Source organism: Petromyzon marinus, unplaced genomic scaffold (assembly GCF_048934315.1).
Source record: "Petromyzon marinus isolate PM22_M1 ecotype Great Lakes invasive population unplaced genomic scaffold, UKy_Petmar_22M1.pri1.0 PM_Scaffold_449, whole genome shotgun sequence".
Classification (NCBI taxonomy): Eukaryota; Metazoa; Chordata; class Hyperoartia; order Petromyzontiformes; family Petromyzontidae; genus Petromyzon; species Petromyzon marinus.
Window position 1 is genome coordinate 1 of NW_027423445.1, and position 72,089 is coordinate 72,089.

The 72,089-nt window shown below is 53.6% G+C and overlaps 2 protein-coding genes across 2 annotated transcripts in view; one reads left to right on the forward strand and one right to left on the reverse strand.

The window, feature by feature from the left end:
* Window positions 1-88: 88 nt before the first annotated feature.
* LOC116938021 (U4/U6 small nuclear ribonucleoprotein Prp31-like) lies at window positions 89-47,842 on the reverse strand (the record flags this gene model as incomplete). Its single annotated transcript, XM_076064436.1, has 13 exons — window positions 47,705-47,842; window positions 46,449-46,673; window positions 39,347-39,404; window positions 38,713-38,796; window positions 37,309-37,406; window positions 31,277-31,383; window positions 29,207-29,376; window positions 24,658-24,815; window positions 22,245-22,334; window positions 11,579-11,706; window positions 11,075-11,147; window positions 5,053-5,181; window positions 89-193 (listed from the first exon to the last, which is right to left on the reverse strand). Coding segments are annotated over exons 2-13 (1,425 nt in total), but the record flags the coding sequence as incomplete, so codon positions are not given.
* Window positions 47,843-55,352: 7,510 nt separating this feature from the next.
* The window catches only part of DUS1L (dihydrouridine synthase 1 like), a gene marked incomplete at its 3' end in the record, with an annotated part of 20,984 nt that continues 4,247 nt past the window's right edge, over window positions 55,353-72,089 (forward strand). Inside the window, exons 1-6 of the mRNA XM_076064437.1 lie at window positions 55,353-55,558; window positions 56,320-56,400; window positions 56,961-57,069; window positions 62,896-62,946; window positions 68,537-68,649; window positions 71,320-71,402. Of these exons, the coding sequence (XP_075920552.1) occupies window positions 55,472-55,558; window positions 56,320-56,400; window positions 56,961-57,069; window positions 62,896-62,946; window positions 68,537-68,649; window positions 71,320-71,402 (524 nt within the window). The remainder of the gene's footprint in view (window positions 55,559-56,319; window positions 56,401-56,960; window positions 57,070-62,895; window positions 62,947-68,536; window positions 68,650-71,319; window positions 71,403-72,089) is intronic.

The following is a 72,089-nucleotide window of genomic DNA, read 5'->3' on the forward strand; positions in this document are numbered from 1 at the left end:
TCTCTCCCCCCCTTCCCCCTCCCCCCTTCCTCCTCCCCCCCCCCTTCTCCCTCCCCCCCTTTCCCCCCTCCCCTCCCCCTTCCCCCCTCCCCTCCCCCACCTGCAGAGGGGTGAAGGCGACGCTGGAAGCCGTCCCAGACGTGCGGTCCCTCACTGTGGACTTGCCCCCATACACCTGCTTCTGAAGCGTCCTCTGTTACACAACCAGCAGCAGCAGCAGTAGCAGCAGCAGCAGCAGTAGTATCATCATCAGCAGTAGTAGTATCATCATCATCAGTAGTAGTATCATCATCATCAGCAGTAGTATCATCATCAGTAGTAGCAGCAGCAGTAGCAGCAGTAGTAGTATCATCATCAGCAGTAGTAGTATCATCATCATCAGCAGTAGTATCATCATCAGTAGTAGCAGCAGCAGTAGCAGCAGTAGTAGTATCATCATCAGCAGTAGTAGTATCATCATCAGCAGTAGTAGTATCATCATCATCAGTAGTAGTATCATCATCAGCAGTAGTAGTATCATCATCATCAGCAGTAGTATCATCATCAGTAGTAGCAGCAGCAGTAGCAGCAGTAGTAGTATCATCATCAGCAGTAGTAGTATCATCATCATCAGCAGTAGTATCATCATCATCAGTAGTAGTATCATCATCAGTAGTAGCAGCAGTAGCAGCATTATCAGTATCATCATCATCAGTATCATCATCATCAGTATCATCAGTAGTAGCAGCATCATCATCAGTGTCATCATCAGTAGCAGTATCATCATCATCAGTAGCAGCAGTAGTATCATCATCAGCAGCAGCAGTAGTATCATCATCAGTAGCAGCAGCAGTAGCATCATCAGTAGCAGTATCATCAGTAGCAGCGTCATCATCAGTAGTAGCAGCAGTAGCAGCAGCAGCAGTAGTATCATCATCAGTATCATCATCAGTAGCAGTATCATCAGTAGCAGCGTCATCATCAGTAGTAGCAGCAGTAGCAGTATCATCATCAGTATCATCATCAGTAGTAGCAGCATCATCATCAGTAGTAGCAGCAGTAGTATCATCATCAGCAGTAGCAGTATCATCATCAGTATCATCATCAGTAGCAGTAGCATCATCATCAGTAGCAGTATCATCATCATCAGCAGCAGCAGCAGCATTATCAGTAGCATCATCATCAGTATCATCATCAGTATCATCATCAGTAGTAGCAGCATCATCATCAGTATCATCAGTAGTAGCAGCATCATCATCAGTAGCAACATCATCAGTCGCAGCATCATCATCAGTAGCATCATCAGCATCATCAGCAGTAGCAGCATCATCATCAGTAGCATCATCATCAGTATCATCATCAGTAGCAGCAGCATCATCAGCACAGTAGTATCTCCATTGACTTGGAAGTGCTACTGTGAGTGAGTGGGTGAGTGAGTGAGTGGGTGTGTGAGTGAGTGGGTGTGTGAGTGAGTGGGTGAGTGAGTGGGTGAGTGAGTGGGTGAGTGACTGGGTGAGTAACTGGGTGAGTAACTGGGTGAGTAACTGGGTGAGTGACTGGGTGAGTGGGTGAGTGAGTGGGTGAGTGACTGGGTGAGTGGGTGAGTGACTGGGTGAGTGAGTGGGTGAGTGACTGGGTGAGTGACTGGGTGAGTGGCTGGGTGAGTAACTGGATGAGTGAGTGGGTGAGTGGGTGGGTGAGTGGGGTGGGTGAGTGGGTGGGTGAGTGGGTGAGTGAGTGAGTGAGTGACTGGGGTGAGTAACTGGGTGAGTAACTGGGTGAGTGACTGGGTGAGTGGCTGGGTGAGTGGCTGGGTGAGTAACTGGGTGAGTGACTGGGTGAGTGACTGGGTGAGTAACTGGGTGAGTAACTGGGTGAGTAACTGGGTGAGCGGCTGGGTGAGTAACTGGGTGAGTGAGTGAGTGACTGGGTGAGTAACTGGGTGAGTGACTGGGTGAGTAACTGGGTGAGTAACTGGGTGAGTGAGTGGGTGAGTGGGTGAGTGACTGGGTGAGTGAGTGGGTGAGTAACTGGGTGAGTAACTGGGTGAGTAACTGGGTGAGTAACTGGGTGAGTGAGTGGGTGAGCGGCTGGGTGAGTGAGTGGGTGAGTAACTGGGTGAGTGACTGGGTGAGTGACTGGGTGAGTGACTGGATGAGTGGCTGGGTGAGTAACTGGATGAGTGAGTGGGTGAGTGTGTGGGTGAGTGGGTGGGTGAGTGGGTGAGTAACTGGGTGAGTGAGTGGCTGGGTGAGTGAGTGGGTGAGTGGCTGGGTGAGTAACTGGGTGAGTGGGTGGTTGACTGGGTGAGTGACTGGGTGAGTAACTAGGTGAGTAACTGGGTGAGCGGCTGGGTGAGTAACTGGGTGAGTGGGTGGTTGACTGGGTGAGTGAGTGGGTGAGTGACTGGGTGAGTAACTGGGTGAGTAACTGGGTGAGTGACTGGGTGAGTAACTGGGTGAGTAACTGGGTGAGTAACTGGGTGAGTGACTAGATGAGTGGCTGGGTGAGTAACTGGGTGAGTAACTGGGTGAGTGAGTGGGTGAGTGACTGGGTGAGTAACTGGGTGAGTAACTGGGTGAGTGAGTGGGTGAGTAACTGGGTGAGTGGCTGGGTGAGTAACTGGGTGAGTAACTGAGTGACTAGATGAGCGGCTGGGTGAGTAACTGGGTGAGTAACTAGGTGAGTAACTGGGTGAGTAACTGGGTGAGCGACTGGGTGAGTAACTGGGTGAGTAACTGGGTGAGTAACTGAGTGACTAGATGAGTGACTGGGTGAGTAACAGGGTGAGTAACAGGGTGAGTAACAGGGTGAGTAACAGGGTGAGTGGCTGGGTGAGTAACTGGGTGAGTAACTGGGTGAGTAACTGGGTGAGTGACTGGGTGAGTAACTAGGTGGAGTAACTGGGTGAGTAACTGGGTGAGTAACTGGGTGAGTGGGGTGAGTGACTGGGTGAGTGAGTGGGTGAGTGACTGGGTGAGTAACTGGGTGAGTGACTGGGTGACTGGGTGAGTAACTGGGTGAGTAACTGGGTGAGTGGCTGGGTGAGCGGCTGGGTGAGTAACTGGGTGAGTAACTAGGTGAGTGGCTGGGTGAGTGGCTGGGTGAGTAACTGGGTGAGTAACTGGGTGAGTGACTGGGTGAGTAACTGGGTGAGTAACTGGGTGAGTAACTGGGTGAGTAACTGGGTGAGTGGGTGAGTGACTGGGTGAGTGAGTGGGTGAGTGACTGGGTGAGTAACTGGGTGAGTGACTGGGTGACTGGGTGAGTAACTGGGTGAGTAACTGGGTGAGTGGCTGGGTGAGCGGCTGGGTGAGTAACTGGGTGAGTAACTAGGTGAGTGGCTGGGTGAGTGGCTGGGTGAGTAACAGGGTGAGTAACAGGGTGAGTAACTAGGTGAGTGGCTGGGTGAGTGGCTGGGTGAGTAACTGGGTGAGTGACTGGGTGACTGGGTGAGTAACTGGGTGAGTAACTGGGTGAGTAACTGGGTGAGTGGCTGGGTGAGTAACTGGGTGACTGGGTGAGTGACTGGGTGAGTGAGTGGGTGAGTAACTGGGTGAGTAACTGGGTGAGTGACTGGGTGACTGGGTGAGTGACTGGGTGAGTAACCGGGTGAGTGGCTGGGTGAGTGGCTGGGTGAGTGACTGGGTGAGTAACTGGGTGAGTAACTGGGTGAGTAACTGGGTGAGTAACTGGGCGAGTAACTGGGTGAGTGGCTGGGTGAGTAACTGGGTGAGTAACTGGGTGAGTGGGTGAGTGACTGGGTGAGTGAGTGGGTGAGTGACTGGGTGAGTAACTGGGTGAGTGACTGGGTGACTGGGTGAGTAACTGGGTGAGTAACTGGGTGAGTAACTGGGTGAGTAACTGGGTGAGTGGCTGGGTGAGTAACTGGGTGAGTAACCGGGTGAGTGGCTGGGTGAGTAACTGGGTGAGTAACTGGGTGAGTAACTGGGTGAGTGACTGGGTGAGTAACTGGGTGAGTAACTGGGTGAGTAACTGGGTGAGTAACTGGGTGAGTAACTGGGTGAGTGGCTGGGTGAGTGGCTGGGTGAGTGGCTGGGTGAGTAACTGGGTGAGTAACTGGGTGAGTGGCTGGGTGAGTGGCTGGGTGAGTGGCTGGGTGAGTGACTGGGTGAGTAACTGGGTGAGTAACTGGGTGAGTAACTGGGTGAGTAACTGGGCGAGTAACTGGGCGAGTAACTGGGCGAGTGGCTGGGTGAGTAACTGGGTGAGTGACTGGGTGAGTAACTAGGTGAGTAACTGGGTGAGTAACTGGGTGAGTAACTGGGTGAGTAACTGGGTGAGTAACTGGGTGAGTAACTGGGTGAGTAACTGGGTGAGTGACTGGGTGAGTGACTGGGTGAGTAACTGGGTGAGTAACCGGGTGAGTGACTAGGTGAGTGGCTGGGTGAGTAACTGGGTGAGTAACTGGGTGAGTAACTAGGTGAGTGGCTGGGTGAGTGGCTGGGTGAGTAACCGGGTGAGTGACTAGGTGAGTGGCTGGGTGAGTAACTGGGTGAGTAACTGGGTGAGTAACTGGGTGAGTAACTGGGTGAGTAACTGGGTGAGTAACTAGGTGAGTGGCTGGGTGAGTGGCTGGGTGAGTAACCGGGTGAGTAACTGGGTGAGCGGCTGGGTGAGTAACTGGGTGAGTAACTGGGTGAGTAACTGAGTGACTAGATGAGTGGCTGGGTGAGTAACTGGGTGAGTAACTGGGTGAGTAACTGGGTGAGTAACAGGGTGAGTAACTGGGTGAGTAACTGGGTGAGTAACAGGGTGAGTAACTGGGTGAGTAACTGGGTGAGTAACTGGGTGAGTAACTGAGTGACTAGATGAGTGGCTGGGTGAGTAACTGGGTGAGTAACTGGGTGAGTAACTGGGTGAGTAACTGGGTGAGTGGCTGGGTGAGTAACTGGGTGAGTGGCTGGGTGAGTGGCTGGGTGAGTGGCTGGGTGAGTAACTGGGTGAGTGACTAGATGAGTAACTGGGTGAGTGGCTGGGTGAGTAACTGGGTGAGTAACTGGGTGAGTAACTGGGTGAGTAACTGGGTGAGTAACCGGGTGAGGCTGTTACCTGCATGGACTTGGAGATCCGAGCCTTGGTCACCTCGTTGGCCTGTGCTGCACGAATGCGGCCAGCGCCGGACTTGCCGATCTGGCCGAGGCTGAAGCCGAGATCCTCCTGATAAGCATCCTCCTCAATCTACATCCGGCACACCGGCGGACCGAAGACACCGCGGCAGTGTGTCTACCGTCTCCTGTGCGGACAGAACCCGTGGTCCACTGCCAGTCTGCTGTATTGCCTCAGACAGAATCTGTGGTACACCGCCAGTCTCCTGTATGGACTCAGACAGAATCTGTGGTACACTGCCAGTCTCCTTTATAGACTCAAGACAGAATTCGTGGTCCACTGCCGGTCTGCTGTATTGCCTCAGACAGAAGCTGTGGTCCACTGCCAGTCTCCTTTATAGACTCAGACAGAAGCTGTGACCCACTGCCAGTCTCCTGTATCGACTCAGACAGAAGTTGTATTTAAAGTGAGACAGACAGAAGCTGTATTTGGAGACAGACAGAAGCTGTATGAGAGAGTGAGACAGAAGCTGTATTTGGAGACAGACAGAAGTTGTATTTAAAGTGAGACAGACAGAAGTTGTATTTGGAGACAGACAGAAGTTGTATTTAAAGTGAGACAGACAGAAGCTGTATTTGGAGACAGACAGAAGTTGTATTTAAAGTGAGACAGAAGTCATAAGAGGGAGAGAGACAGAAGTTGTATTTGGAGACAGACACAAGTTGTATTTAAAGTGAGACAGACAGAAGCTGTATTTGGAGACAGACAGAAGTTGTATTTAAAGTGAGACAGAAGTCATAAGAGGGAGAGAGACAGAAGTTGTATTTGGAGACAGACACAAGTTGTATTTAAAGTGAGACAGAAGCTGTATGAGAGAGACAGACAGAAGTTGTATTTAAAGTGAGACAGACAGAAGTTGTATTTAAAGTGAGACAGAAGCTGTATTTGGAGACAAACAGAAGTTGTATTTAAAGTGAGACAAGTTGCATTTGGAGACAGACAGAAGTTGTATTTAAAGTGAGACAGAAGCTGTATGAGAGAGACAGACAGAAGTTGTATTTGGAGACAGACAGAAGTTGTATTTGGAGACAGACACAAGTTGTATTTAAAGTGAGACAGAAGCTGTACGAGGGAGACAGACAGAAGTTGTATTTGGAGACAGACACAAGTTGTATTTAAAGTGAGACAAGCTGTATGAGAGAGACAGACAGAAGTTGTATTTGGAGACAGACAGAAGTTGTATTTAAAGTGAGACAGAAGCTGTATGAGAGAGTGAGACAGAAGCTGTATTTGGAGATAGACAGAAGTTGTATTTGGAGACAGACAGAAGTTGTATTTAAAGTGAGACAGACAGAAGCTGTATTTGGAGACAGACAGAAGCTGTATTTGGAGACAGACAGAAGCTGTATTTGGAGACAGACAGAAGTTGTATTTAAAGTGAGACAGACAGAAGTTGTATTTAAAGTGAGACAGAAGTCATAAGAGGGAGAGAGACAGAAGTTGTATTTGGAGACAGACAGAAGTTGTATTTAGAGACAGACAGAAGTTGTATTTAAAGTGAGACAGACAGAAGTTGTATTTAGAGACAGACAGAAGTTGTATTTAAAGTGAGACAGAAGTTGTATTTGGAGACAGACAGAAGTTGTATTTAAAGTGAGACAGACAGAAGTTGTATTTGGAGACAGACAGAAGTTGTATTTAAAGTGAGACAGAAGCTGTATGAGAGAGACAGACAGAAGTTGTATTTGGAGACAGACAGAAGTTGTATTTGGAGACAGACAGAAGTTGTATTTGGAGACAGACACAAGTTGTATTTAAAGTGAGACAGACAGAAGTTGTATTTGGAGACAGACACAAGTTGTATTTAAAGTGAGACAGACAGAAGTTGTATTTAGAGACAGACAGAAGTTGTATTTAAAGTGAGACAGACAGAAGTTGTATTTAGAGACAGACAGAAGTTGTATTTAAAGTGAGACAGAAGTTGTAGTTGGAGACAGACAGAAGTTGTATTTAAAGTGAGACAGACAGAAGTTGTATTTGGAGACAGACAGAAGTTGTATTTGGAGACAGACAGAAGTTGTATTTGGAGACAGACACAAGTTGTATTTAAAGTGAGACAGACGTTGTATTTGGAGACAGACACAAGTTGTATTTAAAGTGAGACAGACAGAAGTTGTATTTGGAGACAGACACAAGTTGTATTTAAAGTGAGACAGACAGAAGTTGTATTTGGAGACAGACAGAAGTTGTATTTAAAGTGAGACAGACAGAAGTTGTATTTGGAGACAGACAGAAGTTGTATTTAAAGTGAGACAGACAGAAGTTGTATTTGGAGACAGACAGAAGTTGTATTTAAAGTGAGACAGAAGCTGTACGAGGGAGACAGACAGAAGTTGTATTTAAAGCGAGACAGACAGAAGTTGTATTTGGAGACAGACAGAAGTTGTATTTAAAGTGAGACAGAAGTTGTATTTGGAGACAGACAGAAGTTGTATTTAGAGACAGACAGAAGTTGTATTTAAAGTGAGACAGACAGAAGTTGTATTTAGAGACAGACAGAAGTTGTATTTAAAGCGAGACAGACAGAAGTTGTATTTGGAGACAGACAGAAGTTGTATTTAAAGTGAGACAGAAGTTGTATTTGGAGACAGACAGAAGTTGTATTTAGAGACAGACAGAAGTTGTATTTAAAGTGAGACAGACAGAAGTTGTATTTAGAGACAGACAGAAGTTGTATTTAAAGTGAGACGGACAGAAGTTGTATTTAGAGACAGACAGAAGTTGTATTTAGAGACAGACAGAAGTTGTATTTAAAGTGAGACAGACAGAAGTTGTATTTAGAGACAGACAGAAGTTGTATTTAGAGACAGACAGAAGTTGTATTTAAAGTGAGACAGACAGAAGTTGTATTTAGAGACAGACAGAAGTTGTATTTAAAGTGAGACGGACAGAAGTTGTATTTGGAGACAGACAGAAGTTGTATTTAGAGACAGACAGAAGTTGTATTTAAAGTGAGACAGACAGAAGTTGTATTTAGAGACAGACAGAAGTTGTATTTAAAGTGAGACGGACAGAAGTTGTATTTAGAGACAGACAGAAGTTGTATTTAAAGTGAGACAGAAGTTGTATTTGGAGACAGACAGAAGTTGTATTTAAAGTGAGACAGACAGAAGTTGTATTTGGAGACAGACAGAAGTTGTATTTAAAGTGAGACAGAAGCTGTATGAGAGAGACAGACAGAAGTTGTATTTGGAGACAGACAGAAGTTGTATTTGGAGACAGACAGAAGTTGTATTTGGAGACAGACACAAGTTGTATTTAAAGTGAGACAGAAGCTGTATGAGAGAGACAGACAGAAGTTGTATTTAAAGTGAGACAGACAGAAGTTGTATTTGGAGACAGACAGAAGTTGTATTTGGAGACAGACAGAAGTTGTATTTAAAGTGAGACAGAAGCTGTATGAGAGAGACAGACAGAAGTTGTATTTGGAGACAGACAGAAGTTGTATTTGGAGACAGACAGAAGTTGTATTTGGAGACAGACACAAGTTGTATTTAAAGTGAGACAGACAGAAGTTGTATTTGGAGACAGACACAAGTTGTATTTAAAGTGAGACAGACAGAAGTTGTATTTAGAGACAGACAGAAGTTGTATTTAAAGTGAGACAGACAGAAGTTGTATTTAGAGACAGACAGAAGTTGTATTTAAAGTGAGACAGAAGTTGTAGTTGGAGACAGACAGAAGTTGTATTTAAAGTGAGACAGACAGAAGTTGTATTTGGAGACAGACAGAAGTTGTATTTGGAGACAGACAGAAGTTGTATTTGGAGACAGACACAAGTTGTATTTAAAGTGAGACAGACGTTGTATTTGGAGACAGACACAAGTTGTATTTAAAGTGAGACAGACAGAAGTTGTATTTGGAGACAGACACAAGTTGTATTTAAAGTGAGACAGACAGAAGTTGTATTTGGAGACAGACAGAAGTTGTATTTAAAGTGAGACAGACAGAAGTTGTATTTGGAGACAGACAGAAGTTGTATTTAAAGTGAGACAGACAGAAGTTGTATTTGGAGACAGACAGAAGTTGTATTTAAAGTGAGACAGAAGCTGTACGAGGGAGACAGACAGAAGTTGTATTTAAAGCGAGACAGACAGAAGTTGTATTTGGAGACAGACAGAAGTTGTATTTAAAGTGAGACAGAAGTTGTATTTGGAGACAGACAGAAGTTGTATTTAGAGACAGACAGAAGTTGTATTTAAAGTGAGACAGACAGAAGTTGTATTTAGAGACAGACAGAAGTTGTATTTAAAGTGAGACGGACAGAAGTTGTATTTAGAGACAGACAGAAGTTGTATTTAGAGACAGACAGAAGTTGTATTTAAAGTGAGACAGACAGAAGTTGTATTTAGAGACAGACAGAAGTTGTATTTAGAGACAGACAGAAGTTGTATTTAAAGTGAGACAGACAGAAGTTGTATTTAGAGACAGACAGAAGTTGTATTTAAAGTGAGACGGACAGAAGTTGTATTTGGAGACAGACAGAAGTTGTATTTAGAGACAGACAGAAGTTGTATTTAAAGTGAGACAGACAGAAGTTGTATTTAGAGACAGACAGAAGTTGTATTTAAAGTGAGACGGACAGAAGTTGTATTTAGAGACAGACAGAAGTTGTATTTAAAGTGAGACAGAAGTTGTATTTGGAGACAGACAGAAGTTGTATTTAAAGTGAGACAGACAGAAGTTGTATTTGGAGACAGACAGAAGTTGTATTTAAAGTGAGACAGAAGCTGTATGAGAGAGACAGACAGAAGTTGTATTTGGAGACAGACAGAAGTTGTATTTGGAGACAGACAGAAGTTGTATTTGGAGACAGACACAAGTTGTATTTAAAGTGAGACAGAAGCTGTATGAGAGAGACAGACAGAAGTTGTATTTAAAGTGAGACAGAAGCTGTATGAGAGAGACAGACAGAAGTTGTATTTAAAGTGAGACAGACAGAAGTTGTATTTGGAGACAGACAGAAGTTGTATTTAAAGTGAGACAGACAGAAGTTGTATTTGGAGACAGACAGAAGTTGTATTTAAAGTGAGACAGAAGTTGTATTTGGAGACAGACAGAAGTTGTATTTAAAGTGAGACAGACAGAAGTTGTATTTGGAGACAGACAGAAGTTGTATTTAAAGTGAGACAGAAGCTGTACGAGGGAGACAGACAGAAGTTGTATTTAAAGTGAGACAGACAGAAGTTGTATTTGGAGACAGACAGAAGTTGTATTTAAAGTGAGACAGAAGTTGTATTTGGAGACAGACAGAAGTTGTATTTAAAGTGAGACAGACAGAAGTTGTATTTGGAGACAGACAGAAGTTGTATTTAAAGTGAGACAGAAGCTGTATGAGAGAGACAGACAGAAGTTGTATTTGGAGACAGACAGAAGTTGTATTTGGAGACAGACAGAAGTTGTATTTGGAGACAGACACAAGTTGTATTTAAAGTGAGACAGAAGCTGTATGAGAGAGACAGACAGAAGTTGTATTTAAAGTGAGACAGAAGCTGTATGAGAGAGACAGACAGAAGTTGTATTTAAAGTGAGACAGACAGAAGTTGTATTTGGAGACAGACAGAAGTTGTATTTAAAGTGAGACAGACAGAAGTTGTATTTGGAGACAGACAGAAGTTGTATTTAAAGTGAGACAGAAGTTGTATTTGGAGACAGACAGAAGTTGTATTTAAAGTGAGACAGACAGAAGTTGTATTTGGAGACAGACAGAAGTTGTATTTAAAGTGAGACAGAAGCTGTACGAGGGAGACAGACAGAAGTTGTATTTAAAGTGAGACAGACAGAAGTTGTATTTGGAGACAGACAGAAGTTGTATTTAAAGTGAGACAGAAGTTGTATTTGGAGACAGACAGAAGTTGTAGTTAAAGTGAGACAGACAGAAGTTGTATTTGGAGACAGACAGAAGTTGTATTTAAAGTGAGACAGAAGCCGCGCGAGGTGGTGAGACAGAGGCCGTGGTTTTCACCTCTCCGAAGGTCATGCGGTTGGCCTGTTTGCGGAGGTCGGTGAGGCCAAGACGCTCCTTCATCTTGCGGTACCTGGGGGGAGGAGGGGAGGAGGGGGGGTGTGTGGGTCTCCATGGTTACCGGCACGCCCCCTCTCCCCCATCTCCATGGTTACCTGCGACCGCCCCCGCCCCCCCCCCCAACGCCCTTCTCCCCGTCTCCGTGGTTACCGGCAGGCCCCCCCCCCCCCCATCTCCATGGCAACCCACGCTCCCCCCGTCTCCGTGGCAACCCTCTCACCCAACCCGCCCTCCGTCTCCGTGGCAACCCCGTCTCCCTATCTCCACGGTTACCCTTCCCCCCCTCCTCTCATCTCCGTGGTAACCCCATCGCCCCGCCCCCAGCCCCCCAGCCCGGTCTCCACGGTTACCGTCCCCATCCCCCGCGGTCTCCACGGTTACCGTCCCCATCCCCCGCGGTCTCCACGGTTACCGTCCCCATCCCCGCCCGGTCTCCACGGTTACCGGCGCCCTCCACGTTTCTTTCGCAGGGCGTCCAAGGGGGCTGGCAGGGGCTTGATGGGTTTGACCGGCGGAGGTTCCTGCCATTTGTCAAAGCGCTTCTCCACCTCCTCCTTCAAGTCGAAGCCGACCTGGTAGACACACAGTGACAGGCACACACAGTGACAGGCACACACAGTGACACACACACACAGTGTACACACACAGTGACACACACACAGTGACACACACACACAGTGACACACACACACAGTGACACACACAGTGACACACACACACAGTGACACACACACACAGTGACACACACACACAGTGACACACACACAGTGACACACACACAGGGACACACACACAGTGATACACACAGTGACACACACACACACACAGTGACACACACACAGTGACACACACAGTGACACACACAGTGACACACACACGGTGACACACAGTGACACACACACAGTGACACACACACAGTGACACACACACACACAGTGACACACACACACAGTGACACACACACAGTGACACACACACACACAGTGACACACACACACAGTGACACACACACACAGTGACACACACACAGTGACACACACACAGTGACACACACACACAGTGACACACACACACAGTGACACACACACACAGTGACACACACAGTGACACACACACACACAGTGACACACACACAGTGACATACACACAGTGACACACACAGTGACATACACACAGTGACACACACAGTGACACACACACAGTGACACACACACACAGTGACACACACAGTGACACACACAGTGACACACACAGTGACACACACAGTGACACACAGTGACACACACACACAGTGACACACACACACAGTGACACACACACACAGTGACCACACACACACAGTGACACACACACAGTGACAGAGACACACACACAGTGACAGAGACACACAGTGACACACACACACAGTGACACACACACAGTGACACACACACAGTGACACACACACAGTGACACACACACACACAGTGACACACACACAGTGACACACACAGTGACACACACACACACAGTGACACACACAGTGACACACACAGTGACATACACACACAGTGACACACACAAACAGTGACACAAGCTCAGTGACACACACACACAGTGACACACACAGTGTACACACACGGTGACACACGCTCAGTGACACACGCTCAGTGACACACACACAGTGACACACACACAGTGACACACACAGTGACACACACAGTGACACACACACACAGTGACACACACAGTGACACACACAGTGACACACACACAGTGACACAAGCTCAGTGACACACACACAGTGACACACACAGTGTACACACACGGTGACACACGCTCAGTGACACACGCTCAGTGACACACACACAGTGACACACACAGTGACACACACAGTGACACACACAGTGACACACACACAGTGACACACACACACAGTGACACACACAGTGACACACACAGTGACACACACACAGTGACACACACAGTGACACACACACACAGTGACACACACACACAGTGACACACACACAGTGACACACGCTCAGTGACACACACACAGTGACACACACAGTGACACACACAGTGACACACACACAGTGACACACACACAGTGACACACACACACAGTGACACAAGCTCAGTGACACACACACAGTGACACACAGTGACACACACACACAGTGACACACACACACAGTGACACACACACACAGTGACACACACACACAGTGACACACACACAGTGACACACACAGTGACACACACACAGTGACACACACACAGTGACACACACACAGTGACACACACAGTGACACACACACACACACAGTGACACACACACAGTGACACACACACAGTGACACACACACAGTGACACACACACAGTGACACACACACACACAGTGACACACACACACACAGTGACACACACACACACAGTGACACACACACACACGTGACACACACACAGTGACACACACACAGTGACACACACACGGTGACACACACACACACACACGGTGACACACACGGTGACACACACACGGTGACACACACACGTTGACACACACACACACAGTGACACACACACACAGTGACACACACACAGTGACACACACACAACAGTGACACACAGTGACACACACACAGTGACACACAGTGACACACACACAGTGACACACAGTGACACACACACACAGTGACACACAGTGACACACACACACAGTGACACAAACACACAGTGACACTGACACACACACAGTGACACACAGTGACACACACAGTGACACACACAGTGACACACACAGTGACACACACACACAGTGACACACACACACACACACAGTGACACACACACAGTGACACACACACAGTGACACACACACAGTGACACACACACAGTGACACACACAGTGACACACACACACAGTGACACACACACACAGTGACACACACAGTGACACACACACACAGTGACACACACACAGTGACACACACACGGTGACACACACACAGTGACACACACACAGTGACACACACACACACAGTGACACACACACACACAGTGACACACACACACACAGTGACACACAATGACACACACAGTGACACACACACACACAGTGACACACACACATGGTGACACACACACACACGGTGACACACACACACGGTGACACAACAACAACAACAACCGCCATTCGCCACTAAGTGGCGGTGACGTCACCACGACGCTTGTGCCAGGCTATGTGCACCCTGAGGCCACGTGAAGTGTCGAACGCCCGCTGGCAGGAGGTCACGGGGCAGACCCAGGTGCCACGGGTCGACTGACTGAGATGACTGGCTGATGCACCACCTGTGCCCCCTACTGTGCCAACCTGCTGTGCTTTAGCCACCCGGCGCTCCGCTCGCTGTTGTGAGCGTCGCTCCTCCGCCCTCCGTTGTTGTTGGAGGGCGACTGCCTCCAACTGCCCAGTAGCATCCTTCACGAGCCTCCTCCACAGAGGCCGATCTTGACACCGCTGGTACCAGTCATCGGCAAGTCCACTCAGCTCCACGTCCTCCTGTACCACATCACTCCATCTCTTCTCTAGCCCGTGCCGCGCCCGCTTAGCCCCCTCAATCCGGCCAAACAAAAGCTGTTTCGGCATGCGGTGGCTGGGCATGCGGGCTACATGACCCAGCCATCGCAGCCTTGCCTGCCGGAGGAGCTCACCGATGGGACCCTGCCCAGATCTTTCAAGGATTTGTGAGCTCCTCACACAATCCAGTCTGGTTAAACCCAGGATGGATCGTAGGCAGGCCAGCCTAAATGTTTCTAACCGGCGAAGATGTTCCATTAGGGGGGTCCACGTTTCGCAAGCGTAGAGAAGGGAGGGAATGACCGTGGCCGAGAAGACCTGAAGCTTAGTGCGGAGCGACAGACCAGGTAGCTTCCACACAGCGTTACGCAACCGATGAAAAGATATTGCCGCTCGACTGATTCGGAGTGAGACCTCTGCTGTTAAACTGGAGCCAGTCATAAGCACACTGCCCAGGTATGGGAAACTCTCCACTCTCTCCACAACTGCCCCATCACCGATTGGGAGTTGTGGGGGTGGTGTGTCCGATGGTACAAAATACCCAGGCAGGTGCTTAGTTTTGGTGGGGCTGATGGTAAGGCCCCACCTCTTAGTGGCACGCTCCAGTCTCAGCAGCAGCGTCTCCAACTCCTCCTCTGACTGAGCAGCTATTACCAAGTCATCAGCATACATAACGTGGTTGAGCAATAGGGAGCCATCCCTTGACCGCACCCGGGCATCGATTAGCCTCCCATTATATCTGTACCATATGGAGATTCCCCCGGTACAGCTATTGAAGGCTTCACGAACTACGTGGTCAAAATAGATGTTAAATAATGTGGGAGCCAGAGGACATCCCTGTCGCACCCCAAGGTGTACAGGGAATGGCTCTGACTCCCGGCCACGTAGTTTTACCCGGGCCCGCTCACCATCATGAAGGTCCTTAATGATCGTGAGCAGAGGGTCAGGTACTCCAAAAGCACGAAGAACGACCCAGAGCCCAGGCCTACTGATGGTATCATAGGCCTTGACCAGGTCAATAAAGCAGAGATGTAGGTCTTGTTGGAATTCCCTACACCTCTGCTGTAGCAGACGGACAGAAAATATGGCATCTGTGCAGGACCGCCCTTTCCTGAAACCGCATTGGGGCTCCGCAAGCCTCTCCTCAGCGTGCCTGGCAAGGCGATGCTGAATAATCCTTGCCAGGACCTTTCCCGGCACACTGAGGAGTGAGATGCCCCTGTAGTTGTTACAGTCTGTGCGGTCCCCCTTCTTAAAAAGGGGGACCACCAGGGCATCCTTCCAATCCTGCGGAACCCGTCCAGTGGTCCAGACTGTTGTTATGATGTCATATAGGGCAGTCTGTGCACAAACGCCACCCTCCCTCAGCATTTCGCTTGGGAGATCATCTCTGCCCGCTGCCTTTCCTGGTCTCAGACTCCGGATCGCCTTCAATACTTCATCAGCAGCTGGCACCTCAGCCAGCCACTCACAGGGGGTGACTTCATCCAATATTTGAGGCACCGCAGCCTCAGCAGGGTCATCCTCACTTTGTGCCACGATGTTTTCCTGGCTGAGGGATTTTCCCTCCCCCAGGACCTCACAGAAATGCTCAGCAAATCTGCGAACCTGTTCCTGGGGGTCGGAAATTGGATCACCGTTTTTTCCCCTAATGATGGTAATAGGTGTGGCGCTGCAGGTTACTTTTTTGATGGAGTTAAATAGAGATTTGTGATCACGGGCCACTGAGGCAGACTCCATCTCCTCAGCAACCCGCGACCACCACCCATCCTTGCAGCGCCTCACGGCTCTCCGAACCTCCGAGCGAAGGCTGCGGTAAGCCTCCTCATTCTCTGACGTGGGATTCTGTAGCCGATGACAGTGGGCCTGTCGCTTTTTCTCAACCATCCTGAACAACTCCTCTGTCATCCAGGGTCTCTGGGGAGGTCTGGACCGCGTACCCAAAGCAGCCATTGCAGCTGCATGAGTCACAGTCCTAAACCTCGCCCATTTACCCTCGACATCAGGAGGAGTCGGGGACGATGCCAATCCCAGCCGCAAGCGATGATGAAATTCTCGCTTGCAACTTTCATCAGATAACTGAGACCAGGCCACTTTAGGTTGGAATGGGGTCCTGGGTGTACACCCACCACCGGAGTGGAAGAATGGCAGGCGCATCTTACAGATGACTAGTCGATGGTCAGAGGGCAGATCAGCTCCACGGTAGGTCCTGGTGTCAAGGACATGGGCTCGCATTCGCTGGTCCGTCAATATGTAGTCCAGCAGATGTTCTTGCTTGGATCCGGCAGGCATCCATGATGTTGTGTGGATGCGCCGATGCCGGAACAGCGTGTTGGTAATTACAAGCCCATGGGCTGCACAAAAATCTAGCAGCCTCCTACCGTTGTTATTGAGCTGATCTGGCCCATGCCCTCCAGTCACTCCAGACCAGGTGCCAGTATCATGACCAACTCGGGCATTGAAGTCACCCAACATGATGACTCTATCCCGAGGGGCCACTTTAGCCAGCACCTGTGACAGGAGGTCATAGAAGGCATCTGACTCATCGGCTTTGCCTGCATCCCTCCACGGATGTTCATCTTCGGTGGGGGCATAAGTAACCACGACCACCATTCCTCGCCTCCGGTTGATGGGAAGGCGAGCCCAAAGTAGCCTGGGGCTTACAGCTTCCCACACCTCACCGCCACGCTCCCACGCCCCCTTCATTCTTTTGTTCAAAAGAAGACCCACACCCTGTTGTTTGGCAGTCTGCTGCCCCGAGTAGAGGACTGTCCACCCCTCATGGTGGCAGGAGCCAGAGCCGGTCCACCGGACCTCCTGAATGCCGCATAGATCCAGGCGGTACCGGTCCAGCTCCCGACAGAGGAGTGGCAGCCTCTCCTCTGCAGTGAGCGTTCGAACATTCCACGTGGCCACCCGTAGTGGCTTTTCGTTGTTTCTGGAGTAGCCCCGAGGGTAGGTATTCAATCTCCTGGCTCCGCCAATTGGGGTTTGGCCAGGAGACGTCATAGACGCCTGGCCCCCCGGGGCCTCCGGCACAAGCTTAGTTGTTACATATTTCAGTTTAATTCGTGGCTTTGTGGTAATTAATTGAAGGTGGAGGGGTTACCAGCCCCTCGCACCCGTCCAGAGCCCCCGTTTAGCCCCTGTGGTGGACACAGACGCCATGAGGGGAGGAGCCAATCAAAATTGGAACTCCCCCCACAGCGCTGTCCACGACAGAGTTGCCCGTCCGGCACCGCGAGGAGGTAGGGGGTTGTTTTGCCGGTGACACACACACATGGTGACACACACACGGTGACACACACACACAGTGACACACACACAGTGACACACACAGTGACACACACACACACAGTGACACACACACATGGTGACACACACACATGGTGACACACACACGGTGACACACACACGGTGACACACACATGGTGACACACACACAGTGACACACACACAGTGACACACACACACAGTGACACACACACACAGTGACACACACACACAGTGACACACACACAGTGACACACACACAGTGACAAACACACACGGTGACACACACACACACAGTGACACACACACACACAGTGACACACACACAGTGACATACACACAGTGACATACACACACAGTGACACACACACACACAGTGACACACACACAGTGACACACACACACAGTGACACACACAGTGACACACACACGCAGTGACACACACACACAGTGACACACACAGTGACACACACACGCAGTGACACACACACGCAGTGACACACACACACAGTGACACACACACACACAGTGACACACAGTGACACACACAGTGACACACACACACAGTGACACACACACACAGTGACACACACAGTGACACACACACAGTGTACAAAGACAAAGATCCCCCGTATAGCCTGTAACAGACTTAGGGGCAAGTGCTGTTAGCGAGCACCTATGAAGGCCGGAACGGTACACGAGGGGGTGGGTGGCCAGCACCACGGCCGACCGTCTTTGTCTCCCCAGCGGCGATGGTTTACACACTGCACCAGGTACTCATTTGAGGCTGAGTCGACCTAGGGGAGGCCCGGGACCGGTTCAGATAATCGTCACTGGTGTTGGCCGTGAGCGGGAATCGAACCCGGGTCGCCAGGTTCATAGCGCAGCGTAGCGCTAACCACTACACTATCACTCCTCACACACACACAGTGTCACACACACACTGAGTGACACACACACTGAGTGACACACACACTGAGTGACACACACACTGAGTGACACACACACTGAGTGACACACACACAGTTTCACACACACAGCCACACACACACACAGTGAGTGACACACACACACAGCGACACACACACAGTGAGTGACACACAGTGAGTGACACACAGTGAGTGACACACACACTGAGTGACACACACACTGAGTGACACACACACTGAGTGACACACACACTGAGTGACACACACACACAGTGACACACACACACACACAGCGGCACACACACAGTGACACACACACAGTGACACACACACACACACAGTGACACACACACAGTGACACACACACACACAGTGACACACACAGTGAGTGACACACACACAGTGAGTGACACACACACACAGTGACACACACACACAGTGACACACACAGCGAGTGACACACACACAGCGAGTGACACACACACAGTGAGTGACACACACAGCGAGTGACACACACACACAGCGAGTGACACACACACAGTGAGTGACACACACACAGTGAGTGACACACACACAGTGAGTGACACACACACACACAGTGACACACACAGCGAGTGACACACACAGCGAGTGACACACACAGTGAGTGACACACACACAGTGAGTGACACACACAGCGAGTGACACACACAGTGAGTGACACACACACACACAGTGACACACATACACACAGTGACACACACACACACAGCGAGTGACACACACACAGCGAGTGACACACACACACACAGTGACACACACACACACAGTGAGTGACACACACACAGTGACACACACACAGCGAGTGATACACACAGCGAGTGACACACACAGTGAGTGACACACACAGTGAGTGACACACACACACAGTGACACACACACACAGTGAGTGACACACACAGCGAGTGACACAAACAGCGAGTGACACACACACACAGTGACACACACACACAGTGACACACACACACAGTGACACACACACACAGTGAGTGACACACACACACAGTGAGTGACACACACACACAGTGAGTGACACACACAGTGTACACACACACAGCGAGTGACACACACACAGTGAGTGACACACACACAGTGAGTGACACACACACAGTGAGTGACACACACAGCGAGTGACACACACAGCGAGTGACACACACAGCGAGTGACACACACAGTGACACACACACACAGTGAGTGACACACACAGTGACACACAGTGACACACACACAGTGACACACACACACACAGTGAGTGACACACACACACACACAGTGAGTGACACACACACACACACAGTGAGTGACACACACACACACACAGTGAGTGACACACACACACACACAGTGAGTGACACACACACACAGTGAGTGACACACACACACAGTGAGTGACACACACACATACAGTGAGTGACACACACACACAGCGAGTGACACACACACACACACAGCGAGTGACACACACACACACACAGCGAGTGACACACACACACACACAGCGAGTGACACACACACACACAGTGAGTGACACACACACAGTGAGTGACACACACACAGTGAGTGACACACAGTGACACACACACAGTGACACACACACAGTGACACACACACACAGTGAGTGACACACACACACAGTGAGTGACACACCCACAGTGAGTGACACACACACAGTGAGTGACACACACACAGTGAGTGACACACACACAGTGAGTGACACACACACACAGTGAGTGACACACACACACAGTGAGTGACACACACACACAGTGAGTGACACACACACACAGTGAGTGACACACACACACAGTGACACACACACACAGTGACACACACACAGTGAGTGACACACCCACAGTGAGTGACACACCCACAGTGAGTGACACACCCACAGTGAGTGACACACACACAGTGAGTGACACACACACAGTGAGTGACACACACACAGTGAGTGACACACACACAGTGAGTGACACACACACAGTGAGTGACACACACACAGAGCTACAAAGCTATATAGATACATAGACACGTGAGTAGGTGAGTAGGTGAGTGGGTGAGTGAGTAGGTGAGTGAGTAGGTGAGTGAGTGAGTAGGTGAGTGAGTAGGTGAGTGAGTAGGTGAGTGAGTAGGTGAGTGAGTGAGTAGGTGAGTGAGTAGGTGAGTGGGTGAGTGAGTAGGTGAGTGAGTAGGTGAGTGAGTAGGTGAGTGAGTGAGTAGGTGAGTGAGTAGGTGAGTGTGTGAGGAGGTGAGTGAGTAGGTGAGTGAGTAGGTGAGTAGGTGAGTGAGTGAGTAGGTGAGTGAGTGAGTATTTGAGTGTGTGTGTGTGAGTAGGTGAGTGAGTAGGTGAGTGAGTAGGTGAGTAGGTGAGTGAGTAGGTGAGTAGGTGAGTGAGTAGGTGAGTAGGTGAGTGAGTAGGTGAGTAGGTGAGTGAGTAGGTGAGTGAGTAGGTGAGTGAGTGAGTATTTGAGTGTGTGTGTGTGAGTAGGTGAGTGAGTAGGTGAGCGAGTAGGTGAGTAGGTGAGTAGGCGAGTAAGTGAGTGAGTAGGTGAGTAGGTGAGTGAGTAGGTGAGTAGGTGAGCGAGTAGGTGAGTAGGTGAGTGAGTAGGTGAGTAAGTAGTTGAGTGAGTAGGTGAGTGTGTAGGTGAGTGAGTAAGTAGGTGAGTAGGTGAGTAGGTGAGTGAGTAGGTGAGTAGGTGAGTGAGGAGGTGAGTGAGTAGGTGAGTAGGTGAGTGAGTAGCTGAGCGAGTAGGTGAGTAGGTGAGGTGGTGAGTGTGTAGGTGAGTAGGTGAGTGAGTAGGTGAGTAGGTGAGTGAGTTAGTAGGTGAGTGTATGAGTAGGTGAGCGAGTAGGTGAGTAGGTGAGTGAGTAGGTGAGTAGGTGAGTGAGTTAGTAGGTGAGTGTATGAGTAGGTGAGCGAGTAGGTGAGTAGGTGAGTGTGTAGGTGAGTAGGTGAGTAGGTGAGTGAGTAGGTGAGTGTGTAGGTGAGTAGGTGAGTAGGTGAGTGGGTGAGTGTGTAGGTGAGTAGGTGAGTGAGTAGGTGAGTAGGTGAGTGTGTAGGTGAGTAGGTGAGTGTGTAGGTGAGTAGGTGAGGTGGTGAGTGTGTAGGTGAGTGTGTAGGTGAGTAGGTGAGTGTGTAGGTGAGTAGGTGAGTGTATGAGTAGGTGAGTGAGTAGGTGAGTAGGTGAGTGTATGAGTAGGTGAGTGAGTAGGTGAGTAGGTGAGTGTGTAGGTGAGTAGGTGAGGTGGTGAGTGTGTAGGTGAGTAGGTGAGTAGGTGAGCGAGTAGGTGAGTAGGTGAGTGAGTCACCTTGCCATCTGTGCTCTCGTGAAAGCTGTCTACCCGTGCCGCTAGTGAGCACTTGGCAGCCACCAGGCGCGCGGCTCTCTTACGGAGATCCTGACAACAACCACGTTAACAACCACGTTAACAACCACAACAACCACAACCACGTCAACAACCACAGCCACAACAACCACAACAACCACGTTAACAACAACCACCACCACGTTAACAACCACAACCACGTTAACAACCACAACCACGTTAACAACCACGTCAACCACCACCACCACTACAACCACCACAACCACCACAACCATCACAACCACAGCCACAACCACGTTAACAACCACGTCAACCACCACCACCACAACCACCACAACCATCACAACCACAGCCACAACCACGTTAACAACCACGTCAACCACCACCACCACAACCACCACAACCACAGCCACCACCACGTTAACAACCACGTTAACCACCACAACCACCACCACAACCACGTTAACCACCACAACCACTTTGACAACCACAGCCACCACCACCACCACAGCCACCACCACCACCACGTTAACAACCACCACCACGTTAACAACCACGTTAACCACCACGTTAACAACCACCACTACCACAACCACCACGTTAACAACCACAACCACCACCATGTTAACCACCACCACCACCACAACCACCACAACCACGTTAACCACCACAACCACCACCACGTTAACAACCACAACCACCACAACCACCACGTTAACAACCACCACAACCACCACCACCACCACAACCACCACCACGTTAACAACCACAACCACCACAACCACCACGTTAACAACCACAACCACCACAACCACCACCACGTTAACAACCACAACCACCACAACCACCACCACGTTAACAACCACAACCACCACAACCACCACCACGTTAACAACCACAACCACCACAACCACCACGTTAACCAACACCACCACAACCACCACGTTAACCAACACCACCACAACCACCACGTTAACCAACACCACCACAACCACCACGTTAACCAACACCACCACCACGTTAACTACCACTCACCCACCCACCCACCCACTCACCCACTCACCCACTCACCTACTCACTCACCCACCCACTCACCCACCCACCCACTCACCCACCCACCCACCCACTCACCCACCCACCCACTCACTCACCCACCCACTCACCCACCCACCCACCCACCCACTCACCCACCCACCCACCCACTCACCCACTCACCCACCCACCCACTCACCCACCCACCCACTCACCCACCCACCCACTCACCCACCCACTCACCCACCCACCCACTCACCCACCCACTCACCCACCCACCCACCCACTCACCCACCCACCCACCCACTCACCCACCCACCCACCCACCCACTCTCCCACTCACTCACCCACCAACCCACTCACCCACCAACCCACTCACTCACTCACTCACCCACTCACCCACCCACCCACCCACTCACCCACCCACTCACCCACTCACTCACCCACTCACCCACCCACTCACCCACCCTCCCACCCACACACCCACTCACCCACCCACCCACTCACTCACCCACCCACTCACTCACCCACTCACTCACCCACCCACTCACTCACCCACACACCCACACACCCACTCACTCACTCACCCACCCACTCACCCACCCACTCACCCACCCACCCACCCACTCACCCACTCACCCACCCACCCACCCACTCACCCACCCACCCACTCACCCACCCACTCACCCACCCACTCACCCACCCACCCACTCACCCACCCACTCACCCACTCACCCACCCACTCACCCACTCACTCACTCACTCACCCACCCACCCACCCACTCACCCACTCACCCACCCACCCACCCACTCACCCACCCACCCACCCACTCACCCACCCACCCACCCACTCACCCACCCACCCACTCACCCACCCACCCACTCACCCACCCACCCACCCACTCACCCACCCACCCACCCACTCACCCACCCACCCACTCACCCACCCACCCACTCACCCACCCACTCACCCACCCACCCACTCACTCACCCACCCACTCACTCACCCACTCACTCACCCACCCACTCACTCACCCACACACCCACACACCCACTCACTCACCCACTCACTCACTCACCTACCCACTCACCCACCCACTCACCCACCCACTCACCCACCCACTCACCTAACCACTCACCCACCCACTCACCCACCCACTCACCCACCCACTCACCCACTCACCCACCCACCCACTCACTCACCCACCCACCCACCCACTCACTCACCCACCCACCCACCCACTCACTCACCCACCCACCCACTCACTCACCCACCCACCCACCCACTCACCCACCCACCCACCCACCCACTCACCCACCCACCCACTCACCCACCCACCCACCCACCAACCCACCCACCCACCGGTGGGAGACCTTGCACGATGTCACTGTGATAGATGAAACCGGTGTGTGGGAGTATTGCCACGGTGCTGAACCCAGACAGAGACTTTCGCTGAGCTCCCAGCAGCATCACGTTACACGCAGGCATCTTAGAGAGCGCCGTGAGGCCTCCTGCCACTCCTGGAGATCATACAGAGACACACACAGAGAGAGTCAGAGACACACAGAAACAGAGACACACACAGACACACAGAGATACACACAGAGACACAGAGACACACAGAGAGTCAGAGACACACAGAGAGTCAGAGACCCACAGAGAGTCAGAGACACACAGAGAGTCAGAGACACACAGAGACACACACAGAGACATACAGAGAGAGTCAGAGACACACAGAGAGACAGAGACACACACACAGAGACACACAGAGAGAGTCAGAGACACACACACAGAGACAGAGAGACACACACATAGAGACAGAGAGACACACACACAGAGACACACACACAGAGACAGAGAGACAGAGACACACACACAGAGACAGAGAGACACACACAGAGACACAGAGACAGAGACACACACAGAGACACGGAGAGCGAGAGACAGAGAGACAGAGACACAGAGACTTTCGCTGAGCTCCCAGCAGCATCACGTTACACGCAGGCATCTTAGAGAGCGCCGTGAGGCCTCCTGCCACTCCTGGAGATCACACAGAGACAGAGACACAGAGAGAGTCAGAGACACACAGAAACAGAGACACACACAGAGACACACACAGAGACACACACAGACACACAGACACACACAGAGACACACAGAGAGTCAGAGACACACACATAGACACACACAGACACAGAGAGACACACACAGACACACAGAGAGTCAGAGACACACAGAGAGTCAGAGACACACACATAGACACACACAGACACAGAGAGACACACACAGACACACAGAGAGACAGAGATACACGCAGGCATCTTAGAGAGCGCTGTGAGGCCTCCTGCCACTCCTGGAGATCACACAGAGACACACAGAGACACACAGAGACACACACAGAGACAGAGAGACAGAGACACACACAGAGAGACACAGAGAGACAGAGACACACACAGAGACACAGACACAGAGAGACACACAGGCATCTTAGAGAGCGCCGTGAGGCCTCCTGCCACTCCTGGAGATCACACAGAGACACACAGAGAGTCAGAGACACACAGAGACACACAGAGAGAGTCAGAGACACAGAGACACACAGAGACATACACAGAGACAGAGACACACACAGAGAGACACAGTGAGACAGAGACACACACAGAGACAGAGAGACACACAGAGACACACAGAGAGTCAGAGACACACACAGAGACACACAGAGAGTCAGAGACACAGAGACACACACAGAGACACAGAGTCAGAGACACAGAGACAGAGAGAGACAGACAGAGAGACACACACAGGCATCTTAGAGAGGGCCGTGAGGCCTCCTGCCACTCTTGGAGATCACACAGAGACACAGAAACAGAGACACACACAGAGACACACAGAGAGAGTCAGAGACAGAGACACAAAGACACAGAGAGAGAGAGACAGACACAGAGAGACAGAGACACACACAGGCATCTTAGAGAGCGCCGTAAAGCCTCCTGCCACTCCTGGAGATCACAGAGACACAGAGACATAGCGACAGAGAGACAGAGAGAGACACAGAGACACGGAGACACACAGAGAGACACACACAGAGAGACACAGAGAGAAAACAGAGACACAGAGAGACACAGGGAGACACACACAGACACAGAGAGACGGAGAAAGAGGCACAGAGACAGACAGACAAAGACACAGAGACACACATAGAGAGACAGACAGAGACACAGAGACACACACACAGACACAGAGAGACAGAGATACACGCAGGCATCTTAGAGAGGGCCGTGAAGCCTCCTGCCACTCCTGGAGATCACACAGAGACAGAGTCATAGCGACAGAGAGACACAGACAGCGAGAAAGAGGCACAGAGACAGAGAGACAGACAGAGACACAGAGACACACACACAGAGACACACACACAGACACACAGAGCGACAGAGATACACACAGGCATCTTAGAGAGCGCCGTGAAGCCTCCTGCCACTCCTGGAGATCACACAGAGACACACAGACACACACACAGAGAGTCAGAGACACAGAGACAGAGGGAGAGACACAGAGACACACACAGAGACACGGAGACACACAGACACAGAGAGAGACAGAGAAAGAGACACAAAGACACAGCGAGAGACACAGAGACACACACAGGCATCTTAGAGAGCGCCGTGAAGCCTCCTGAGACACAGTCATAGCGACAGAGACACAGAGACACAGACAGCGAGAAAGAGAGACAGAGAGACACACAGAGAGAGAGTCAGACAGAGAGACAGACACAAACTCGGTGACTGGATGAGTCACCAAGTGAAAAACTGGGTGAGTGACTGAGTGACTGTGTGAGTGACTGGGTGAGTGACTGTGTGAGTGACTGGGTGAGTGACTGAGTGACTGTGGGAGTGACTGGGTGAGTGACTGAGTGACTGGGTGAGTGTCTGTGTGAGTGACTGACTGAGTGACTGTGTGAGTGACTGTGTGAGTGACTGTGTCAGTGACTATGTGAGTGTCTGTGTGAGTGACTGTGTGAGTGACTGGGTGAGTGACTGTGTCAGTGACTATGTGAGTGTCTGTGTGAGTGACTGTGTGAGTGACTGTGTGAGTGACTGGGTGAGTGACTGTGTCTGGGTGAGTGACTGAGTGACTGTGTGAGTGACTGTGTCTGGGTGAGTGACTGAGTGACTGTGTGAGTGACTGTGTGAGTGACTGACTGAGCGACTGTGCGAGCGACTGACTGAGTGACTGACTGAGCGACTGACTGAGCGACTGGCTGACTGAGCGTCTGTGCGACTGACGGAGCGACTGAGCGACTGACTGAGCGACTGACTGACTGACTGAGCGACTGACTGAGCGACTGACTGAGCGACTGAGCGACTGACTGAGCGACTGACTGAGCGACTGACTGACTGACTGAGCGACTGACTGAGCGACTGACTGAGCGACTGAGCGACTGACTGAGCGACTGACTGACTGACTGACTGACTGACTGAGTGACTGACTGAGCGACTGACTGACTGACTGAGCGACTGACTGAGCGACTGACTGACTGACTGAGCGACTGACTGAGCGACTGACTGAGCGACTGACTGAGCGACTGACTGAGCGACTGACTGAGCGACTGACTGAGCGACTGACTGAGCGACTGACTGACTGACTGAGCGACTGACTGAGCGACTGACTGAGCGACTGACTGAGCGACTGACTGAGCGACTGACTGAGCGACTGACTGAGCGACTGACTGACTGACTGAGCGACTGACTGACTGAGTGACTGAGTGACTGACTGAGCGACTGACTGAGTGACTGACTGAGCGACTGACTGAGCGACTGACTGAGCGACTGACTGAGCGACTGACTGAGCGACTGACTGAGTGACTGACTGACTGACTGAGCGACTGACTGAGCGACTGACTGACTGACTGAGCGACTGACTGACTGAGTGACTGAGCGACTGACTGAGCGACTGACTGAGCGACTGACTGAGCGACTGACTGAGCGACTGACTGAGCGACTGACTGACTGACTGAGCGACTGACTGAGCGACTGACTGAGCGACTGACTGAGCGACTGACTGAGCGACTGACTGAGCGACTGACTGACTGACTGAGCGACTGACTGACTGAGTGACTGAGTGACTGACTGAGCGACTGACTGAGTGACTGACTGAGCGACTGACTGAGCGACTGACTGAGCGACTGACTGAGCGACTTACTGAGCGACTGACTGAGTGACTGACTGACTGACTGAGCGACTGACTGAGCGACTGAGCGACTGACTGACTGAGCGACTGACTGAGCGACTGACTGAGTGACTGACTGAGCGACTGACTGAGCGACTGACTGAGCGACTGACTGAGCGACTGACTGAGCGACTGACTGACTGAGCGACTGACTGAGCGACTGACTGAGCGACTGACTGAGCGACTGACTGAGCGACTGACTGAGCGACTGACTAAGCGACTGACTGAGCGACTGACTGAGCGACTGAGCGACTGACTGAGTGACTGACTGAGCGACTGACTGAGCGACTGACTGAGCGACTGACTGAGCGACTTACTGAGCGACTGACTGAGTGACTGACTGACTGACTGAGCGACTGACTGAGCGACTGGCTGACTGACTGACTGAGCGACTGACTGAGCGACTGACTGAGCGACTGACTGAGTGACTGACTGAGTGACTGACTGAGTGACTGACTGAGCGACTGACTGAGCGACTGACTGAGCGTCTGACTGAGTGACTGACTGAGCGACTGACTGACTGAGCGACTGACTGAGCGACTGACTAAGTGTCTGTGCGAGCGACTGACTGAGCGACTGACTGAGCGACTGACTGAGCGACTGACTGAGCGACTGACTAAGCATCTGTGCGAGTGACTGACTGAGCGACTGGCTGACTGAGCGTCTGTGCGAGCGAGCGAGCGGTCACCCATGATTTTGGCGGCTGACGAGGCACCGACAATGATGCTGACGTTGGGAGCGATGAAGGACATCCTTGACTGGACGTACTCCAACACTCGTGAGCGGGCCGCGTGGAGAGAGAGGGCCATGTCACACGCCTCCGTGAGGCGAGACAGCTCCTCACCACTCAGCTGTTGCCTGCACACGCACGGCGAGTGGGTGAGAGGGTGAGCGAGAGGGTGAGTGAGTGGGTGAGCGAGAGGGTGAGCGACAGGGTGAGCGAGTGAGTGAGCGAGAGGGTGAGCGAGTGAGTGAGTGAGTGACTGAGTGAGTGAGTGAGTGGGTGAGTGAGTGGGTGAGCGAGAGGGTGAGTGAGTGGGTGGGTGAGTGAGTGACTGAGTGAGTGGGTGAGAGAGAGGGTGAGAGAGAGGGTGAGAGAGAGGGTGAGCGAGAGGGTGAGAGAGAGGGTGAGAGAGAGGGCCATGTCACACGCCTCCGTGAGGCGAGACAGCTCCTCACCACTCAGCTGTTGCCTGCACACGCACGGTGAGTAGGTGAGAGGGTGAGTGAGTGGGTGAGCGAGAGGGTGAGTGAGTGGGTGAGCGAGTGGGTGAGCGAGAGGGTGAGAGAGGGCCATGTCACACGCCTCCGTGAGGCGAGACAGCTCCTCACCACTCAGCTGTTGCCTGCACACGCACGGTGAGTGGGTGAGAGGGGTGAGCGAGAGGGTGAGCGAGAGGGTGAGCGAGAGGGTGAGCGAGTGAGTGAGTGAGTGACTGAGTGAGTGGGTGAGTGAGTGGGTGAGCGAGAGGGTGAGCGAGAGGCGTGGAGAGAGAGGCGTGGAGCGAGAGGGTGAGCGAGAGGGTGAGCGAGAGGGTGAGTGAGAGGGTGAGGGAGAGGGTGAGAGAGAGGGTGAGAGAGAGGGTGAGTGAGAGGGTGAGCGAGAGGGTGAGCGACAGGGTGAGCGACAGGGTGAGCGACAGGGTGAGCGACAGGGTGAGAGAGAGGGCCATGTCACACGCCTCCGTGAGGCGGGACAGCTCCTCACCACTCAGCTGTTGCCTGCACACGCACGGCGAGTGGGTGAGAGGGTGAGTGAGTGGGTGAGTGGGTGAGTGGGTGGGTGAGTGGGTGAGTGAGTGGGTGAGCAACAGGGTGAGCGAGAGGGTGAGCGAGAGGGTGAGCGAGAGGGTGAGCGAGAGGGTGAGCGAGAGGGTGAGTGAGAGGGTGAGTGAGCGAGAGGGTGAGCGAGAGGGTGAGAGAGAGGGTGAGCGAGAGGCGTGGAGCGAGAGGCGTGGAGCGAGAGGGTGAGTGAGAGGGTGAGTGAGTGGGTGAGCGAGAGGGTGAGCGAGAGGGTGAGCGAGAGGGTGAGCGAGTGAGTGAGTGACTGAGTGAGTGGGTGAGCGAGAGGGTGAGCGAGAGGCGTGGAGCGAGAGGGTGAGCGAGAGGGTGAGCGAGAGGGTGAGCGGGTGAGAGGGCGGGTGAGTGAGTGAGTGGTGAGTGAGTAAGTGGGTGAGTGAGTGATGAGTGAGTGAGAGGGTGAGTGGGTGGGTGAGTGAGTGGGTGAGTGAGCGAGCTGGTGAGCGAGCTGGTGAGCGACGTGTTGAGTGAGTGAGTGGGTGAGTGAGTGGGTGAGTGAGTGGGTGAGTGAGTGGGTGAGTGAGTGGGTGAGTGAGTGGGTGAGTGAGTGGGTGGGTGAGTGGGTGAGTGAGTGGGTGGGTGGGTGAGTGAGTGGGTGAGTGAGTGGGTGAGTGAGTGGGTGGGTGAGTGAGTGAGTGGGTGAGTGAGTGGGTGAGTGGGTGAGTGGGTGAGTGAGTGGGTGAGTGAGCGAGAGGGTGAGTGAGTAGGTGAGTGGGTGAGTGAGTGAGAGGGCGAGTGAGCGAGCGAGCTGGTGAGCGAGCTGGTGAGCGACGTGTTGAGTGAGTGGGTGAGTGGGTGAGTGGGTGAGTGGGTGAGTGAGTGGATGAGTGGTAGGTGAGTGGTAGGTGAGTGGGTGAGTGAGTGGATGGGTGAGCGAGCGAGCTGGTGAGCGAGCTGGTGAGCGAGCTGGTGAGCGAGCTGGTGAGCGAGCTGGTGAGTGCGGTGGTGAGCGAGTTACCCCTGCGTGGTGGAGGCGGTGACGCTCACCACCATGATGGTGGCGTTGGTGAGGATCTGCTGCAGGGCTGCGTTGTGTTTGCACTGCTCCAAACCATTGCCCAGCTCCTGGAGAAACACGTGGGGAGGGTGGTGGTGAGTGGTGAGTGTGTGGTGAGTGTGTGTGGTGAGTGTGTGAGTGGTGAGTGTGTGGTGAGTGTGTGGTGAGTGGATAGGTGAGTGAGTGGTGAGTGTGTGAGTGTGTGGTGAGTGTGTGGTGAGTGTGAGTGTGTGAGTGAGTGGTGTGGTGAGTGTGTGTGGTGTGTGAGTGAGTGGGTGTGTGGTGAGTGGGTGGGTGTGTGTGGTGTGTGAGTGAGTGGGTGGCTGAGTGAGTGGTGAGTGTGTGAGTGTGTGAGTGGTGTGTGAGTGGTGTGTGAGTGGTGAGTGAGTGGTGAGTGTGTGGTGTGTGAGTGAGTGGTGAGTGTGTGGGTGAGTGAGTGGTGAGTATGTGAGTGAGTGGGTGTGTGAGTGTGTGTGGTGTCTGAGTGAGTGGTGAGTGTGTAGTGATTGTGTGGTGTGTGTGTGAGTGTGTGTGGTGTGTGAGTGTGTGTGGTGTGTGAGTGTGTGGTGAGTGAGTGGTGAGTGTGTGGTGTGTGAGTGAGTGGTGAGTGAGTGTGTGAGTGTGTGAGTGAGTGTGTGTGTGAGTGTGTGTGGTGGTGAGTGTGTAGTGAGTGTGTGATTGTGTAGTGTGTGGTGAGTGTGTGGTGAGTGTGTGGTGAGTGTGTGGTGAGTGATGAGTGTGTGTGGTGAGTGTGTGGTGAGTGTGTGGTGGGTGAGTGGTGAGTGTGAGTGGTGAGTGAGTGGTGAGTGTGTGGTGGGTAAGTGGTGAGTGAGTGGTGAGTGTGTGGTGAGTGTGTGGTAAGTGTGTGGTGAGTGTGTGTGTGTGAGTGGCGAGTGTGTGAGTGGTGAGTGCGTGGTGGGTGAGTGGTGAGTGTGTGGTGAGTGTGTGGTGAGTGTGTGGTGAGTGTGTGGTGAGTGTGTGGTGTGTGAGTGAGTGGTGAGTGGTGTGTGAGTGTGTGAGTCAGTGTGTGTGTAACTGTGTGTGTGTAACTGAGTGTGTGTAGTGGTGAGTGTGTAGTGGTGAGTGGTGAGTGTGTGTGGTGAGTGGTAAGTGTGTGTGTAACTGTGTGTGTGTAACTGAGTGTGTGTAGTGTGTAGTGGTGAGTGTGTAATGGTGAGTGAGTGGTGAGTGTGTGGTGAGTGTGAGTGGTGAGTGATGAGTGAGTGGTGAGTGTGTGAGTGAGTGAGTCAGTGTGTGTGTGTAACTGTGAGTGTGTAGTGGTGAGTGAATGGTGAGTGAGTGTGAGTGGTGAGTGTGTGTAGTGGTGAGTAGTGGTGAGTAGTGGTGAGTGTGTGAGTGGTGAGTGTGTGAGTCAGTGTGTGTGTAACTGAGTGTGTGAGTGAGTCAGTGTGTGTGTAACTGTGTGTGTGTAGTGGTGAGTGGGTGTAGTGGTGAGTGAGTGGTAAGTGAGTGGTGTGTGTAGTGGTGAGTGGTGAGTGAGTGGTGAGTGTGTGTAGTGGTGAGTGGTGAGTGGGTGTAGTGGTGAGTGTGTAGTGGTGAGTAGTGGTGAGTGATGAGTGTGTAGTGGTGAGTGTGTGTAGTGGTGAGTAGTGGTGAGTAGTGGTGAGTGGTGAGTGAGTGGTGAGTGTGTGGTGAGTGTGTGGTGAGTGTGTGAGTGGTGTGTGAGTGTGTGGTGTGTGAGTGTGTGAGTGTGAGTAGTGGTGAGTGGAGTGGTGAGTGTGAGTAGTGGTGAGTGGTGGTAAGTGGTGAGTGTGAGTGGTGAGTGTGAGTGGTGAGTAGTGGTGAGTGTGAGTGGTGAGTGTGAGTGGTGAGTGAGTAGTGGTGAGTGTGAGTGGTGAGTGTGAGTGGTGAGTAGTGGTGAGTGTGAGTGGTGAGTGTGAGTGGTGAGTGTGAGTGGTGAGTGGTGGTGAGTGTGGGTGGTGAGTGTGAGTGGTGAGTAGTGGTGAGTAGTGAGTGAATGGTGAGTGGTGGTGAGTGTGAGTGGTGAGTGGTGGTGAGTGTGAGTGGTGAGTGTGAGTGTGAGTGTGAGTGGTGAGTGTGAGTGTGAGTGGTGAGTGTGAGTGGTGAGTAGTGTGAGTGGTGGTGAGTAGTGGTGAGTAGTGGTGAGTAGTGGTGAGTGTGAGTGAGTGGTGAGTGTGAGTGGTGAGTAGTGGTGAGTGTGAGAAGTGGTGAGTATGGTGAGCAGTGGTGAGTGTGAGTGGTGAGTGTGAGTGGTGAGTGTGAGTGGTGAGTGTGAATGGTGAGTAGTGGTGAGTGAATGGTGAGTGGTGAGTGTGAGTGGTGAGTAGTGGTGAGTGTGAGTAGTGGTGAATAGTGGTGAGTGTGTAGTGGTGAGTGATGAGTGTGTAGTGGTGAGTGTGTGAGTGAGTGAGTCAGTGTGTGTGTGTGTAACTGTGTGTGTGTGTAACTGTGTGTGTGTGTAGTGGTGAGTGTGAGTGGTGAGTAGTGGTGAGTGTGAGTGGTGAGTGTGTAGTGGTGAGTGAGTGGTGAGTAGTGGTGAGTGAATGGTGAGTGTGAGTGGTTAGTGTGTAGTGGTGAGTGTGTGAGTGAGTGAGTCAGTGTGTGTGTGTGTAACTGTGTGTGTGTGTAACTGTGTGTGTGTAGTGGTGAGTGTGAGTGGTGAGTAGTGGTGAGTGTGAGTGGTGAGTGTGTAGTGGTGAGTGAGTGGTGAGTAGTGATGAGTGAATGGTGAGTGTGAGTGGTTAGTGTGTAGTGGTGAGTGTGTGAGTGAGTGAGTCAGTGTGTGTGTGTGTGTGTAACTGTGTGTGTGTGTAACTGTGTGTGTGTGTAGTGGTGAGTGTGAGTGGTGAGTAGTGGTGAGTGTGAGTGGTGAGTGTGTAGTGGTGAGTGAGTGGTGAGTAGTGGTGAGTGAATGGTGAGTGTGAGTGGTGAGTGTGTAGTGGTGAGTGTGTGAGTGAGTGAGTCAGTGTGTGTAACTGTGTGTGAGTAGTGGTGAGTTTGAATGGTGAGTGGTGAGTAGTGGTGAGTGTTGAGTGTGAGTGGTGAGTGTGGTGAGTGGTGAGTGTGAGTGGTGAGTGTGAGTGGTGAGTAGTGGTGAGTGGTGAGTGTGAGTGGTGAGTGGTGAGTAGTGGTGAGTGAATGGTGAGTGGTGAGTAGTGGTGAGTGAATGGTGAGTGGTGAGTGAGTGGTGAGTGAGTGGTGAGTGGTGGTGAGTGTGAGTAGTGGTGAGTAGTGGTGAGTGAGAGTGGTGAGTAGTGGTGAGTGAATGGTGAGTGTAAGTGGTGAGTGTGGTGAGTGGTGAGTAGTGGTGAGTGTGAGTAGTGGTGAGTGAATGGTGAATGGTGAGTGTGAGTGAGTGGTGAGTAGTGGTGAGTGAATGGTGAATGGTGAGTGTGAGTGAGTGGTGAGTAGTGGTGCGTGAATGGTGAATGGTGAGTGTGAGTGAGTGGTGAGTAGTGGTGAGTGAATGGTGAATGGTGAGTGTGAGTGAGTGGTGAGTAGTGGTGAGTGAATGGTGAATGGTGAGTGTGAGTGAGTGGTGAGTAGTGGTGAGTGAATGGTGAATGGTGAGTGTGAGTGAGTGGTGAGTATTGGTGAGTGGTGTGACCTTGACAGTGTGAATGTAGTCCAGGGCGCTGGGCATGAGTGGTGAGTGGTGAATGGTGAGTGGTGAGTGTTAGTGGTGAGTAGTGGTGAGTGTGAGTGGTGAGTGTGTGAGTGAGTGAGTCAGTGTGTATGTGTGTGACTGTGTGTGTGTAACTGTGTGTGTGTAACTGTGTGTGAGTAGTGGTGAGTGGTGAGTGAGTGGTGAGTGAGTGGTGAGTGGTGAGTGAATGGTGAGTGGTGAGTGGTGAGTGAATGGTGAGTGAGTGGTGAGTGGTGAGGGAATGGTGAGTGAGTGGTGAGTAGTGGTGAGTAGTGGTGAGTGAGTAGTGGTGAGTAGTGGTGAGTGAGTGGTGAGTAGTGGTGAGTGAGTGGTGAGTAGTGGTGAGTGGTGGTGAGTGTGTAGTGGTGAGTGAGTAGTGGTGCGTGAGTAGTGGTGAGTAGTGGTGAGTGAATGGTGAGTAGTCGTGAGTGGTGAGTAGTGGTGAGTAGTGGTGAGTGAGTGGTGAGTAGTGGTGAGTAGTGGTGAGTGTGTAGTGGTGAGTAGTGGTGAGTGAGTAGTGGTGATTGAGTAGTGGTGAGTGAATGGTGAGTGAATGGTGAGTGGTGAGTGAATGGTGAGTGAATGGTGAGTGAATGGTGAGTAGTGGTGTCACCTTGACAGTGCGAATGTAGTCCAGGGCACTGGGCACGAGTGGTGAGTGGTGAGTAGTGGTGAGTAGTGGTGAGTGTGAGTGGTGAGTGTGTGAGTGAGTCAGTGTGTGTGTGTGTAACTGTGTGTAAATGTGTGTGTGTAGTGGTGAGTGTGAGTGGTGAGTAGTGGTGAGTGAGTGGTGAGTGAGTAGTGGTGAGTAGTGGTGAGTGGTGAGTAGTGGTGAGTAGTGGTGAGTGGTGCGTGAGTGGTGAGTGTGAGTGGTGAGTAGTGGTGAGTGAATGGTGAGTGAATGGTGAGTGGTGAGTAGTGGTGAGTAGTGGTGAGTGAATGGTGAGTGAATGGTGAGTGGTGAGTGTAAGTGGTGAGTGTGAGTGGTGAGTAGTGGTGTCACCTTGACAGTGCGAATGTAGTCCAGGGCACTGGGCACGAGTGGTGAGTGGTGAGTAGTGGTGAGTAGTGGTGAGTAGTGGTGAGTGGTGAGTAGTGGTGAGTGGTGAGTGGTGAGTGAGTAGTGGTGAGTGAGTGGTGAGTGAGTAGTGGTGAGTAGTGGTGAGTGAGTCAGTGTGTGTGTGTGTAACTGTGTGTGTGTAGTGGTGAGTGAGTAGTGGTGAGTAGTGGTGAGTGAGTGGTGAGTGAGTAGTGGTGAGTGGTGGTGAGTAGTGGTGAGTAGTGGTGAGTAGTGGTGAGTGTGAGTGGTGAGTAGTGGTGAGTAGTGGTGAGTGTGAGTGGTGAGTAGTGGTGAGTGGTGAGTAGTGGTGAGTAGTGGTGAGTGAGTAGTGGTGAGTAGTGGTGAGTGTGAGTGGTGAGTAGTGGTGTCACCTTGACAGTGCGAATGTAGTCCAGGGCACTGGGCACGAGTGGTGAGTGGTGAGTAGTGGTGAGTAGTGGTGAGTGGTGAGTGCGAGTGGTGAGTAGTGGTGAGTGAGTAGTGGTGAGTGAGTAGTGGTGAGTGGTGAGTAATGGTGAGTAGTGGTGAGTGTGAGTGGTGAGTGAGTCAGTGTGTGTGTGTGTAACTGTGTGTGTGTAGTGGTGAGTGTGAGTGGTGAGTAGTGGTGAGTAGTGGTGAGTAGTGGTGAGTGAGTGGTGAGTGAGTAGTGGTGAGTGGTGAGTGGTGAGTGAATGGTGAGTGTGAGTGGTGAGTAGTGGTGAGTAGTGGTGAGTGGTGTGAGTGGTGTGAGTGGTGAGTGGTGAGTAGTGGTGTCACCTTGACAGTGCGAATGTAGTCCAGGGCACTGGGCACGAGTGGTGAGTAGTGGTGAGTAGTGGTGAGTAGTGGTGAGTAGTGGTGAGTGGTGAGTGTGAGTAGTGGTGAGTGGTGGTGAGTAGTGGTGAGTAGTGGTGAGTAGTGGTGAGTGTGAGTGGTGAGTAGTGGTGTCACCTTGACAGTGCGAATGTAGTCCAGGGCACTGGGCACGAGTGGTGAGTAGTGGTGAGTAGTGGTGAGTAGTGGTGAGTGGTGAGTAGTGGTGAGTGGTGAGTGAGTAGTGGTGAGTGGTGAGTGTGAGTAGTGGTGAGTGGTGGTGAGTAGTGGTGAGTAGTGGTGAGTGAGTAGTGGTGAGTGAATGGTGAGTGAATGGTGAGTGAATGGTGAGTGAATGGTGAGTGAATGGTGAGTGAATGGTGAGTAGTGGTGTCACCTTGACAGTGCGAATGTAGTCCAGGGCACTGGGCACGAGTGGTGAGTAGTGGTGAGTGAGTGGTGAGTGAGTAGTGGTGAGTAGTGGTGAGTGTGAGTGGTGAGTAGTGGTGTCACCTTGACAGTGCGAATGTAGTCCAGGGCACTGGGCACGAGTGACTCCAGCTCCGGGAAGCGTTTAGCAAATTTATCTCTCACGAACTTGTGAATGATGTCTAACACACACACGGGGAGACACACGGGGAGACACGGGGAGAGAGAGAGACAAGGAGAGACACGGGGAGACACACGGGGAGACACGGGGAGAGACACGGGGAGACACACGGGGAGAGACACGGGGAGACACACGGGGAGAGACACACGGGGAGACACGGGGAGACACACGGGGAGAGACACGGGGAGAGACACGGGGAGACACACGGGGAGAGAGACACGGGGAGAGAGACACAGGGAGAGAGACACACGGGGAGACACACATGGGGAGACACGGGGAGAGAGACACACGGGGAGAGAGACACACGGGGAGACACACGGGGAGAGAGAGACACGGGGAGAGACACGGGGAGAGGGACACACGGGGAGAGAGAGACACGGGGAGTTATTAAATACAGCCATGATGGTGGTGATGATGGTGGTGATAATGGTGGTGGTGATAATGATGATGGTGGTGGTGATGGTCATGATTATGATGGTTGTGGTGATGATCATGATGATGATGGTGATGATGGTTGTGGTGATGATCATCATGATCATGTCTCGTTGCCCGTGACTGTCCAGACAGAGGTTGGTGTTTCTCTCCCCGTGGCTATACAGAGGTTGGTGTTTCTCTGCCCCTGGCTGTACAGACAGAGGTTGGTGTTTCTCTCCCCGTGGCTATACAGAGGTTGGTGTTTCTCTGCCCGTGGCTGTGCAGACAGAGGTTGGTGTTTCTCTACCCGTGGCAATACAGACAGAGGTTGGTGTTTCTCTACCCGTGGCTATACAGAGGTTGGCGTTTCTCTGCCCGTGGCTATACAGACAGAGGTTGGTGTTTCTCTGCCCGTGGCTATACAGAGGTTGGTGTTTCTCTGCCCATGGCTGTACAGAGGTTGGTGTTTCTCTACCCGTGGCTGTACAGAGGTTGGTGTTTCTCTACCCGTGGCTATACAGAGGTTGGTGTTTCTCTGCCCGTGGCTGTACAGACAGAGGTTGGTGTTTCTCTGCCCGTGGCTGTACAGACAGAGGTTGGTGTTTCTCTGCCCGTGGCTGTACAGACAGAGGTTGGTGTTTCTCTGCCCGTGGCTGTACAGACAGAGGTTGGTGTTTCTCTGCCCGTGGCTGTACAGACAGAGGTTGGTGTTTCTCTGCCCGTGGCTGTACAGACAGAGGTTGGTGTTTCTCTGCCCGTGGCTGTACAGACAGAGGTTGGTGTTTCTCTGCCCGTGGCTGTAGAGACAGAGGTTGGTGTTTCTCTGCCCGTGGCTGTACAGACAGAGGTTGGTGTTTCTCTGCCCATGGCTGTACAGACAGAAGCCCACGTACTGATCTCGTTGTCTATCTCCACCGTGAGGTTGTTGGCGTCCACGATGAGTTTGTACTCTGGGTCGGCCTCCACTGGGCCCAGCACTGCGGGGGGGGGGGGGGGGGAGAAGGGGGGGGGGTAGAGGGGGAGGTCGTCATCCACCCATTCACTCGCCCACCCACCCACTCTATCACCCACCCACCCATTCACTCGCCCGCCCACCCACTCGCCCGCCCACCCACTCGCCCGCCCACCCACTCGCCCGCCCACCCACTCGCCCGCCCACCCACTCGCCCGCCCACCCACTCGCCCGCCCGCCCACTCGCCCGCCCGCCCACTCGCTCGCCCGCCCACCCGCTCGCTCGCCCACCCACTCGCTCACCCACTCGCCCACCCATTCACTCGCCCACCCATTCACTCGCCCACCCATTCACTCACCCAACCACTCACTCAACCACCCACGCAACCACTCACCAAACCACCCACCCAACCACTCACCCAACCACCCACCCAACCACTCACCCAACCACCCACCCAACCACCCACTCATCCAACCACTCACCCAACCACCCACCCAACCACCCACTCACCCAACCACCCACCCAACCACCCACTCACCCAACCACTCATCCAACCACTCACCCACCCACTCACCCTCAGTCTTGCGGGATTTTCCGATGTGCATCTCCACTGTTGCCATGATTTCTGCAAACTGAGAGACAACAGGGAGACAGAGACAGAGACAGGGAGACACAGGGAGACAGAGACAGAGACAGTGAGACACAGGGAGACACAGGGAGACAGAGACAGTGAGACAACAGGGAGACACAGGGAGACAGAGACAGTGAGACAACAGGGAGACACAGGGAGACACAGGGAGACACAGGGAGACACAGGGAGACACAGGGAGACAGACACAGGGAGACACAGGGAGACAACAGTGAGACACAGGGAGACACAGGGAGACAGAGACAACAAGGAGACACAGAGACAGAGACAGTGAGACACAGGGAGACAGACAACAGGGAGACAGAGACAACAAGGAGACACAGAGACAGAGACAGGGAGACACAGGGAGACACAGGGAGACACAGGGAGACAGAGACACAGGGAGACACAGGGAGACACAGGGAGACACAGGGAGACACAGGGAGACAGAGACAGTGAGACACAGGGAGACACAGGGAGACACAGGGAGACACAGGGAGACAGAGGGAGACACAGGGAGACACAGGGAGACAGAGACAGTGAGACAACAGGGAGACACAGGGAGACACAGGGAGACACAGGGAGACACAGGGAGACAACAGGGAGACACAGGGAGACACAGTGAGACACAGGGAGACACAGGGAGACAGAGACAGTGAGACACAGGGAGACACAGGGAGACAGAGACAGTGAGACACAGGGAGACACAGACAGTGAGACACAGGGAGACACAGTGAGACACAGGGAGACACAGTGAGACACAGGGAGACACAGGGAGACACAGGGAGACAGAGACAGGGAGACAACAGGGAGACACAGGGAGACAGAGACACAGGGAGACACAGGGAGACACAGGGAGACACAGGGAGACACAGGGAGACACAGGGAGAGACAGTGAGACACAGGGAGACACAGGGAGACAGAGACAGGGAGACAACAGGGAGACACAGGGAGACAGAGACACAGGGAGACACAGGGAGACACAGGGAGACACAGGGAGAGACAGTGAGACACAGGGAGACACAGGGAGACAGAGACAGTGAGACAACAGGGAGACACAGGGAGACACAGAGAGACACAGGGAGACACAGGGAGACAGAGACACAGGGAGACACAGGGAGACACAGGGAGACACAGAGAGACACAGGGAGACACAGGGAGACAGAGACACAGGGAGACACAGGGAGACACAGGGAGACACAGGGAGACAGAGACACAGGGAGACACAGGGAGACACAGGGAGACACAGGGAGACACAGGGAGACAGAGACAGGGAGACACAGGGAGACACAGGGAGACACAGGGAGACACAGGGAGAGACAGGGAGACAGAGACAGTGACAGTGAGACAACAGGGAGACACAGGGAGACACAGGGAGACACAGGGAGACACAGGGAGACACAGGGAGACAGAGACAGTGACAGTGAGACACAGGGAGACACAGGGAGACACAGGGAGACACAGGGAGACAGTGAGACAACAGGGAGACACAGGGAGACACAGGGAGACACAGGGAGACACAGGGAGACACAGGGAGACAGTGAGACAACAGGGAGACACAGGGAGACACAGGGAGACACACAGAGACACAGGGAGACAGAGGGAGACACAGGGAGACACAGGGAGACACAGGGAGACACAGGGAGACAGAGACAGTGAGACACAGGGAGACACAGGGAGACACAGGGAGACACAGGGAGACACAGACAGTGAGACACAGACAGTGAGACACAGGGAGAGACAGGGAGACACAGGGAGACACAGGGAGACAGACAACAGGGAGACACAGGGAGACAGAGACAGTGAGACACAGGGAGACACAGGGAGACAGAGACAGTGAGACACAGGGAGACACAGGGAGACACAGACAGTGAGACAACAGGGAGACACAGGGAGACAGAGACAGTGAGACAACAGGGAGACACAGGGAGACAGAGACAGTGAGACACAGGGAGACACAGGGAGACAGAGACAGTGAGACAACAGGGAGACACAGGGAGACAGAGACAGTGAGACACAGGGAGACACAGGGAGACAGAGACAGTGAGACACAGGGAGACACAGGGAGACAGAGACAGTGAGACACAGGGAGACACAGGGAGACAGAGACAGTGAGACAACAGGGAGACACAGGGAGACAGAGACAGTGAGACAACAGGGAGACACAGGGAGACAGAGACAGTGAGACACAGGGAGACACAGGGAGACAGAGACAGTGAGACACAGGGAGACACAGGGAGACAGAGACAGTGAGACAACAGGGAGACACAGGGAGACAGAGACAGTGAGACACAGGGAGACACAGGGAGACAGAGACAGTGAGACACAGGGAGACACAGGGAGACAGAGACAGTGAGACACAGGGAGACACAGGGAGACAGAGACAGTGAGACATAGGGAGACAGAGACAGTGAGACACAGGGAGACACAGACAGTGAGACACAGGGAGACACAGGGAGACAGAGACAGTGAGACACAGACAGTGAGACACCGGGAGACAGAGACACAGTGAGACACAGGGAGACACAGACAGTGAGACACAGGGAGACACAGGGAGACAGAGACAGTGAGACAACAGGGAGACACAGACAGCGAGATACAGACAGTGAGACACAGGGAGACAGAAACAACAGGGAGACACAGACAGTGAGACACAGGGAGACAGAGACACAGGGAGACAGTGAGACACAGGGAGACAGAGACAGTGAGACACAGGAGACACAGGGAGACACAGGGAGACACAGGGAGACAGTGAGACACAGGGAGACACAGGGAGACAGTGAGACACAGTGAGACACAGGGAGACACAGGGAGACAGTGAGACACAGGGAGACAGAGACAACAGGGAGACACAGGGAGACAGAGACAACAGGGAGACAGAGACAGTGAGACACAGACAGTGAGACACAGGGAGACAGAGACAACAGGGAGACAGAGACAGTGAGACACAGACAGTGAGACACCGGAAGACAGAGACAGTGAGACACAGGGAGACAGACAACAGGGAGACACAGGGAGACAGAGACAGTGAGACACAGGGAGACAGAGACAGTGAGACAGAGACAACAGTGAGACACAGGGAGACAGAGACAACAGGGAGACACAGACAGTGAGACACAGGGAGATATGTGGGAGACACGGACAGACAGTGGAGGGATAGGGAGACACAGAGACAACAAGGAGACACAGGGAGACAGAGACAACAGAGAGACACAAACAGTGAGACACAGGGAGACAGAGACAGTGAGACACAGTGAGACAGAGACAACAGTGAGACACAGGGAGACAGAGACAACAGAGAGACACAGGGAGACAGAGACAACAGGGAGACACAGGGAGTTGTGGGGTGACAAGGGGAGACAGACACGGGAGACGTGGGGAGACATGCAGAGACAGAGACAGAGACGGTGAAACACAGGGAGACAGAAAGAGACGGAGAGAGAGAGAGAGACGATGAGACAGGGGAGACAGAGACAACAGGGAGACACAGGGAGACAGAGACAACAGGGAGACACAGGGAGACAGAGACAACAGGGAGACACAGACAGTGAGACACAGGGAGACGTGGGGTGACAGGGGGAGACAGACACGGGGAGACGTGGGGAGACATGCAGAGACAGAGACGGTGAGACACAGGGAGACAGAGAGAGACACAGACAGACGGTGAGATACAGGGAGACGTGGGGAGATACAAGGGGAGACAGAGACACAGGGAGACGTGGGGTGACAGGGGGAGACAGACACGGGGAGACGTGGGGAGACATGCAGAGACATAGACAGAGATGGTGAGGCACAGGGAGACAGAGAGAGACACAGACAGACGGTGAAACACAGGGAGACAGAAAGAGACGGAGAGAGAGAGACGGTGAGACAGGGAGACAGAGACGGAGACACAGGGAGACAGAGAGAGACACAGACAGACGGTGAGATACAGGGAGACGTGGGTGGATACAAGGGGAGACAGAGACACAGGGAGACGTGGGGGGGGGGGGGGAGACATGGGAGACGGGGAAGACACGGGGGGAGACAAGGGGGGAGACACAGGGGGAGACACAGGGGGAGACACAGGGGGAGACACAGGGGGAGAGACAGGGGGAGAGACACGGGGGGAGACACACGGGGGAGACACAGGGGAGAGACACGGGGAGAGAGACACGGGGAGAGAGACACGGGGAGAGAGACACGGGGAGAGAGACACGGGGGGAGAGACACGGGGGGAGAGACACGGGGGGAGAGACACGGGGAGAGAGACACGGGGGGAGAGACACGGGGGGAGAGACACGGGGGAGAGACACGGGGGGAGAGACACGGGGGGAGAGACACGGGGGGAGAGACACGGGGGGAGAGACACGGGGGGAGAGACACGGGGGAGAGACACGGGGGGAGAGACACGGGGAGAGACACGGGGAGAGACACAGGGAGAGAGACAGGGAGAGAGACAGGGAGAGAGACAGGGGGAGAGACAGGGGGAGAGACAGGGGGAGAGACAGGGGGAGAGACAGGGGGAGAGACACAGGGGGAGAGACGGGGGGGAGACACGGGGGGGAGACACGGGGGGGAGACACGGGGGGGAGACACGGGGAGGAGACACAGGGGGAGAGACACAGGGAGAGAGACACAGGGAGAGAGACACAGGGGGAGAGACACAGGGAGAGACACAGGGAGAGAGACACAGGGAGAGAGACACAGGGAGAGAGACACAGGGAGAGAGACACAGGGAGAGACACAGGGAGAGAGACACAGGGGGAGAGACACAGGGAGAGACACAGGGAGAGAGACACAGGGAGAGAGACACAGGGAGAGAGACACAGGGAGAGAGACACAGGGAGAGAGACACAGGGAGAGAGACACAAGGAGAGAGACACAGGGAGAGAGACACAGGGAGAGAGACACAGGGAGAGAGACAGGGAGAGACACAGGGGAGACACAGGGGGAGAGACACAGGGAGAGACACAGGGGGAGAGACACAGGGGGAGAGAGACAGGGGGAGAGAGACAGGGGGAGAGAGACAGGGGGAGAGAGACACAGGGAGAGAGACAGGGAGAGACACAGGGAGAGAGACACGGGGGAGAGACACGGGGAGAGACACAGGGGGAGAGACACAGGGAGAGAGACACAGGGGGAGAGACACAGGGGGAGAGACACAGGGGGAGAGACACAGGGGAGAGAGACACAGGGAGAGAGACACAGGGAGAGAGACACAGGGAGAGACACAGGGAGAGACACAGGGAGAGACACAGGGAGAGACACAGGGAGAGACACAGGGGGAGAGACACAGGGAGAGACACAGGGAGAGACACAGGGAGAGACACAGGGGGAGAGACACAGGGAGAGAGACAGGGGGAGAGAGACACAGGGAGAGAGACAGGGAGAGACATAGGGAGAGACACAGGGAGAGAGACACGGGGGAGAGACACGGGGAGAGACACAGGGGGAGACACGGGGGAGAGACACGGGGAGAGACACGGGGGAGAGACACGGGGGAGAGACACGGGGAGAGACACGGGGGAGAGACACGGGGGAGAGACACAGGGAGAGAGACACAGGGAGAGAGACACGGGGAGAGACACGGGGAGAGACACAGGGGGAGACACAGGGAGAGAGACACAGGGAGAGACACAGGGAGAGAGACACAGGGAGAGACACGGGGAGAGACACAGGGGAGACACAGGGAGAGAGACAGGGGGAGAGAGACAGGGGGAGAGACACAGGGGGAGAGACACAGGGGGAGAGACACAGGGAGAGAGACACAGGGAGAGAGACACAGGGAGAGAGACACAGGGAGAGACACAGGGGGAGAGAGCACAGGGGTAGAGACACAGGGGTAGAGACACAGGGGTAGAGACACAGGGGGAGAGACACAGGGAGAGAGACACAGGGGGAGAGACACAGGGGGAGAGACACAGGGGGAGAGACACAGGGAGAGAGACACAGGGGGAGAGACACAGGGAGAGACAAATGGGGGAGAGAGACGGGGAGAGAGACACGGGGAGAGAGACACGGGGGGAGAGACACGGGGGGAGAGACACGGGGAGAGATACGGGGAGAGACACGGGGGAGAGACACAGGGGGAGAGACACAGGGAGAGACAAATGGGGGAGAGACACGGGGAGAGAGACACGGGGAGAGAGACACGGGGGGAGACAAGGGGGGAGACACAGGGAGAGAGACACAGGGGGAGACACAGGGGGGGAGACACAGGGGGAGACACAGGGGGAGAGAGACAGGGAGAGAGACACAGGGAGAGAGACACAGGGAGAGACACAGGGGGAGAGACACAGGGGGAGAGACACAGGGAGAGAGACACAGGGAGAGAGACACAGGGAGAGAGACACAGGGGGAGAGACACAGGGAGAGAGACATAGGGGGAGAGACACAGGGAGAGAGACAGGGAGAGAGACACAGGGAGAGAGACACAGGGAGACAGACACAGGGAGAGACACAGGGAGAGAGACAGGGAGAGAGACACAGGGAGAGAGACACAGGATGAGAGACACAGGGAGAGAGACACAGGGAGAGAGACACAGGAGGAGAGACACAGGGAGAGAGACACAGGGAGAGAGACACAGGGAGAGAGACACAGGGAGAGAGACACAGGGGGGAGAGACACAGGGAGAGACACAGGAGGAGAGACACAGGGGGAGAGACACAGGGAGAGACACGGGGAGAGACACGGGGGGAGAGACACGGGGAGAGAGACACACGGGGGAGAGACACAGGGGGACAGACACAGGGGGAGAGACACAGGGGGAGAGACACAGGGGGAGAGACACAGGGGGAGAGACACAGGGAGAGAGACACAGGGAGAGAGACACAGGGAGAGAGACACAGGGGGAGAGACACAGGGGGAGAGACAGGGAGAGAGACACAGGGGGAGAGACACAGGGGAGAGACACAGGGGGAGAGACACAGGGGGAGAGACACAGGGGGAGAGACACAGGGGAGAGAGACACAGGGAGAGAGACACAGGGAGAGAGACACAGGGAGAGAGACACAGGGGAGAGACACAGGGGGAGAGACACGTTGCTGTGGGTGAAAGACGTCAGACCCCTTTGCTGGCGCTGAGCTTGGCGATGCTGAGGATGGAGTCCCCATCCGGCGCCTCCACGTCTCCCATCTCCTCGTCTCTCACTCCTCTGCCTCCTCTCCCTCCTTCCCCACCTCCTCCATCACCATCAACGTCTTCATCTTCTTCATCGATGTCCGGCAAAAGCTCATCGCCCTCCTCCGCAGCCTCCTCCAGATCCGCGAGCAGTTCGTCGGCCAGAGACATCTGTGGTGGTGATGGTGGTGGTGGCGGTGGTGGTGATGGTGGGGATGGTAGTGGTGATGGTGTGGTGTTGATGATGGTGGTGATGATGGTGGTGGTGGTAGTGATGGTGGTGATGGTGGTGGTGATGGTGATGATGGTTGTGGTGGGGATGTAGAGCAAAGTCAAAGCAAATTATAATCAATAAACTCGCACGCCACCACCACTTGCTACTAACAGCACTTGCCCCTACAGCCCTGCTAGAGGCTACCTGGGGAGCTTTGTCTGTGTATGTGGTGTGTGTAGTACATAGACACTGCTGCTGCTACTCGCTAGCTAACAGCACTTGCCCCTACAGCCCTGCTAGAGGCTACCTGGGGGAGCTTTGTCTGTGTGTGGTGTGTGTAGTACATAGACACTGCTGCTGCTACTCGCTAGCTAACAGCACTTGCCCCTACAGCCCTGCTAGAGGCTACCTGGGGGAGCTTTGTCTGTGTGTAGGGTAAAGTGTGCGTAGCTCCCACCTCCTTCTCCCACAACGAGTACTGCGAGAGCACGGAAGAGTAGGCCAAATACAACCAGGCGCTGCACCCCCCCCCCCCCCCCTCCCGTTCCACTTCCTATCCGGGCAGGGCCTTCCCTATCCGGGCAGGGCGAGTCAGGCAAGACGGGGGGGGGCACCGATAGCGACTAGGCCTAACACCACCCCCCTCTCCTTCCTATCCGGGCAGGGCCTTCCTATCCGGGCAGGGCGAGTCAGGCAAGACGGGGGGGGGCACCGATAGCGACTAGGCCTAACACCACCCCCCTCTCCTTCCTATCCGGGGCAGGGCCTTCCTATCCGGGCAGGGCGAGTCAGGCAAGACGGGGGGGTAGGGGGCACCGACAGCGACTAGGCCTAAAACCTTCCCCACCGGCCCCAGTTTTGCCAGAAGAACACGATCATCGAATTAAAAGCGAGCGAGGCTTAAGGAAATTTCCCCTCCCTCCCCTCAACAATTAGCGAAGAAAATTTAAACAAAAAAATATTTTCTAAAGGCTCCACAAACGCGTACCTTTGACGCACGCGAAACCTGTGAGCGAGGGCGGAAATGACGTCAGGGGTGAGAGATGTAAACCGGAAACGTCGCGCGCTTCGGTTTAAAGGCGACGGCTCCGATTTCCGGTTCCGGTCGAGGAACACGGAAGTGAAGGTCCTGGCCCCTCCCCAGAACTCCCCCCCACAAGCCCCTCCCCCCCCGATCCAACGTTAGCCCCTCCCCTATCCCCCCGTAGCCCCTCCCCCAAGCCCCCCACAGCCCCTCCCTCTTTCCCTCCTTAGCCCCTCCCCTACCCCCACCCCACTCCACACAACCTCTCATATCTCCTCATAGCCCCTCCCCTCTTCGCCCAATTAAGCCCCTCCCCTAACCGCCCAGAGCCCCTCCCCTAACCGCCCACAGCCCCTCCCCTAATCGCCCAGAGCCCCTCCCCTAACCGCCCACAGCCCCTCCCCTTCACCCCTAAAGCCCCTCCCCTCGGAAAGGATCCGGATCCAAAAGGTGGGATCCGGATCGCGACCACGTGCTCTTGCCGGGTACAGTAGCAGTGGAGAGGTAAGTGGAGGGGTAAGTCGGCTGCGGTTGCCATGGTGATGGGGGGGTGATGGTAACCAGGTTAACCCGTGGGACTGGTTACCAAGGTAACCTCTCTGGGTTGTTTAACGAAAGGGATTCTGGTTTGTTTGTTTTTGTTGTGTGTGTGTGTACACACTCACCCATTCACCTACTCGCTCACCCACTCACTCACCTACTCACTCACCCACCCACTCACTCACCCACTCGCCTACTCGCTCACCCACTCACTCACCCACTCACTCACCTACTCACTCACCTACTCACCCACTCACCTACTCACTCACTCACCTACTCACCCACTCACTCCCTCACTCACCCACTCACCTACTCACTCACCCACTCACCTACTCGCTCACCCACTCACTCACCCACTCACTCACCCACTCACTCACCTACTCACTCACCTACTCACTCACCTACTCGCTCACCCACTCGCTCACCCACTCACTCACCTACTTCACTCACCTACTCACTCACCTACTCACTCACCTACTCACTCACCCACTCAATCACTCACCCACTCACTCACCTACTCAAGCACTCACTCACTCACCTACTCACCCACTCACCTACTCACTCACTCACCAACTCACTCACTCACCTACTCACTCACCCACTCACTCACCTACTCACTCACCTACTCACCCACTCACTCACCCACTCACTCACCTACTCACTCACTCACCTACTCACTCACTCACCTACTCACTCACCTACTCACCCACTCACTCACCCACTCACCTACTCAATCACTCACCCACTCACTCACCTACTCACTCACCTACTCACTCACCCACTCACCTACTCACCTACTCACTCACCTACTCACTCACCTACTCACCCACTCACCTACTCACTCACCTACTCACCCACTCACCTACTCACTCACCTACTCACCCACTCACCCACTCACCTACTCACTCACCTACTCACTCACCTACTCGCTCACCCACCCACTCACTCACCCACTCACTCACCTACTCACCCACTCACTCACCTACTCACCCACTCACCTACTCACTCACCTACTCACCCACTCACCTACTCACTCACCTACTCACTCACCCACTCACCTACTCACTCACCTACTCACTCACCCACTCACTCACCTACTCACTCACCCACTCACACACACTCACTCACCCACTCACCCACTCACTCACTCACCTACTCACCTACTCACCCACTCACACACTCACCTACTCACTCACTCACCCACTCACTCACCTACTCACTCACCTATTCACCCACTCACTCACCCACTCACTCACCTACTCACTCACACACTCACTCACCCACTCACCTACTCACTCACGCACTCACCTACTCACTCACTCACCTACTCACTCACTCAGTGAGTGAGTAGGTGAGTGAGTGAGTGTGTGAGCTAGTGAGTGAGTGTGTGAGCTAGTGAGTGAGTGTGTGAGTGTGTGAGTGAGTGTGTGGGTGAGTGAGTGAGTGTGAGTGAGTGTGTGAGTGAGTGTGTGAGTGAGTGTATGTGAGTGAGTGGATGAGTGAGTGGGTGAGTGAGTGGGTGAGTGAGTGAGTGAGTGGTGAGTGTGTGAGTGTCTGAGTGAGTGTGTGAGTGAGTGAGTGTGGTGAGTGAGTGGTGGGTGAGTGAGTGAGTGAGTGGTGAGTGAGTGGTGAGTGGTGAGTGAGTGAGTGAGTGGTGAGTGAGTGGGTGTGTGAGTGAGTGAGTGGGTGTGTGAGTGAGTGTGTAGTGAGTGAGTGAGTGGTGAGTGAGTGAGTGAGTGGTGAGTGAGTGTGTAAGTGAGTTGTTGAGTGAGTGGGTGAGTGTGGTGAGTGAGTTGTGGTGAGTGAGTGTGTGAGTGGGTGAGTGAGTGTATGAGTGAGTGGTGAGTGAGTGGGTGAGTCAGTGAGTCAGTGATTGTGTGAGTGAGTGGTGAGTGAGTGTGTAAGTGAGTGTGTAAGTGAGTGAGTGTGTGAGTGAGTGGTGAGTGAGTGAGTGGGTGAGTGAGTGAGTATGTGAGTGAGTAGTTAGTGTCTGAGTGAGTAGTGAGTGAGTGGTGAGTGTGTGAGTGAGTGGTGAGTGTGTAAGTGAGTGAGTGGATGAGTGGTGAGTGAGTAGTGAGTGAGTGAGTGGTGAGTGAGTGAGTGTGTGGGTGAGTGAGTGAGTGTGTAAGTGGGTGAGTTGTGAGTGAATGAGTGAGTGTGTAAGTGAGTGAGTGGTGAGTGTGTGAGTGAGTGAGTGTGTAAGTGAGTGAGTGTGTAAGTGAGTGTGTGAGTGAGTGTGTAAGTGAGTGAGTGAGTGTGTAAGTGAGTGAGTGATGAGTGAGTGTGTGAGTGAGTGAGTGTGTAAGTGAGTGAGTGATGAGTGTGTAAGTGAGTGGTGAGTGAGTGGATGAGTGAGTGTGTAAGTGAGTGAGTGGTGAGTGAGTGAGTGTGTAAGTGAGTGAGTGGTGAGTGAGTGAGTGGGTGATTGAGTGAGTGAGTGTGTGAGTGAGTGAGTGGTGAGTGTGTAAGTGAGTGAGTGTGTAAGTGGGTGAGTAGTGAGTCAGTGAGTGTGGTAGGTGAGTGAGTGGGTGTGGAGGTGTGTGAGTGAGTGTGTGAGTGAGTTATGTGAGTGAGTGTGTAAGTGAGTGAGTGAGTGTGTAAGTGAGTGAGTGAGTGTGTAAGTGAGTGTGTGTGAATGAGTGAGTGTGTGAGTGGAGTTAGTGAGTGAGTGTGTAAGTGAGTGAGTGGTGAGTGCGTGAGTGAGTGTGTAAGTGAGTGAGTGGGGTGAGGAGTTAGTGAGTGTGTAAGTGTGTGAGTGAGTGGTGAGTGAGTGGATGAGTGAGTGAGTGCGTGTGTGTAAGTGAGTGAGTGGTGAGTGAGTGAGTGGTGAGTGAGTGAGTTAGTGAGTGAGTGTGTAAGTGAGTGAGTGGTGAGTGAGTGGTGAGTGAGTGAGTGTGTGGTGAGTGAATGAGTTAGTGAGTGTGTAAGTGAGTGTGTGAGTGTGTAAGTGAGTTAGTGAGTGTGTAAGTGAGTGAGTGTGTAGTGAGTTAGTGAGTGAGTGTGTAAGTAAGGGAGTGTGTAAGTGAGTTAGTGAGTGTGTTGTAAGTAAGTGAGTGTGTAAGTAAGTGAGTGTGTAAGTGAGTGTGTAAGTGAGTTAGTGAGTGAGTGTGTAAGTGAGTTAGTGAGTGTGTAAGTAAGTGAGTGTGTAAGTAAGTGAGTGTGTACGTGAGTGAGTGTGTAAGTGAGTTAGTGAGTGAGTAAGTTAGTGAGTGAGTGACTGAGTGTGTAAGTGAGTTAGTGAGTGAGTGTGTAAGTGAGTGAGTGTGTAAGTGAGTGAGTGATGAGTGAGTGAGTGTGTGAGTGAGTGTGTAAGTGAGTGAGTGATGAGTGTGTAAGTGAGTGGTGAGTGAGTGGATGAGTGAGTGTGTAAGTGAGTGAGTGGTGAGTGAGTGAGTGTGTAAGTGAGTGAGTGGTGAGTGAGTGAGTGGGTGATTGAGTGAGTGAGTGTGTGAGTGAGTGAGTGGTGAGTGTGTAAGTGGGTGAGTAGTGAGTCAGTGAGTGTGTAAGTGAGTGAGTGGTGAGTGTGTGAGTGAGTGTGTGAGTGAGTTAGTGAGTGAGTGTGTAAGTGAGTGAGTGAGTGTGTAAGTGAGTGAGTGAGTGTGTAAGTGAGTGTGTGTGAATGAGTGAGTGTGTGAGTGAGTTAGTGAGTGAGTGAGTGTGTAAGTGAGTGAGTGGTGAGTGCGTGAGTGAGTGTGTAAGTGAGTGAGTGAGTGGTGAGTGAGTGAGTTAGTGAGTGAGTGTGTAAGTGTGTGAGTGAGTGAGTGGTGAGTGAGTGGATGAGTGAGTGAGTGAGTGTGTAAGTGAGTGAGTGGTGAGTGAGTGAGTGGTGAGTGAGTGAGTTAGTGAGTGAGTGTGTAAGTGAGTGGTGAGTGAGTGAGTGTGTGGTGAGTGAATGAGTTAGTGAGTGAGTGTGTAAGTGAGTGTGTGAGTGTGTAAGTGAGTGAGTGAGTGTGTAAGTGAGTGAGTGTGTAAGTGAGTTAGTGAGTGAGTGTGTAAGTAAGTGAGTGTGTAAGTAAGGGAGTGTGTAAGTGAGTTAGTGAGTGTGTAAGTAAGTGAGTGTGTAAGTAAGTGAGTGTGTAAGTGAGTGTGTGTAAGTGAGTTAGTGAGTGAGTGAGTGTGTAAGTGAGTTAGTGAGTGTGTAAGTAAGTGAGTGTGTAAGTAAGTGAGTGTGTACGTGGTGAGTGTGTAAGTGAGTTAGTGAGTGAGTAAGTTAGTGAGTGAGTGACTGAGTGTGTAAGTGAGTTAGTGAGTGAGTGTGTAAGTGAGTTAGTGAGTGAGTGTATGAGTGAGTTAGTGAGTGAGTGTGTAAGTGAGTTAGTGAGTGTGTAAGTGAGTTAGTGAGTGTGTAAGTAAGTGAGTGTGTAAGTAAGTGAGTGTGTAAGTAAGTAAGTGTGTAAGTGAGTGAGTGTGTAAGTGAGTGTGTAAGTAAGTAAGTAAGTGTGTAAGTAAGTGAGTGTGTAAGTGAGTGAGTGTGTAAGTGAGTGTGTGTGTAAGTGAGTGAGTGGTGAGTGTGTGTGTAAGTAAGTGAGTGTGTAAGTAAGTGAGTGTGTAAGAGAGTGTGTGTGTAAGTGAGTGTGTAAGTGAGTGAGTGTGTAAGTGAGTGAGTGTGTAAGTGAGTGAGTGTGTAAGTAAGTGAGTGTGTAAGTGAGTGAGTGTGTAAGTGAGTGAGTGTGTAAGTAAGTGAGTGTGTAAGTGAGTGAGTGTGTAAGTGAGTGAGTGTGTAAGTGAGTGAGTGTGTAAGTGAGTGTGTAAGTGAGTGTGTAAGTGAGTGTGTAAGTGAGTTAGTGAGTGAGTGTGTAAGTAAGTGAGTGTGTAAGTGAGTTAGTGAGTGTGTAAGTGAGTGTGTAAGTAAGTGTGTAAGTAAGTGAGTGTGTAAGTAAGTGAGTGAGTGTGTAAGTGAGTGTGTAAGTGAGTGAGTGTGTAAGTGAGTGTGTAAGTGAGTGAGTGTGTAAGTGAGTGAGTGTGTAAGTGAGTGTGTAAGTAAGTGAGTGTGTAAGTGAGTGAGTGTGTGAGTGTGTGTGAGTGAGTGTGTGAGTGTGTAAGTGAGTTAGTGAGTGTGTAAGTGAGTGAGTGTGTAAGTGAGTGTGTAAGTGAGTGAGTGTGTAAGTAAGTGAGTGTGTAAGTAAGTGAGTGTGTAAGTGAGTGTGTGAGTGAGTGAGTGTGTAAGTAAGTGAGTGTGTAAGTGAGTGTGTAAGTAAGTGAGTGAGTGTGTAAGTAAGTGAGTATGTAAGTGAGTATGTGTGTAAGTAAGTGAGTGTGTAAGTAAGTGAGTGTGTAAGTGAGTGTGTAAGTGAGTTAGTGAGTGAGTGTGTAAGTGAGTGTGTGTGTATAAGTGAGTGTGTAAGTGAGTGTGTGTGTAAGTAAGTGAGTGTGTAAGTGAGTGTGTAAGTGAGTGAGTGTGTAAGTGTGTGTGTAAGTGAGTAAGTGTGTAAGTAAGTGAGTGTGTAAGTGAGTGAGTGTGTAAGTGTGTGTGTGTAAGTGAGTGTGTAAGTGAGTGTGTGTGTGTAAGTGAGTGTGTAAGTGAGTGTGTGTGTGTAAGTGAGTTAGTGTGTAAGTGAGTGTGTAAGTAAGTGGTGTGTAGTGAGTGTGTAAGTGAGTGTGTAAGTGAGTGTGTGTGTGTGTAAGTGAGTGTGTAAGTAAGTGAGTGTGTAAGTGAGTGTTTAAGTGAGTTAGTGAGTGAGTGTGTAAGTAAGTGAGGTGTGTAAGTGTGTGTAAGTGAGTGTGTAAGTGAGTGTGTAAGTGAGTGAGTGTGTAAGTGAGTGTGTAAGTAAGTGAGTGAGTGTGTAAGTGAGTGTGTAAGTGAGTGTGTGTGTGTAAGTGAGTGTGTAAGTGTGTGTGTGTAAGTGAGTGTGTGAGTGTGTAGTGAGTGAATGTGTAAGTGAGTTAGTGAGTGAGTGTGTAAGTGAGTGAGTGTGTAAGTAAGTGAGTGAGTGTGTAAGTGTGTGTGTGTAAGTGAGTGTGTAAGTGAGTGAGTGTGTAAGTGTGTGGTGTGTGTGAGTGTGTCTAAGTGAGTGTGTAAGTGAGTGTGTGTGTGTAAGTGAGTGTGTGAGTGTGTGTGTGTAAGTGAGTGTGTAAGTGAGTGTGTGTGTAAGTGTGTGTAAGTGAGTGAGTGTGTAAGTGAGTGTGTAAGTGTGTGTGTAAGTGAGTGAATGTGTAAGTGAGTTAGTGAGTGAGTGTGATAAGTGAGTGAGTGTGTAAGTAAGTGAGTGAGTGTGTAAGTGAGTGTGTAAGTGAGTGTGTAAGTAAGTGAGTGAGTGTGTAAGTGAGTGAGTGTGTAAGTGAGTGTGTAAGTGATGAGTGTGTAAAGTGAGTGTGTGTGTGTGCTTTGTCTTTGCCAGAGTCGAGGTGCTAAGAGATCTGGGGGTGCTGCGTCGCTCGGGAAGAGGCGATGGAGGAGGTGGACGCGGTGGTGGAGGTGGACAAGGAGGTGGAGGTGGACAAGGTGGTGGAGGTGGTGGACAAGGCGGTGGTGGACGCGGTGGTGGAGGTGGACAAGGTGGTGGAGGAGGTGGTGGAGGTGGACGAGGTGGTGGACGAGGTGGTGCAGGATGTGGTGGTGGACGAGGTGGTGGACAAGGATGAGGTGGTGGACGAGGCGTTGGTGGTGGATGTGGTGCGAGCCGATCCCTGGTGGTTGATGCTGGACTCCGATTGGGGGGCCAGCGATGGGGGTGGTGGAGGAGGGGGCGGGGCTGGAGGCGCTGTAGCCCCGCCCCCAGCGTGTCCTGCGGCCCCGCCCCCGGCGTGTGCTGTGGCCCCGCCCACGGCGTGTGCTGTGGCCCCGCCCCCGGCGAGTGCTGCGGCCCCGCCCCCGGCGTGTGCTGCGGCCCCTCCCACTGCGTGTGCTAAGGCCCCGCCCCCGGCGTGTGCTGTGGCCCCGCCCCCGGCGTGTGCTCTGGCCCCGCCCCCAGGGTATGCTGTGGCCCCGCCCCCGGCGTGTGCTGTGGCCCCGCCCCCGGCGTGTGCTGTAACCCCCGCCCCCGGCGTGTGCTGCGGCCCCGCCCCCCGCGTGTGCTGCGGCCCCGCCCCCGGGTGTGCTGTGGCCCCGCCCCGGCGTGTGCTGTGGCCCCGCCCACTCCGTGTGCTGTGGCCCCGCCCCCGGCGTGTGCTGTAAACCCCGCCCCCGGCGCGTGCTGTGGCCCCGCCCACTGCGCGTGCTGTGGCCCCGCCCCCGGGTGGGCGGTGGCCCCTATGGTGGAGCAGAGCGAGTTGGCTTGGCGACTTCTGTGTCGGAGGCACGGAGCCAACCTCGCGTTCACGCCAATGATGCACGCACAGGTACACACACTGTACACACACTGTACACACACTGTACGCACTGTACACTGTACACACTGTGCACACTGTACACACGCACTGCACACACACGGTACACTGTGCACACACTGTTCACTGTACACACTGTACACACACAGTGTACACACACAGTGCACACACACACTGTACACACACAGCGCACACACACCGCACACACACACTGTACACACTGTACATACAGTGTACATACACTGTACACACACTGTACACACACTGTACACACACACACAGTGTACACACACACAGTGTACACACACACAGTGTACACACACACACAGTGTACACACACACACAGTGTACACACACAGATACACACACACAGGTACACACACAGTGTACACACACACACAGTGTACACACACACACAGGTACACACACACAGTGTACACACACACACAGGTACACACACACAGTGTACACACACACAGTGTACACACACACACAGGTACACACACACAGTGTACACACACACACAGGTACACACACACACAGGTACACACACACACAGTGTACACACACACACAGTGTACACACACACACAGTGTACACACACAGTGTACACACACACACACAGGTACACACACACAGGTACACACACAGTGTACACACACACAGTGTACACACACACAGTGTACACACACACAGTGTACACACACACACACACAGTGTACACACACAGTGTACACACACACACACACATAGGTAACTCTCTCTCTCTGTAGATGTTTGTGAAGGATGCTCACTACAGGAGAGAACATTTACTCAGCCAGACTCACCCACTGGACCACCCTCTCATCGCCCAGGTGAGTGAGTGGGTGGGTGAGTGTGTGAGTGGGTGGGTGGGTGAGTGGGTGGGTGGGTGGGCGAGTGAGTGGGTGGGTGGGTGATTGAGTGAGTGGGTGGGTGGTTGAGTGAGTGAGTGGGTGAGTGAGTGAGTGGCTGAGTGGGTGAGTGCGTGGGTGAGTGCGTGGGTGAGTGGGTGGGTGAGTGGGTGAGTGAGTGAGTGGGTGGGTGAGTAAGTGAGTGGGTGGTTGAGTGAGTGAGTGGGTAAGTGAGTGAGTGAGTGGTTGAGTGAGTGTGTGAGTGAGTGGGTGAGTGGGAGGGTGAGTGAGTGGGTGAGTGGGTGGGTGGTTGAGTGAGTGAGTGGGTGAGTGAGTGAGTGGGTGGCTGAGTGAGTGGGTGAGTGAGTGAGTGAGTGGGCGAGTGGGTGGGTGAGTGGGTGGGTGAGTGAGTGAGTGGGCGAGTGGGTGGCTGAGTGGGTGATTGAGTGGGTGGTTGAGTGAGTGAGTGGGTGAGTGGCTGAGTGAGTGAGTGAGTGGCTGAGTGGGTGGGTGATTCTTTCCCTGTGTTTAACTCTCCCCAGTTCTGTGCGAACTCTCCTCACCACTTCGTCGCCGCCGGTCTCATCGCCCAGGAGCTCTGCGATGGCGTGGACCTCAACTTGGGGTGTCCACAGATGATAGCTCGTAGAGGTGGGTGGGTGAGTGGGTGGGTGGGTGGGTGAGTGGTTGAGTGAATGAGTGGGTGGGTGAGTGGGTGGGTGAGTGGGTGAGTGGGTGAGTGGGTGGGTGAGTGAGTGGGTGGGTGATTGGGTGGGTGGGTGGGTGAGTGAGTGAGTGGATGAGTGGGTAGGTGAATGAGTGGGTGAGTGAGTGGGTGAGTGCGTGGGTGCATGAGTGGGTGAGTGGATGAGTGGGTGGGTGAATGAGTGGGTGAGTGCGTGGGTGCTTGAGTGGGTGGGTGTGTGGGTGCATGAGTGGGTATGTATTTGTGCACGTATATTTCCGTGTATCTTGCCTGTAGACGTCACTGTTTGTGCGTCTGTGTTCACGCACTTCCGAGGGATTTGTCTCTCGCTCCGTGGGGTTTACGTCAAAAAAAAAATGTTGACAGGTCCCAAGCCACCGCAAGCCCCCGCGGTTTGCCAAGCGCCAATCCTGTCTCTCGCCCGCCACCTTTAAATTAGTTTTAATTTGTTTAAATAGCGATTCGGTGCCATTTCTCTTGATTTCATGATTTCATAGCGCGCCCGACCGCACCAACTCACGCGTTTCTGGTGGGGGGGGAGGGCAGACCGTACCAAGTCGCGCGCGTTCGGTGGGGGGAGGTGTGGACCATACCAAGTCACTCGCGTTTGGTGGGGGGAGGTGTGGACCATACCAAGTCACTCACGTTCGGTGGGGGGAGGTGTGGACCATACCAAGTCACTCGCGTTCAGTGGGGGAGGTGTGGACCGTACCAAGTCACTCGCGTTCGGTGGGGGAGGTGTGGACCATACCAAGTCACTCGCGTTCGGTGGGGGAGGTGTGGACCATACCAAGTCGCTCGCGTTCGGTGGGTGGGTGTGGACCATACCAAGTCACTCGCGTTCGGTGGGGGGAGGTGTGGACCATACCAAGTCGCTCGCGTTCGGTGGGGGGAGGTGTGGACCATACCAAGTCGCGCGCGTTCGGTGGGGGGAGGTGTGGACCATACCAAGTCGCGCACGTTCGGTGGGGGAGGTGTGGACCATACCAAGTCGCTCGCGTTCGGTGGGGGGGTTTGGACCATACCAAGTCGCTCGCGTTCGGTGGGGGGAGGTGTGGCCCATACCAAGTCGCTCGCATTCGGTGGGGGGAGGTGTGGCCCATACCAAGTCACTCGCGTTCGGTGGGGGAGGTGTGACCATTCCAAGTCACTCACGTTCGGTGGGGGGAGGTGTGGACCATACCAAGTCGCGCGCGTTTGGTGGGGGGAGGTGTGGACCGTACCAAGTCACTCACGTTCGGTGGGGGGAGGTGTGGGACCATACCAAGTCGCTCGCGTTCGGTGGGGGAGGTGTGGACCATACCAAGTCACTCGCGTTCGGTGGGGTGGGGGGGGGGGTGGACCATACCAAGTCACTCGCGTTCGGTGGGGGGGGTTTGGACCGTACCAAGTCGCGCGTGTTCGGTGGGGGGTTTGGGGGGAATTTTTTGTTTTGCGTTCAAATGTTTGAGATAACGTGACATCACCTCAGAATGCGCAACTTCAAATCGATGTAGAATAATAATAATAAAAAAATAATTTTCGATTTAAATCTTTTCGAGACCGCAGGGATTCGCATTCCTGGTTCTTTCGGCAAAACAAGTCAACCAACCCCGTAGATAGGCAAACAATAAAATAAATAAATATAAATATCAAACAAAAACCGCCACCTTTTTCCCCCCCCCCCCCCCCAAAAAAAATTGTCCCACGCCTGATGATGATGATGATTGCCTCTTGTGTCGCAGTCAAAACGTCGTGTGAGGACTTTGGCAACTTCACCGAAATTAACCAGGAACGCAGTGTCAGGAGTTGCTGCGGGCAAAACACTTCGACAGGATCGGGAGTGCAGCGACACGTTTGCTTTTTTTAAACTTTCGGAAACGGAAATATGTCCTTAGCCCTTTCGGTAAAGTCACGTTGAAGGGAAACAATAAAATAATAAAATTCACACACACACATATATATATGTGTGTGTGTGCGTGTGTGCGTGTGAAACAATGAAAATTCTCCACGACGTTTCGACCGTGACGCAAACGGCCATCATCAGGTGTGACAAACCAGCGGCACTTCCATCAAATGCTCCTTTTGATTCGAACTTCTTTCGAATGTTACCTTGCCGTTGGGTTTTTGTTTCCACACCTGATGACGACCGTTTGCGTTACGGTGGAAACGTTGTGAGAATGTTTTTGTTAAATTGTTTTTATATATATATTTTTTATAGAATTTTATTGTTTCCCTTCAACGTGGTGACTTTAGCGAAAGAGCTAAGGATATGGAAATATGTTTTCGGGCGGGGGGGGCGGGGGGGTCTAAAATTTGTCCGAAATCGACGTGACGTCATTTACGGACGGCGGCAAAGGCACGCGTTTGAGCTACGTTGTTCAGGGCGCGATGTCTCCCCACACCCCGATACATACAGTTACTACGATAGAGTCCGCACGTACGAATATTAGAGTGCTTAGGTTGTGTTGTTGTTGCGTGGGGAAGGGGGGGGGGCGGATGGTGGGGTGGGGGGTGGTGGTGGTGGTGGTAGTGGCCTCGGTCGGCTGGGCAATCTAGGCGAGGCCGGGTGCTCTGCACGGGACTAGGCCTCACCACGGCACTCTGTCAGGTGAGGACTTTGTGCTGTAGAGTCGGCGTGGACGGCTGTAGTGATAGCAGGTACCACCACGGTCAGTATGTACTGCTGTAGTGATAGCAGGTACCACCACAGTCAGTATACACTGCTGTAGTGATAGCAGGTACCACCACAGTCGGCGTGGACGGCTGTAGTGATAGCAGGTGCCACCACAGTCAGTATGTACTGCTGTAGTGATAGCAGGTACCACCACAGTATACACTGTTGTAGTGATAGCAGGTACCACCACAGTCAGCGTGTACTACTGTAGTGATAGCAGGTACCAGCACAGTCAGTATGCACTGTTGTAGTGATAGCAGGTACCACCACAGTCGGTATACACTGCTGTAGTGATAGGTACCACCACAGTCGGCGTGGACGGCTGTAGTGAAAGCAGGTACCACCACAGTCAGTATGCACTGTTGTAGTGATAGCAGGTACCACCACAGTCAGTATACACTGTTGTAGTGATAGCAGGTACCACCACAGTCAGTATACACTGCTGTAGTGATAGCAGGTACCACCACAGTCAGCATGTACTACTGTAGTGATAGCAGGTACCACCACAGTCAGTATGCACTGCTGTAGTGATAGCAGGTACCAGCACAGTCAGTATGCACTGCTGTAGTGATAGCAGGTACCACCACAGTCAGTATACACTGTTGTAGTGATAGCAGGTACCACCACAGTCAGTATACACTACTGTAGTGATAGCAGGTACCACCACAGTCAGTATGTACTGCTGTAGTGATAGCAGGTACCACCACAGTCAGTATGTACTGTTGTAGTGATAGCAGGTTCCACCACGGTCGGTATGTACTGCTGTAGTGATAGCAGGTACCACCACAGTCAGTATACACTGCTGTAGTGATAGCAGGTACCACCACAGTCAGTATACACTGTTGTAGTGATAGCAGGTACCACCACAGTCAGTATGCACTCCTGTAGTGATAGCAGGTACCACCACAGGCGGTATGCACTGCTGTAGTGATAGCAGGTACCACCACAGTCAGTATGCACTGCTGTAGTGATAGCAGGTACCACCACAGTCGGTATGTACTGTTGTAGTGATAGCAGGTACCACCACAGTCAGTATACACTGCTGTAGTGATAGCAGGTGCCACCACAGTCAGTATACACTGTTGTAGTGATAGCAGGTACCACCACGGTCAGCGTGTACTACTGTAGTGATAGCAGGTACCACCACAGTCGGTATACACCGTTGTAGTGATAGCAGGTACCACCACAGTCAGCGTGTACGGCTGTAGTGATAGCAGGTACCACCACAGTCAGTGTGTACTACTGTAGTGATAGCAGGTACCAGCACAGTCAGTATACACTGCTGTAGTGATAGCAGGTACCACCACAGTCAGCGTGTACGGCTGTAGTGATAGCAGGTACCAGCACAGTCAGTATACACTGCTGTAGTCACAGCAGGTACCACCACAGTCGGTATACACTGTTGTAGTGATAGCAGGTACCACCACAGTCGGTATGTACTGCTGTAGTGATAGCAGGTACCACCACGGTCAGCGTGTACTGTTGTAGTGATAGCAGGTACCACCACAGTCAGTATACACTGTTGTAGTGATAGCAGGTACCACCACAGTCAGTATGCACTGCTGTAGTGATAGCAGGTACCACCACGGTCGGTATGCACTGTTGTAGTGATAGCAGGTACCACCACAGTCTGTATACACTGTTGTAGTGATAGCAGGTACCACCACAGTCAGTATACACTGTTGTAATGATAGCAGGTACCAGCACGGTCAGTATACACTACTGTAGTGATAGCAGGTACCACCACAGTCAGTATGCACTGCTGTAGTGATAGCAGGTACCACCACAGTCAGTATACACTGCTGTAGTGATAGCAGGTACCACCACAGTATACACTGCTGTAGTGATAGCAGTGCATACCATCGATGTGTGTGTGTGTAAGTCGGTGTGTGTGTGTGTAAGTCGATGTGTGTGTGTGTAAGTCGATGTGTGTGTGTGTGTGTAAGTCGATGTGTGTGTGTGTAAGTCAATGTGTGTGTGTGTAAGTCGATGTGTGTGTGTAAGTCGATGTGTATGTGTGTGTATAAGTCGATGTGTTTGTGTGTGTGTATAAGTCGATGTGTTTGTGTGTGTGTGTAAGTCGATGTGTGTGTGTGTAAGTCGATGTGTATGTGTGTGTGTAAGTCGGTGTGTGTGTGTGTAAGTTGATGTGTGTGTGTGTAAGTCGATGTGTGTGTGTAAGTCGATGTGTATGTGTGTGTGTGTAAGTTGATGTGTGTGTGTGTGTGTAAGTTGATGTGTGTGTGTAAGTTGATGTGTGTGTGTGTAAGTCGATGTGTATGTGTGTGTGTGTAAGTTGATGTGTGTGTGTGTAAGTTGATGTGTGTGTGCAAGTTGATGTGTGTGTAGGTCGATGTGTGTGTGTAAGTCGGTGTGTGTGTGTAAGTCGATGTGTATGTGTGTGTGTAAGTTGATGTGTGTGTGTAAGTCGATGTGTGTGTGTGTAAGTCAATGTGTGTATGTGTGTAAGTCGATGTGTGTGTATGTAAGTCGATGTGTGTGTGTGTGTGTGTGTAAGTCGATGTGTGTGTGTGTAAGTCGGTGTGTGTGTGTAAGTAGATGTGTGTGTAAGTCAATGTGTGTGTGTGTGTGTAAGTCGATGTGTGTGTGTGTGTAAGTCGATGTGTGTGTGTGTGTAAGTCGATGTGTGTGTGTGTGTAAGTCGATGTGTGTATGTAAGTCAATGTGTGTGTGTGTAAGTCGATGTGTGTGTGTGTGTGTAAGTCGATGTGTGTATGTAAGTCAATGTGTGTGTGTAAGTCAATGTGTGTGTGTGTAAGTCGGTGTGTGTGTGTGTAAGTCGATGTGTGTGTCTGCCTTTTTCGCCCGGGCAACGCCGGCTACTTACCGCTAGGTATATATATATTTTGTATGTGTGTGTATGTGTGTGTATGTGTGTGTATGTATGTGTGTGTGTATGTAGTTGTGTGTATATATGTAGTTGTGTGTGTATGTAGTTGTGTGTGTATGTAGTTGTGTGTGTATGTAGTTGTGTGTGTATGTAGTTGTGTGTGTATGTAGTTGTGTGTATGTGTGTGTATATATGTATATATGTAGATGTGTGTGTATGTAGTTGAGTGTAATGACGATGTCACGCCCATGTCTGAACCCCCAGGTCACTACGGGGCATATCTACAGGACGATTGGGAACTCATTCACAGCATGGGTGAGTGGGTGAGTGGGTGGGTGGGTGAGTGGGTGGGTGGGTGAGTGGGTGGGTGGGTGAGTGAGTGGGTGGGTGGGTGGGTGAGTGGGTGGGTGGGTGGGTGAGTGGGTGAGTGGGTGGGTGGGTGGGTGAGTGGGTGAGTGGGTGGGTGGGTGGGTGGATGAGTGAGTGGGTGGGTGAGTGAGTGAGTGGGTGGGTGAGTGGGTGAGTGGGTGGGTGGGTGAGTGGGTGAGTGGGTGGGTGGGTGTGTGGGTGAGTGGGTGAGTGAGTGGGTGGGTGGGTGTGTGGGTGGGTGGGTGGGTGAGTGGGTGAGTGAGTGGGTGAGTGGGTGAGTGGGTGAGTGAGTGGGTGAGTGAGTGGGTGGGTGAGTGAGTGGGTGGGTGAGTGGGTGAGTGAGTGGGTGGGTGAGTGGGTGAGTGAGTGGGTGGGTGGGTGAGTGGGTGAGTGAGTGGGTGAGTGGGTGGGTGAGTGAGTGGGTGAGTGGGTGGGTGAGTGGGTGAGTGGGTGGGTGAGTGAGTGAGTGAGTGGGTGGGTGAGTGGGTGGGTGGGTGAGTGAGTGAGTGGGTGGGTGAGTGGGTGAGTGAGTGAGTGAGTGGGTAAGTGGATGGGTGAGTGGGTGAGTGTTGAGTGGGTGAGTGAGTGAGTGGGTGAGTGGGTGGGTGGGTGAGTGAGTGGGTGGGTGGGTGAGTGAGTGGGTGGATGAGTGAGTGGGTGGGTGAGTGAGTGAGTGGGTGGGTGAGTGGGTGAGTGAGTGAGTGAGTGGGTAAGTGGATGGGTGAGTGGGTGAGTGTTGAGTGGGTGAGTGAGTGAGTGGGTGAGTGGGTAAGTGAGTGAGTGGCTGGGTGAGTGAGTGTGTGAGTAGGTAAGTGGGTGAGTAAGTGGGTTAGTGAGTGGGTGAGTGAGTGATTGAGTGGGTGGATGAGTGGGTGAGTGGGTGGGTGGGTGAGTGGGTGGGTGGGTAAGTGGGTGAGTGAGTGGGTAAGTCAGTGAGTGGGTGAGTGGGTGAGTGGGTGGGTGGGTGGGTGAGGGAGTGGGTGGGTGAGTGGGTGGGTGGGTGGGTGAGGGAGTGGGTGGGTGGGTGGGTGAGGGAGTGGGTGGGTGGGTGAGTGAGTGGGTGGGTGGGTGGGTGAGTGAGTGTGATTGGTTGGGTGGGTGGGTGAGTGAGTGGGTGGGTGGGTGAATGAGTGGGTGGTGTCTCTCTCCCCGTGTCTCTCTCCCCGTGTCTCTCTCCCCGTGTCGCTCTCTCCCCGTGTCTCTCCCCGTGTCTCTCTCTCCCCGTGTCTCTCTCTCCGTGTCTCTCTCCCCGTGTCTCTCTCCCCGTCTCTCTCCCCGTGTCTCTCTCTCCCCGTGTCTCTCTCTCCCCTTGTCTCTCTCCCCTTGCCTCTCTCGCCGTGTCTCTCTCCCCCCGTGTCTCCCCCCGTGTCTCTCCCCCCCGTGTCTCTCTCCCCGTCTCTCTCCCCGTGTCTCTCTCTCCCCGTGTCTCTCTCTCCCCTTGTCTCTCTCCCCTTGTCTCTCTCGCCGTGTCTCTCTCCCCCCGTGTCTCCCCCCGTGTCTCTCCCCCCCGTGTCTCTCCCCCCCGTGTCTTTCTCTCCCCGTGTCTCTCTCTCTCTCCCCGTGTCTCTCTCTCTCCCCGTGTCTCTCTCTCCCCGTGTCTCTCTCTCCCCGTGTCTCTCTCTCCCCGTGTCTCTCTCTCCCCGTGTCTCTCTCCCCCGTGTCTCTCTCTGTCTCTCTCTCTCTCCGTGTCTCTCCCCGTGTCTCTCCCTCCCCGTGTCTCTCTCTCCCCGTGTCTCTCTCTCTCCCCGTGTCTCTCTCTCTCCCCATGTCTCTCTCTCCCCGTGTCTCTCCCTCTCCCCGTGTCTCTCTCTCCCCGTGTCTCTCTCTCCCCGTGTCTCTCTCTCCCCCCGTGTCTCTCTCCCCGTGTCTCTCCCCGTGTCTCTCTCTCCCCGTGTCTCTCTCTCCCCGTGTCTCTCTCTCCCCGTGTCTCTCTCTCCCCGTGTCTCTCTCTCTCCCCGTTTCTCTCTCCCCGTGTCTCTCTCCCCGTGTCTCTCTCTCCCCGCGTGTCTCTCTCTCCCCGTGTCTCTCTCTCTCCCCGTGTCTCTCTCTCTCCCCGTGTCTCTCTCTCCCCGTGTCTCTCTCTCCCCCCGTGTCTCTCTCTCCCCGTGTCTCTCCCCGTGTCTCTCTCTCCCGGTGTCTCTCTCTCCCGGTGTCTCTCTCTCTCCCCGTGTCTCTCTGTCTCCCCGTGTCTCTCTCTCTCCACGTGTCTCTCTCTCTCCCCGTGTCTCTCTCTCCCCGTGTCTCTCTCTCTCCCCGTGTCTCTCTCTCTCCCCGTGTCTCTCTCTCCCCGTGTCTCTCTCTCCCCGTGTCTCTCTCTCCCCGTGTCTCTCTCCCCGTGTCTCTCTCCCCGTGTCTCTCTCTCCCCGCGTGTCTCTCTCTCCCCGTGTCTCTCTCTCTCCCCGTGTCTCTCTCTCTCCCCGTGTCTCTCTCTCCCCCCGTGTCTCTCTCTCCCCGTGTCTCTCTCTCTCCGTGTCTCTCTCTCCCCGTGTCTCTCCCCGTGTCTCTCTCTCCCCGTGTCTCTCTCTCTCTCCGTGTCTCTCTCCCCGTGTCTCTCTCTCTCCCCGTGTCTCTCTCTCTCCCCGTGTCTCTCTCTCTCCCGGTGTCTCTCTCTCCCCGTGTCTCTTTCTCCCCGTGTCTCTCTCTCCCCGTGTCTCTCTCTCCCCGTGTCTCTCTCCCCGTGTCTCCCCGTGTCTCTCTCCCCGTGTCTCTCTCCCCGTGTCTCTCTCTCTCCGTGTCTCTCTCTCCCCGTGTCTCTCTCCCCGTGTCTCTCTCTCCCCGTGTCTCTCTCTCCCCGTGTCTCTCTCTCCCCGTGTCTCTCTCTCCCCGTGTCTCTCTCTCCCCGTGTCTCCCTCTCCCCGTGTCTCTCTCTCCCCGTGTCTCTCTCTCTCCCCGTGTCTCTCCCCGTGTCTCTCTCTCCCCGTGTCTCTCTCTCCCCGTGTCTCTCTCTCCCCGTGTCTCTCTCCCCGTGTCTCCCCGTGTCTCTCTCTCTCCCCGTGTCTCTCTCTCTCCCCGTGTCTCTCTCCCCGTGTCTCTCTCTCCCCGTGTCTCTCTCTCCCCGTGTCTCTCTCTCCCCGTGTCTCTCTCTCCCCGTGTCTCCCCGTGTCTCTCTCTCCCCGTGTCTCTCTCTCCCCGTGTCTCCCCGTGTCTCTCTCTCCCCGTGTCTCTCTCTCCCCGTGTCTCTCTCTCTCCCCGTGTCTCTCCCCGTGTCTCTCTCTCCCCGTGTCTCTCTCTCCCCGCGTGTCTCTCTCTCCCCGTGTCTCTCTCTCTCCCCGTGTCTCTCTCTCTCCCCGTGTCTCTCTCTCCCCCCGTGTCTCTCTCTCCCCGTGTCTCTCTCTCTCCGTGTCTCTCTCTCCCCGTGTCTCTCCCCGTGTCTCTCTCTCCCGGTGTCTCTCTCTCCCGGTGTCTCTCTCTCTCCCCGTGTCTCTCTGTCTCCCCGTGTCTCTCTCTCTCTCCCCGTGTCTCTCTCTCTCCCCGTGTCTCTCTCTCTCCCCGTGTCTCTCTCTCTCCCCGTGTCTCTCTCTCTCCCCGTGTCTCTCTCTCTCCCTGTGTCTCTCTCTCCCCGTGTCTCCCCGTGTCTCTCTCTCCCCATGTCTCTCTCCCCGTGTCTCTCTCTCCCCGTGTCTCTCTCTCCCCGTGTCTCTCTCTCCCCGTGTCTCTCTCTCTCCCCGTGTCTCTCTCCCCGTGTCTCTCTCTCCCCGTGTCTCCCCGTGTCTCTCTCTCCCCATGTCTCTCTCCCCGTGTCTCCCCGTGTCTCTCTCCCCGTGTCTCTCTCCCCGTGTCTCTCTCTCCCCGTGTCTCCCCGTGTCTCTCTCTCTCCCCGTGTCTCTCTCCCCGTGTCTCTCTCCCCCCGTGTCTCTCTCTGTCTCTCTCTCTCCGTGTCTCTCTCCCCGTGTCTCTCTCTCCCCGTGTCTCTTTCCCCGTGTCTCTTTCCCCGTGTCTCTCTCTCTCCCCGTGTCTCTCTCTCTCCCTGTGTCTCTCTCCCCATGTCTCTCTCTCTCTCCGTGTCTCTCTCCCCGTGTCTCTCTCTCTCCCCGTGTCTCTCTCTCTCCCCGTGTCTCTCTCTCTCCCGGTGTCTCTCTCTCCCCGTGTCTCTTTCTCCCCGTGTCTCTCTCTCCCCGTGTCTCTCTCTCCCCGTGTCTCTCTCTCCCCGTGTCTCTCTCTCCCCGTGTCTCTCTCCCCGTGTCTCCCCGTGTCTCTCTCCCCGTGTCTCTCTCCCCGTGTCTCTCTCTCTCCGTGTCTCTCTCTCCCCGTGTCTCTCTCCCCGTGTCTCTCTCTCCCCGTGTCTCTCTCTCCCCGTGTCTCTCTCTCCCCGTGTCTCTCTCTCCCCGTGTCTCTCTCTCCCCGTGTCTCCCTCTCCCCGTGTCTCTCTCTCCCCGTGTCTCTCTCTCTCCCCGTGTCTCTCCCCGTGTCTCTCTCTCCCCGTGTCTCTCTCTCCCCGTGTCTCTCTCTCCCCGTGTCTCTCTCCCCGTGTCTCCCCGTGTCTCTCTCTCTCCCCGTGTCTCTCTCTCTCCCCGTGTCTCTCTCCCCGTGTCTCTCTCTCCCCGTGTCTCTCTCTCCCCGTGTCTCTCTCTCCCCGTGTCTCTCTCTCCCCGTGTCTCCCCGTGTCTCTCTCTCCCCGTGTCTCTCTCTCCCCGTGTCTCCCCGTGTCTCTCTCTCCCCGTGTCTCTCTCTCCCCGTGTCTCTCTCTCTCCCCGTGTCTCTCCCCGTGTCTCTCTCTCCCCGTGTCTCTCTCTCTCCCCGTGTCTCTCTCTCCCCGTGTCTCTCTCTCCCCGTGTCTCTCTCTCCCCGTGTCTCTCTCCCCGTGTCTCTCTCTCTCCGTGTCTCTCTCCCCGTGTCTCTCTCTCTCCGTGTCTCTCTCTCCCCGTGTCTCTCTCTCTCCCCGTGTCTCTCTCTCTCCCCGTGTCTCTCTCTCCCCGTGTCTCTCTCTCCCCGTGTCTCTCTCTCCCCGTGTCTCTCTCTCCCCGTGTCTCTCTCCCCGTGTCTCTCTCTCCCCGTGTCTCTCTCTCTCCCCGTGTCTCTCTCTCCCCGTGTCTCTCTCTCCCCGTGTCTCTCTCCCCGTGTCTCTCTCTCTCCGTGTCTCTCTCCCCGTGTCTCTCTCTCTCCGTGTCTCTCTCTCCCCGTGTCTCTCTCTCTCCCCGTGTCTCTCTCTCTCCCCGTGTCTCTCTCTCCCCGTGTCTCTCTCTCCCCGTGTCTCTCTCTCCCCGTGTCTCTCTCTCCCCGTGTCTCTCTCCCCCTGTCTCTCTCTCCCCGTGTCTCTCTCTCCCCGTGTCTCTCTCTCCCCGTGTCTCTCTCTCTCCCCGTGTCTCTCTCTCCCCGTGTCTCTCTCCCCGTGTCTCTCTCTCCCGGTGTCTCTCTCTCCCGGTGTCTCTCTCTCTCCCCGTGTCTCTCTGTCTCCCCGTGTCTCTCTCTCTCTCCCCGTGTCTCTCTCTCTCCCCGTGTCTCTCTCTCCCCGTGTCTCTCTCTCTCCCCGTGTCTCTCTCTCTCCCCGTGTCTCTCTCTCTCCCCGTGTCTCTCTCCCCGTGTCTCCGTGTTCCAGTGGTGGCTGCTGTCAGCAGTCTCCGCGTCCCTGTGTCCTGCAAGCTGCGAATCTTCCCGGACCAGCGACGCACCGTCGCTTACGCTCGCATGCTCGAGAGCGCTGGGTGTCGGGTACCACGCTCACCACCACGCTCACCACCACTCACCACCACCCTCACCACCACGCTCACCACCACCACGCTCACCGCCACGCTCACCGCCACCACCACGCTCACCACCACCACGCTCACCGCCACGCTCACCCACGCACCCACCCACTCATCCACCCACTCACTCACCCACTCACTCACTCACTCACCCACTCACTCACTCACCCATTCACTCACCCACCCACTCACTCACCCACTCACTCACTCACTCACCCACTCACTCACTCACCCATTCACTCACCCACCCACTCACTCACCCACTCACCCACTCACTCACCCACCCACTCACCCACCCACTCATCCACCCACCCACTCACTCACCCACTCACCCACTCACTCACTCACTCTCTTACCCACTCACTCACTCTCTTACCCACTCACTCACTCACTCACCCACCCACTCACTCACCCACCCACCCACTCACTCACACACTCACTCACCCACCCACTCACTCACTCTCTCACCCACTCACTCACTCACTCACCCACTCCACTCACTCACTCACCCACTCACTCACTCACCGCTCACCACCCACTCACTCACCACCCACCCCCCCACTCACTCACCCACTCACTCACCACCCACCCACTCACTCACTCACCCACCCACTCACTCACCCACTCACCCACCCACCCACTCACTCACCCACTCACTCACCACTCACCCACTCACCACCCACTCACCACCCACTCACCACCCCCTCACCACCCACTCACTCACTCACTCACCCACTCACTCACTCACCCACTCACTCACCCACTCATTCACTCACCTCTCACCCACTCACTCACTCACCCACTCACTCACCCACCCACTCACTCACCACCCACTCACCCACTCACCCACCCACCCACTCACTCACTCACTCACTCACACACTCACTCACCCACCCACTCACTCACTCACTCACCCACTCACTCACTCACCCACTCACTCACTCACCCACTCACCCACCCACTCACTCAACTCACCCACTCACTCACTCACCCACCCACTCACCCACTCACTCACCCACTCACTCACCCACTCACCCACCCACTCACCCACTCACCCACCCACTCACTCACTCACTCACCCACTCACTCACCCACTCACTCACCCACTCACCCACCCACTCACCCACTCACTCACCCACTCACCCACCCACTCACCCACTCACTCACTCTCTCACCCACTCACCCATCCACTCACCACCCACCCACTCACCACTCACCCACTCTCTCACCCACTCACCCACTCACCCACCCACTCATCCACCCACCCACTCACTCACTCACTCACCCACTCACTCACCCACTCACTCACTCACCCACCCACTCACCCACCCACTCATCCACCCATCCACTCACTCACTCACCCATTCACTCACCCACCCACTCACTCACCCACTCACCCACTCACTCACTCACCCACTCACTCACTCACCACCCACTCACTCACCACCCACCCCCCCACTCACTCACCCACTCACTCACTCACTCACCCCCTCACCCACTCTCTCACCCACTCACTCACCCACCCACTCACTCACCCACTCACCCACCCACTCACTCACTCACCTACTCACTCACTCACCCACCCACTCACCCACTCACTCACCCACTCACTCACTCACCCACCCACTCACCCACTCACTCACCCACTCATTCACTCACTCACTCACCCACCCACTCACTCACTCACCCACTCACCCACCCACTCACTCACTCACTCACCCACTCACTCACTCACCCACCCACTCACCCACTCACTCACCCACTCACTCACCCACTCACCCACCCACTCACCCACTCACCCACCCACTCACTCACTCACTCACCCACTCACTCACCCACTCACTCACCCACTCACCCACCCACTCACCCACTCACTCACCCACTCACCCACCCACTCACCCACTCACTCACTCTCTCACCCACTCACCCATCCACTCACCACCCACCCACTCACCACTCACCCACTCTCTCACCCACTCACCCACTCACCCACCCACTCATCCACCCACCCACTCACTCACTCACTCACCCACTCACTCACCCACTCACTCACTCACCCACCCACTCACCCACCCACTCATCCACCCATCCACTCACTCACTCACCCATTCACTCACCCACCCACTCACTCACCCACTCACCCACTCACTCACTCACCCACTCACTCACTCACCCACCCACTCACCCACTCACTCACCCACTCACTCACCCACTCACCCACCCACTCACCCACTCACTCACTCACTCACCCACTCACCCACTCACCCACCCACTCACCCACTCACCCACCCACCCACTCACTCACCCACCCACCCACTCACTCACCCACTCACTCACCCACTCACCCACTCACTCACCCACCCACTCACCCACTCACTCACCCACCCACTCACTCACTCACCCACTCACCACCCACTCACCCACTCACCACTCACCACTCACCACCCACTCACCACCCCCCTCTCTCCCACCAGATGCTCACCACTCACCACCCACTCACCACCCACTCACCACCCCCTCACCACCCACTCACCACTCACCACCCCCTCACCACTCACCACTCACCACCCCCTCACTACTCACCACTCACCACCCCCTCACCACTCACCACTCACCCCCCCCCCTCCCCCACCAGATGCTCACCGTCCACGGCCGAACTCGTGAGCAACTTGGTCACCTGACCGGCTTGGCAGACTGGGACCAGATCCGTGCAGTGAGGTGACCCCTGCGTGCACCTAGCCTGGCACGGCACGCTGTGTAGTGTGTAGTGTAGTGTATTGTATAGTGTGTAGTGTAGTGTATTGTATAGTGTGTAGAGTGTAGCGTGTAGTAGTGTAGTGTGTTGTGTATAGTGTAGTAGTGTATAGTGTAGTGTATAGTAGTGTAGTGTAGTGTGTAGTAGTGTAGTGTAATGTGTTGTGTAGCGTGTAGTAGTGTAGTGTATAGTGTAGTGTATAGTGTAGTGGGTAGTGTAGTGTGTAGTAGTGTAGTGTATAGTGTAGTAGTGTAGTGTATAGTAGTGTATAGTGTAGTGGGTAGTGTAGTGGGTAGTGTAGTGTGTATTATAGTGTAGTGGGTAGTAGTGTAGTGTAGTGTGTAGTGTAGTGTATAGTAGTGTAGTGTATAGTGTATAGTAGTGTAGTGTATAGTGTAGTGTATAGTGTAGTGTATAGTGTAGTGTATAGTAGTGTAGTGTATAGTGTAGTGTATAGTAGTGTAGTGTATAGTAGTGTAATGTATAGTGTAATGTGTAGTGTATAGTGTAGTGTATAGTAGTGTAGCATGTAGTAGTGTAGTATAGTGTGTAGTGTATTGTATTGTATAGTGTGTAGAGTGTAGCGTGTAGTAGTGTAGTGGAATGTGTTGTGTAGCGTGTAGTAGTGTAGTGTATAGTGTAGTGGGTAG